This window comes from Mesoplodon densirostris, chromosome 8 (genome assembly GCF_025265405.1).
Source record: "Mesoplodon densirostris isolate mMesDen1 chromosome 8, mMesDen1 primary haplotype, whole genome shotgun sequence".
Classification (NCBI taxonomy): Eukaryota; Metazoa; Chordata; class Mammalia; order Artiodactyla; family Ziphiidae; genus Mesoplodon; species Mesoplodon densirostris.
Window position 1 is genome coordinate 6714463 of NC_082668.1, and position 71008 is coordinate 6785470.

The window sequence follows — 71008 nt, forward strand, 5'->3', positions numbered from 1 at the left end:
TTTACATCTTTTGCGTTTGTGTCATTCTTGGAATTTATTGATTGTGACACAGCAAACATTCTCTAAAATGGCCATTCTTTTTGCCATTTTTTGCCATTTACCCCCCAAAACGTGCAAGAGTTAAGTTCATAATGAGACTTTAATATAGGAATAAAAATTTCTTGCAGAGTTTGAGACTTCGATTTAGCCAAATACACACAAAGAAGATGGGTCAGTACAGACGGTCCACAGTATGGGCTCATGAATGGTGTCTTGGGTTCCCTGGCCAAGCAGGTTAAGAAGGGGCTGTACGATCAATGACCCAATAATTGTTTGCCCTAAAATATAGACTGAGCAAAAGGACCTTCTTTCATAAGAAGATGGTGGCAAGATGATGAGTGACATCATGAAGGTTTTGTAGGCACCCAAGTCTAGATTTGACTAATTGCCTTTTCACAAATTGTTCACTGGTCTAATGGACCGCCAATCACTTGTCTTCAAGGCTGGATTGGATTGGAGCAGAGAATAATCAGTTTATACAACCATATGTTTCTTGTGTAACACAAGATAATCCAGGATAAAAAAAGACAACTGAAATAAGACTGCATACTTATAAATACACACACACATAAACACACACACAGAGGCAAAGCAAGCAGCTGGAGAATAAGCAAATATTTTCCAATGTTTCATCTCCAAACCAAAAGGTCTAAGGATCTTATACAAAGACCTAGATTTAGTTACTTTAAACAAAGACCTATTGGTTACAAATCCTAGGATAACAAAATAAATTCAGGAATGAGAGCTCAGTGAGACTTGTTAGAACTCAGATCACCGCTGAGGCAGACCTACCTGGCAACAGAGAAGAAGGACAAATAGAGTTTGGGAACAAGGGACCCAGTGAGTGCCCCTGTTGGTCTGAGGATGCCCTAGAATGCTTCCAAGTAGGGGCCCTTGAAATCATCTCAGAAGAAACTCCAGAGCTGTCACAAAATAAGACCACCTCAATAGCTGAACCAAGCTGAGTGTGTTGCTATCAGCCTTGTATTGTATCAGCTGTACGAGAGCAGTTTTAGAATGTTTGTAGCCACATGTGTCTTACTTGGATAAATAATTTTGTAGAGTCAAGGTAAAAATCATAAGATTGGTTCTGCTGTGTTTTTTATCATGTGAGTAATGCACGCTCCAATTGCAGAAACAATGTTCAATCTAGAAAATGCAGCTAAGGAAAACTAGTATTAAAAATAATTCATAATACCATCATCCAGAGGTAACACAAGAAACATTTTGATATATACGTGCTCAAATTTTTAAAACATATAATGTGTATATATCTTTTGAAGTTTAAAATTATCTTTTTAAAAAACATTTTGAACTTTCAGTGTTCACATTTATTTCTTTTTTATTATTTATTTCAGGTTCTTTTCTGTTATAGGTTATTACAAAATATTGAGTATAGTTCCTCATGCTATACAGTAGGTCCTTGTTGGTTATCTATTGTATATATAGTAGTGTGTATATGTTAATCCCAAACCCCTAATGTATATTTTTTTAATGCAGGTATGCAATACATATGTTTGCAACCTCTAAAAGGTAACATTTTAGGTGCCAATAAATACAGTTCTTCAAAATTGTTAAATGGAGCACAGATACATATCTATCACCATCACTCAACCATCCTTCTTGTATTGGACTTTACAGTAAGTCCCCTACGTACAAACGAGTTCCGCTCTGAGACCCTGTTTGTAAGTCCAATTTGTTCGTAAGTCCAACGAAGTTAGCCTAAGTACCCAACTAACACAAGCAGCTATATAGTACTGTATCATAATAGGTTTATTATACTTTCCACACAAATAATACATAAAAACAAACACAAAAAATAAAGAAAACATCTTTAATCTTACAGTACGGTATCTTGAAAAGTACAGTAGTACAGTACAACAGCTGGCATCCAGGGGCTGGCATCGAGTGAACAGGCAAGAAGAGTTATTGACTGGAGGAGGGTGAGGAGGTGGGAGACGGTAGAGCTGAAGGGTCGTCAGCAATAGGAGACGGAGGGCAAGCTGCAATTTCATTCACACCTGACGTTGATAGCACACGTCTGGTTCCTTGCTGGATTCAATTCTATCTACCCTCTTGAAAAAATGATCCAGTGACGTCTGGGTAGTAGCTCTTTTTTCTCGTCACAGATGACACGGTAGCACTGGACTACATTCTGAACGGCTGCTGCAACCTTCGTGTACTGTTCTACGTTCAGGTCCTGTGCCTCAAAAACTAACGGTGCCTCCTCAAACACAGAAAATCCCCTTGCCATTTCCCGCATCGTGAATCTCCTTTGTTCTTCCATTACTTCTTCTTCCTTGTGTCTCTATCCTTTCTCTGGGCCTCCAATTCCTTCAGGTCTTCATTAGTAAGCTCCTCGTGTTGCACAGCAACAGTACTCTACAGGAAAGTACACAAAAGCACAACCACCTGTGGAGGATGCACGCACGGAACAGTGTACGCCAGACACGTGAACTAAATTACGTGATTGAACATGTGAACGCACTTTCGCATCTTTGAAAGTTCGAAACTCGAAGGTTCATTATGGAGGAGACTTACTGTATAAACAGTGCTTCACTAAAGATCCTACAGCTAAATCCTTGCCAACAACCTACTTAGGATAGATCTCAAAAAGAAGGCTCATTAAATCAAAGAATAAACACGTTTTGTGAGCTTTGACTGACATCTTTTGGAAAGTCAATTTGTTGTTGGCTACTTGCACCCTCTTCACTTCCATCAGCCCTGAAACAACAGAAGAAAGTAAACCCTTTTCTTGGCAGCCAAACGTATCGCCTTGATGGTTGTGGTTGATAATTCATCCGGAACGACGTTTTCACTGTTACACAGCAGTTTCTGTGTCAACAAAGGGACCAGCCAAAAGCTGTGCTTCTGCAACCACAGAAATATCACTGGTGGTGACATTTCCACACCTTTCCAACATGAAATTATGCACACAGCAACTCTGTGCAGAATAAATCTCCACTTATTATATAAAATTTTATAAAATGGAGGCACATTTTATGAGAGCTGACATAAAATCATTCAAATGAGAATTATTTCCTATGTACACCTGTAATTTGAACAGCACTTCGAGGGGTGAAAATTCTGGCTGGGCCAACAGGGGGTGCTGTGCAAGTGCAGCCAGAGGCGGAGATGCTGCTGCCCGGCTGAGCATCGCCCTCTTCCTTGCCGCCTACCAAAACCCCGAGAGACTCAGAGGTGCGGCACCCAACTACTTCCGCTGCCGGGAAGGAGCTGATTTGTGATCCTTCCCCATTACTGGGCGATGGGGGTGGTGGGGGAGGAGTCTGCATAGCTGGTCTGGTTCCTGAGGCCACAGGTTTAGGTTACTAGGGTGGGGTGGAAGTGGTGTTCCGTAGGGATGGTGTCAAACTAGGAGCATCATTCCGGGCTCCTTCTTCCTGAGCTGGGCCACTACTTTGGACCATGCATGGGGAAAGCTGGTCAGAAAGGATTGGGAGACCAGCGGGCCAATGCACGGGCTTTAGCTGTTTCAGAGGGGAGCAGCCAAAGTGGGTTTGTTAATTCAAAAAGACACACGCACCCCAATGTTCATTGCAGCACTATTTACAATGGCCAGGACATGGAAGCAACCTAAATGCCCATCCGCAGATGAATGGATAGGGAAGATGTGGTACATATATACAATGGAATATTACTCAGCCATAAAAAGGATGAAATTGAGTCATTTGTAGAGACGTGGGTGGATCTAGAGACTGTCATACAGAGTGAAGTGGGTCAGAAGGAGAGAAACAAATATCGTATATTAACGCATATATGTGGAACCTAGAAAAATGGTAGAGATGAACCGGTTTGCAGGGCAGAAATAGAGACACAGAATTAGAGAACAAACGTATGGACACCATCAGGGGAAAGTGGTGGGGGGGGGGGGGGGTTGGGATGAATTGGGAGATTGGGATTGACATGTACACACTAATATGTATAAAATAGATAATAAGAACCTGCTGTATAAAAAAATAAAATAAAATTCAAAAAAAGGAAAAAAAGTGGGTATGTTTCTGGACCTTCAGTTAAAGACGTGAACTTGAGAAATCGTTTCCATGAACCTATCCATGAGCCCCTGGGGTAGAGCAGATCCTCGGATAGTCAGTGAAGTGAGGGAAGGATACCCTGAAACCTGGGAGTGGTGTCCTAAGAGTGGGGACCAAGCCCTAGGAGAGGTCAGTTTGGACGTCCCAAGTCTCTAAATGAGATAAGTGTTTGAAACTAACGTATATGGAAACACTGAGTCTAGGGAACAGCACGCTAAATTTATGAGCGCCCCCAAGGGAGGAGGAGACACAAAACTGAGCCTATTTGTGAAAGTTACAAATGGGATGTGTAGATTCAGTGGCCACTTGCAGCAAGGTCCTTTGTTACAGGTGGGATTCTCCAGGGAGCAGACAGGGGGACGAAGTTACCATGCAGGATGTTTATTATTAGGGAATGCCCTTCAGATTGGCGGCTGTGAAAGGAAGGAAAAGACTGGGTGCCCATTAGAGTGTCTTTCATTGGCTGAAATGGCCAGGGCTTCAAGTTCCCACCTGGATCTGTCGTTGGATTTGGGCCGCCCTGGGGTTGCAGGATCGGGTGAGGAGCTCTCTACAACTGAGGCAACCCTTGAAGAGGCCGACAGCAGAGGGAGCGGGGGACAAGCCCTCCTGGCAGCTGCAGCCTGAGGCTGGCCGGCAGCATCTCTGTGTCCATCACAATATATTTCCTACATGAGCCCCGATGTTCTAACACCCCCCTTCCCCCCTAATTTCCGCTGGATCGCATGATAGGATTGGGGTGAGGCCTGAGAGGAGGTGAAGAGCCCCATCTAAGGGTCCTAATCATGCTCAAAGTTATACTCATTTTTTATCACACATTGTGGTAACCGCACAAGCACATAAATACGGCTCAGTGATGATGCTGAATTATCCATTCTCTAGAGAAAATATTACAAAGTTAATATCAATGGAGCCGAGTATGCAATAAAAATTATGTACGAAAAAGGTGTGCCCAGGAGGTTAATGAAAATACCGTATTATATTTTCCTGGATTCAGTGACGTTTATCGTATTGCTCCTTTCTAAATGCATGTTCACTTTCCTGCCTCCTTTTGTATTCGTTATTCCGAGATGTCTTTCTCGGCTCTCCGCTCTCGTAACTGCGCGGAGACCAGAGGCGGCCTGGGCGAGAAAGCCGGCCCGGGGCAGGGTTCAGGGCGACATTCAGGTGAGGGGCTGCCCCCCACCGGCGGCGAGTCCCAGCGCAAGTCACCTGGACATCTCTGGTGCACGACAGGGGAAATCAAACTCGTTTGGTCCTGTTGATTAACAAGCACAGGACGCGCGCACGGAAGGTCACGCCATCAACCTCCCAGCGTCAGGCGGCGGATCCCCGCCTCCCCTTTCCGTTCCGTGCGCGCGCCCCGGGCAGGGCGGGGCCGGAAACTCGGGCACGGATTGGCTGGGAGAAAGCTGCGCCAACCTGTTTGAAAGGCCCAATCAGCGCCCTGCCTTTCCGAGACAGCCAATGGAAAACCGGAGGGGCGGGCCGGAAGGGCGGGAGTCGCTATTTGAACCGCGGCGCGGGGAGCGGTCCCCTGTTCGGCTTCCCGCCGAAGTAGGCACTTGGCTCTCCGCGCGCCATGGAGGGCGAGGTCCTGGGAGACGATGAGCTGCTGCGGAAGCTCAGGGACAGCCGCCGCCGCTTCCAGAGGCGCATGCAGCAGCTGATAGAGAAGGTGCGGCTCCCCCCGCTGGAGGGGAGGGGGAGCGGGACGGAAGAGGAAGGAGTAGGGGAGGGAGGAGGAGGCAGGGTTGGGGACTGGGGGGCAGAGACGGGGGTTCGGGACCCCCGAGACTTGCAGCCTCGCGCTGGCGCCTTCTCAGCCCGGGTCAGGGGTTTCCCTCGGCCCTCCGATCTGACGGGATGCCCCTTCCTCTCCCGCAGTACAACCATCCCTTCGAGGACTCCCCGGTGGTGCAGATGTCCACGCTGACCTACGAGACGCCCCAGGGTACGAGTCAGCCCCCCTTTCTGAATATTTACGGTTAAGAGTGTAACTAGAATAGTGTCCTACTAGAGTTTGAAATGCTGTCCCTGCTCTCTTGAAAATAAACCTTGTTCACCTAGTAGGTACTAAACCGTCACTAGTTCCCTTGAACCTATAAATTACTTAAATTACTTATTTCCAACAGAATTACTTATTAAGACAGAATTCTGATGACACATAAATGCATCCTCATTAAAAATGCCCCCGCCTGGGTTGGCATCCCCTCTGGCTGTTTAATAGCCATGTCAGCTTGGGCCCATTGCTTTAGCCAGGCTGTGACTCAGTTTCTTCACCTGTAAAATGGAAAGATGATGACAATAATATTTACTTGGCGTGGAGATTGTGACAGTTACAGAAGATGAAGCTCTTGGAACAGTGCCTGGCACTAGTAACAGTACTGACTGTTATTTGACCTGTTTGATTTGAGGTTCTGAGTACTTTGGAATTTGACCTGAATCTAAGGAGAAGGACCCATTCTGTTTAATGGTTGATGCTGCAAACTGACTTAGATCTCATGGATTCTCTTTGGTAAATAGCTGGAGAAAGTTTGCACTGGGTGAGGTCAGTGCCTGCCATTCAGCCTCATTCCAACTCAGTATTACCTACTAATGAAAGTGAATCTCAGACCCGGTTCTGCTGTGCACCGGACAGACAGACACAAAACAGTTCGTAATTAAATGAAATCCTAGCTCTGCTTTTTCAGCTGGCCTAGCCATACCCTGGGTGAAAAATTTATTCAGGCAGAAGCTAAGGTATTCCAGTAGTAGGTTTCTGTTACTCTGGCCTCTGTCAGGTGGTGACAAGTCTAACCTGAATGCAGGACTCAGGAGTGTGTAGAAATCATTCCTAAGGGTGCTGTCAACAGGCTTCACAGTGTTCTCATGGCCTGTTCATGCAAGGATGGGCAGTGTCTGGAATGCTTTGGTCAGTTCACATATCTTGAACATCACTAATTTCACCAGTGAAAACTCATTTCAGACTCCAGTTTGATAAGAACAGTAGTCGAAGCATCAAACACTGTAGCATGTGGAAGACCTCCTGGAGAGCTTGTTGAAACAGATTCCTGGGGCCACTGACAGCAATGCTGGATGTGGATTCGGTGGGTCTGTGTTCTAACAAATTTCTAGCTGATGGGAGCGCAGCTCCCTAGACCTGTAGCTTCCCTTGGAGAGGCACTTAGTTAGGGAGTGGCCTTTTTGATTACATGCTAGCTGACCACTCTTACAGGGTGAATTCCTGCAATTTAAGGCAAAACCATAGGGGGTAGATTGGAACTAACAACCACACTGATTATGGTGAAGACAGCAGGTGAGTAATAGTCATTCACATGTTGACAGCTAAGCATATGCCTGTGCTTCTAAGAGTCTCAGGTTTCTCAGCACCCTGAGAGGTGGGCATTGTTAGAATCATCAGTGTTTCATAGTAGAGGATACAGCAGAGAGAAGTTAAGGAACTTGCCTGTGTCACTTAGCCAAAGTGGCAAAGCTTTGGTTTGACTCCAAGCGCCTCTGTTCAAGCGTCAGTCTGTTCTGGAAAGGCCACACAGCTCAGTGGTCAGGACCCCAGAGAGTCACTCCCCTGGGTTCACAGCCTGGCCTCACCACATGGGCAAGTGGCCTGGGCTGGTTATTTCACCTTCTCCTTTTGCCTCTGTCCCCATCTGTACAGTGAACTTGGTGAGTATCTATCCGAAAGGAACTAAGTACCATACGAGTTATATGTCAGTGAGTTGTAAATGAGGCGTGCTTGGAAAGGGATAGACTGGAGCCTGGAAGAGTAAGCACCGTGTAATTATTGCTGCTGTTACCATCAGCAGCAGCCATCTCAAGCCTCACAACCCAACCATCCCTTCTTTATTAATTTGAATTTACCTGGGAGCCAACGGAGGTTTAGGGAGAGATTGAGTATCTCGCCCAGATCCTGCTGGCTAGTAAGTGCAGGACTCCAAAACTCAGTGTTTACCCCCTGTGCCGAGGGCTTGCTCTGTAACGTGTACATTGTCCTGAGGAAGCACTTCCGTGGTACATGGGGTAGAGAGGTTGCCCTTGAAAAGTGATCTCTCTCTCTGTAGTATATGGATTGCTCTCAGTATATGTATTTTGAGGACAGTACTTGGCATACATATGTTCGTTGTTTCCATTTAATTTGTGGCTTGATGCTGGATTCAATGAGCTGCTTGCTGCCTGCTAGGTAGGAGAGATTTTCGTTAATGACAGATTTTTGTCTAGTGTTCATTTTTGAAAAACCTTCAACCTCACAAAGATGAGAAACAACAGAATATCAGGAATATGGCTTGGTTATGTCTTGGTTATGTTAGATCTTTCTGTTGCCTGTCACTTTGGTTTTCTTTGAATTCAGATTGAACAGAAACGCAGTATTCATGATGACTTAAGTAGTCATTTTTATTTCTTTTCTTAAGGATTGCGAATTTGGGGAGGAAGATTAATAAAGGAAAGAAATCCAGGACAAATCCAGGTATTCAATGTCAAATTTTATTGCCAACATGCCTTGCCGTGGAGGAAGGTTGATGTGAATAAAGGTGGAGCTGAGCTGGAACTGCGCCCAGGGGCCACAGCAGGGTGTCCTTCCACAGTTTTCTCACCCTAACTGCCCTATTTTCTTGTGTGTAAGGATTTACTGAGATGCATGTCTTCTGTTGCTTGTCAAGTGCAGGTAGGAGCTTGTGATGCTTATGCCCCTTGCATCCCCCTATGTTTCCCCTGCCATGGACCAAGGGGTTCTGACAACTGGAGCCCACCTGTAAGGTGGAGCCAGCTGGATAGACCTCCCCCATCTCCAGCTTCAGCCACAGCTACCAGCTTGCTTTGTCGGGTCCTTACAGGAAAGACCAAATCCAGGTCCTTCCTGGAAGGAAAAAGGCATCTTTCCCTCTTCTGAAAGGAGCAAGAGATTAGGGGGAGGGTGCCCTGTGCCGTTCACTACCTTTTAAAACCCAGGTGTGTTTTTCCCGAGTTTATCCATGGACACAGCAGCTATGTGATCTGTTACCTTCATGGGAGGGGCCTTCCTACTGTGAGGCCCAGGGTGTCTTGTTTTCTTGTGGCAGTGACTTTTGTAAGGATGTCTGGTATCCTCTTAATCACCACTTCTCACCATGTGGTGCTTCCTCGTGGCCAGTTGGGGAGCCGGTGCCCAAGAATGAAAACATCAGTATTAGGGTTACATAGCAATTAACAGCAAATCTGAAATCAAATTTCCTCCTGATTGGTTATTTTAACACATAATACATTTAGTCATAGAAATGTTAGAAATACATATAGCTACTGAAAAGTAACCTGACTCGTATACGCAGAGATAAGAGATAGTCACTAATCATAATAATATTTTAGTATACTGTGACTCCTGTGTATGTATTTATAAATACACATTTCTTTATCCCCATTTTTCTTTTAAATACACTTTTTTTACCCTCTTTTTTCCACTTAATACATATTGTGAAAACTCCTCTTTGTCACCTGTTGTATAATTCAATCTCCTTTTTTAAAAAAACCTGCTCTCTTACTGATAGTCATTTAGCTATTTTCACTTTCCTTTATTATAAGTCAGGATCAGCACTCTTTTCCTGCAAAAGTCTAGATCAGGGGTCCCCAACCCCTGGGCCATGGACCGGTACCGGCTGCACAGTAGGGGGTGAGCGGCAGGCCAGTGAGCAAAGCTTCATCTGTATTTACAGCCGTCCCCCATCGCTCGCATTACCGCCTGAGCTCTGCCTTCTGTCAGATCAGTGGCGGCATTAGCTTCTCATAGGAGCACAAACCCTACTGTGAACTGCACATGCGAGGGATCTAGCCTGCGCGCTCCTCATGAGAATCTAATGCCTGATGATCTGAGGTGGAGCCGAGGCGGTGATGCGAGCGCCGGGGAGCGGCTGCAAATCCAGATTCTCATTAGCAGAGAGGTTTGACGGCACAGAGACCATAATAAATCAGTTGCTTGCAGACTCATGTCAAAACCCTATCAGTGAGTGACAAGTGACAATTAAGCTGCATCTTACGGAGTAGACTGGACATAAGCAACACACTTCAGGTGTCACTGTCTCCCATCACCCCCAGATGGACCATCTAGTTGCAGGAAAACAAGCTCAGGGCTCCCACTGATTCTGCATTATGGTGAGTTGTACAATTATTTCATTGTATATTGCAATGCAATGATAGAAATAAAGGGCACGATAAATGTAATCCACTTGAATCATCCCCAAACCATCCCCCCACCCCCACCCCCCAACCCTCCCGGCCCGGTCCATGGAAAAATTGTCTTCCACGAAACCGGTCCCCGGTGCCAAAAAGGTTGGGGACCGCCGGTCTAGATGGTAGATATTTTAGGCTTTGCTGCCCATGTGGTCTCTGCTGCAGCCACTCAGCTCTGCATCGTAAGGGGAAAGCAGCCAAGGACAATAGGTGAACAGACAGGTACAGCTGTGTTCCAATAAAACTTTATTTATAAGACCCCTGTTGTATACAGAGACCGAGAACCATTCTTATCTCTTCCCAGTGCTGTCACCCCTATTCAGTAAATGCCAAGAAGTGGGATCATTCTGTCAAAGGATATGCATTCTTTAAATTATACATAATAATGGTTCCCACTGATCAGCCAGTGCTTGAATGGTCTTGGTGGCAAAGCGTTCTCATCCGGACATTTATTTAATGTTTTTACTTAAAATTAGGAGGAGCCCTCCCTGGAATCTACGGAATTTTAAGCCCCTTTCCTGGGATTAGAAACCTGGGCGTGGTCTGTGATGACAACTCAGAGGTCCACTGCCTCATTCAAGTCACCACCTGCTGCCCGTCCTGGGGCTGTGGAGGCAATAGGCCCCGTGGACTGTGCATTGACTCAAGGGTTTGTCCTATCACATGGCCTGGGTTCTCTTTCCCACCCCAGAGCTGCCCGTAGTTAGACGCTGGTGCCGACTGGCTGCTTCCCCACGATTCTCAGGCCAAGTTCTGTGATGCCTCCAGACACAAAACAGCTCCGGACACTCTGCCCTATCCCAGCTCACCCAAGGCAAAGGTGGTGACATCCCCCAGGCAGGATTCACAGACACCTAGGAGATGATGCCTGGGCGCTGCCCCGAAAGGGACAGGCCTCACCACGTTCTCACTCCTGTTCTTGCAAGGCTGGGGTAGTCCTAAAAATATTTTAGCCCATCTGGCATCTTGAATTCTCCAATCTCCCTAATGAGAGCCCATCCATGGCATTCGTTATGGTTGTTAGAGAGGCCAGTTGTGTAGATGAGGCTCTAGAGAGGGAAGTATGGCCTCCTCGGGGGCGGCCCACTGAATGCCCTGCAGGCTGAGTCCTGGTCAGGACAGCTGACCGCCCTGTGGCCAGAGCTCAGGTTGAAAGTGGCTCCCCATGCCAGGGTCCCACCACATGCTGAGGCTTTTAAAGGAATTGTAGGTCTCATGACATGGAGATAAACTCACTGTTAAGATAAAAAAGTCACAGAAAGTCCCCCAGGGGCCTCTTGAATTTCCAGATTCTACCTGAGGATCTGGTGACAGTTGTGTTCTGTTTTGTTCTTGTTCTGTTTTGGCCTTGGCCCTGTGCTTGCCTCCAGGCCAGGGCGTTCTGGGCCTGTCCACTCGTGCCCCTGTTTCCCCGCTTTCCCTGCTCCATCACTTACCATCCAAGTGGTTTCTGAGGCACCAGCCCTTGGCATGGTCAGAGGAAGAAAGCTGTGTTCTTTTTCCAAGGGAAAGCTTGTCTATCTCCTAGGAGTTTTGAGGCCTTTTGTACCGTAATGTTCTAGAAGAGAAGCCCCAGGAAACTTCCTGTTCTCTCATACACTAAAGGAAGAGGAAGGATCGTCGGTGTGTTACTTGACAGTGGCTTTGAAATGTGTTATGACCGAATCAAGCGTATCTTATTGACTTCAAGGGCTCCCCGGTGAAGACGGACGACAGGACAGATGAACCCACACGAGTCCCAGCTGGAGGTCACGAGCTTCCCTTGCCCTGCACACAAGTTGAGGGTGAGTGTCCTGGCACTAGAAAGCCAGGTCCGGAGGGACGTGGGTTTTTTGTCAGAACATTTCAAGTCTAGATCCCTCACTCTGACTTTTTCCAAGGTGTATTTTAAAAACTAAAACATTTGAAAGTGCCCTGTTACTTCTCTCTAAGCTCTTCTAAGGAGCTGTCTCGCTCACAGTTACATTGTGGTACCTGACACATAAACGGTACTCGAATATTCTAGAATAATAAAGCCCTCACCCCCCATCCACCCATTTTGTTTTGTTTTGACCTTTTGCCAAAAAAAAAAAAAAAAAGGTTAATCTCAAGAATTTATTAACAGTAAGATTTGATGTGCCCTTGCAGGCTGGTGTCATGGACCACTAACTCCTACGCGCCCTGTAGGCGTCCTTTCTCCTGTTTCCTGTTCCCTTGGGGCCTCCTTTCCCTTCCTCAGGCTAGCCGTGCTGCTGAGCCCCTGGCCCAGTCTGTTTTCTTAGAAATCCACCCATCATCTTTCTTTCTGTCCCAGCCTCTCGCTCTACCCTGGGTACATCCCATCAGCTCTCACCTTGAACACACAGAACAGAATTCATATCTCCCGTCTCGGGCCCCTTTCTAGCTGCCTCCCCGTGTTCACCTTCCCTTCACAACCCAGTCTGTAACAGTGGCCCATTTCACCGCCTCTGGTGTTCTTGGCCCCATGCCCACCTCAGCTGGGCCCCTTCTGGCTTCTGGCTCCGGCTCAAAAGCACACCTTGTGGTGAGGCTCCCGGCGGCCCCGTGGCTGAATCCAGTTGGCATTCTTTGATTGTTATCCTGTTGTCCTCTCAGTAGCATTCGAAGCTTCTGGAAAGTCTGGCCGTGGCCTCAGTGCCCCTGAGCCCCCCGGGCTTTCTCCCTCCTCTCAGCCCCTCTATCGTCCCACCTCCCACCTTCACTGGTGCCCTTCCCCGAGAGCTGGGCATCTTTGTCCCTCACTCCAGTGGAATCCCCTGCCCAGACCCGCTCTGGGTGTGTTTATTGCCAGCGGCCTCTCTCCTTGAACTCTTTGTCTGCACTCTGCCTATCTCAGCTCAAAAAGCCAACCCAGCAGACCTGTCCTCAGGACAAGGCCACCACCGTCTTCCCTGTAGAATGAGCCAGAAACCCAGCACCCTCTTGGCCTCAGCCCCTCCCTCTCCCTCACGTCTGAGACTGCGCTGTCCCGTGCCTTTGCCACCACCGTCTCTCTTGCCCCTCTACCCCATGCCTCCACGGTGCCAGCTCCTGTCTCCACCTGGCCTCCACCCCGCTGACACCTTTAAACGTGCGAATCTGGTCACGTGGCTTCTCTGTTCAAAGCACTGCAATGGCTGCCCATTCCTCTGAGAGTGAAAAGAATTCAGACCATGCATGACCTGCCCACTGTCTTTTCGCCGCCCCCTGGAAGCCCCCTGGTCCCCAGATCAGAGCAGACTCCCACTTTTACCTGTGTTCTCCACACCTGGCTCTTCCCCTTGTGGCAGCTAAACAGCTGAGTAATTACAGACTTTGTAATTGTTCTTGAACACCCATGTCCTGTGGGACTGGCCTTTCTGCAGCCTTTGTCCGCCCTGCCCAGGCCCTTGCTCGCACTGGGCAGTCAGAAATATGGGCTGAGTCCTAAAGGGGAAACCGGTGGTCTTTCAGATCAGAGCTAGATAGAACTTGATGGAGATGTTTACTCATGGGTGTTATTTGTTTACCGGTATCAATCCAAATTTTAACTCCATAAAGCCTTGGGTCCGTGAATTTCCTGCACTGCTTGAAATCAGTAGAAATAGTTCTTCTTGAGCTGAACTGTCCAGTGTGGTAACCACCAGTCACCTGTGACTATTCAAATTCATTGAAAATTAAGTGAAGTTTCTAATTCAGTTCCCTAGCCTCCCTACCCACATTCCACGTGTTCAACAGCCATGTGTGGCTAGTGGCTGACATCCTGGACAGCAGCTGGGGGACCTTCCGCCATCACAGAAGGTTCTATTGGACAGTGCTGGCCTAGAGGGACTCAGCTTCCAGGATCAGAGGCCATGGAAAGAGCCAGAGGTGATACAAAAGTTGCTTGCCCACGTCTCCCCGACTCTGGGCATGTTCCTGTTCTGATGGTTTCTCTGCATGGCGACAGATGGCCACGTCCCTATTAAAGGGGGCCACTTGAAGCAATAGGAGTTTTCAGTGTAAGGTGTACTCAAGCAATGCAAAAACTATCCTTGAGAGAAAAATGCAAGCTTTCTTTAAAAATTCTGATGGAAATTTCCTTTGCTTTTAGATTCAGTAAGCAGTGACACTGATACAACTCTATTCCAGGAAGATGTGGTTGCTGGTAACTTGATGGTAAGACCTGTCTTTTGTAATGAGGGACAGAGTTGAGGCTTGGGGACAAGTACACGTTCTCATGACCTGCATCTTCCTGTAAGTCCCCTTCTGAGGCTCTCTCTTTGCTGACATCACCCCTCAAGTCTCTGTCCCCACGTTCAGATCCCCTAAGGCAGCAAGTCACCCCTTCTCAGTTCAGCACGTACTGTCCCAGTTCAAGCCTGATTTGCTGAACTTACATAAATGTTGGGTGATGTTCCCTCTGCAAATAGAACAATCCCGGTGTGCCCTGGACCTTGACCGACCTCACAGTGTAGAAAGTTGGGTTCTGAGTGGGTCTTTCCCCATAGAGACGGTGTCATAAGGGAGGTGCTCTGGGGAGCGTTTCCAGGTCAGCCCTCGGGATGGACGGGAACACACAGGACAGAATCCACCCGAGCCTCTGACCTGACCCCTGGGTCAGATGCCAGAATAGCTGGCATGTGGTTTTCCTCTAAAAGCACTACTTTTGTGCAGAGGTTTGCCCACACACCCGTGTGTGACTGGTAGTGTCTACCTAGAATTAGGTAGTGGCCCTGGGGGAGGAAAGGGGTGCGTTGTGAGGTATTGTGTCGGGGTGGCAGTGAAGGAGAACAGGCGGCCCTGACGGTAAAGGGCCGAGGTGTCGGCCATTCCCCAGTGTGTTCCTGTGACCCCCCAGTCTGCAGCCCCAGGCCCTGACTAAGCCCCACCGGGGTGCACAGTGGAGGCTGAGGCCCCCTATTTCCAATGTATGGCAGGTGAGGGATAGGAGAGGCAAGGGTTCCTGCCCCCTGAGTTGGACACTGAACTTCTTTTCTGATAAACATACCAACTGGGGTCAATTCCAGTAGCTGTGTCCTAAACTCGCCGAAGAATACTGTTTCTTTTTTTCTCTTGTTCTAGTAATATTGTCATAAACTTCTCCAAACTGGTGTGTTTTGTCTTTCTATTTTCTTTCCGATTGTTACCATTGGGTCAGTTCCCTAAAGTCAGATTCCAGGGTCAGGTAGATTTTCAAAGGGGGCTGGACCACTTTGTGCTGCTAACAGCAGGAGGTGAAGAAGTGACTTCGAGGAACTTCATTTAAAGACATGTACACTAACGAGGTTGCCAGTGTGTCCCAGGATCCCAGAGCTCGGCCGAACCCAGTAGCTCTTACGAATACTGACTTCTCTTTGGTGTCAGCCTGCAGTGCCCTGGAGCCCATTGAAAAATGAGCTAAGGAGGAAGTACTTGACACAAGTGGATATCCTGCTGCAGGATGAAGGGTCTTTGGAGGTAATGTTTCCTAGGGTGTGTCTTCATATAAGTAAACCATGAACTAAAGACACACTGAGGTGTCATCTCATCTTGTTCACTCGCTACAGAGCCTGCAAAGAGCATTTCAACGGCTGTTTCCAAACCGTTTCGCTCACAGGCTCCCCAGTTCCCGCTCTTCCTGAGTAAACACTCTGGGACCCTCGGGCAGCGGGATCGGCTGCCCGCTGTGCTCTGGGCAGCTCACAGGATCTAGTAGGGCCCCCACCCTCAGGTAGAGAGCTTTTAAGCCGCATAATTAGGGAAGCTGTAGCACCTACCTCCCTCCTTCCCTGCCGTGACCGGGGCTGCCACGGGCCGCAGGGCGCCTGTTCTGCCTGCTTCGGCCGTGATGTTGGCAAGATCGGGGGCTGCGGTGGACCTCGTGGGAGGTGGGCAGCTCACCAGCCCCTCTCCCAGGCCTGATGCCCTCCACCTTCCACGGCAGCCAGTTTCCTGGAGCTTTGCCTGAAGGAGAGCAAAAGGCTAAAGGTGGAGTTCACGCAAAGATGCCAACTCTTTAGTTTTCCAAGTTCTGTCAGTCTCGTCTACTAAAACAAAGGACTTTTTTTTAATTAATTAATTAATTTATTTATGGCTGTGTTGGGTCTTCGTTTCTGTGCGAGGGCTTTCTCTAGTTGTGGCGAGCGGGGGCCACTCTCCATCGCGGTGCGCGGGCCTCTCACTATCGCGACCTCTCTTGTTGCGGTGCACAGGCTCCAGACGCGCAGGCTCAGTAGTTGTGGCTCACGGGCGCAGTTGCCCCGTAGCATGTTGAATCCTCCCAGACCAGGGCTCGAACCCATGTCCTGTGCATTGGCAGGCAGACTCTCAACCACTGCGCCACCAGGGAAGCCCCCAAAGGGCATTTTAATACCAAATAACTAGGCAGTATGTGTTCTGGAATAAATAATTCATCTCAGAGGCAGCCAACTTAACAGGAGCGTGGATATTTTCTTATGCTGCTGCTGACAGTGAGAAGCCTGTATCTGAACGAGCGGATGTATGGGAAATGCCTTTTTCCTTTGTCTGGAAGCAGCAAGCGTGGCCTTTTGGTCGCCCTGCCGGTCAGGGAAGGAGGCCAGGGCCGGGACCAGCTCCGTTGTCCCAGCGACGGGTTCTCCTTCCCTCCATCTGCCTGGACTGGCTGTCCTTGCTGTCAGAGGATAACAGTGGAGGAGGAAAAGCCGCCAGACCTCCCGAGAGAGATTCTGGCCGACGTGGGGCAGTGGTGGCCCTTGGGGGGCAGGGGGCGGTACCTGGAGGCCATGGGGGCAGAGCTCCTGGATCTTGCTAAGACAGCGCTTCCCACCACTGCTGGAGGCCCAGCCGGCCGCTGCCTGTCATGGTCGCGCGTGTCACCACTGCAGCCGCAAATGGATGCGCCGTCTGTGGTTGGGAGAGCAGTTGGAGCAGGAAGCCCGAGCCGACACCGGATAACTCCTTTGTTAAAGTCATCTGCTTTGATTTCAGTGTGCCGGTTACGGAGAGAGAAAGGACACCCGTGTGACCCTGGTCCCCTCATTGGCCTCGCCCGCCAGGCCTGCCCGAGGTGAGTGTGACATAGAAACTTTGCACGGACCATTCACTTGTGGTAGAGCCACGGCGCCCTGAGCTGGGCGTGTTTCATCACCCTGAACTGTGAGAGACACGTGCACGTCATAGGTAAACTATTACGTGTTAAGAAACAAAGTGCTCTTTCCTTCCGGGACTCGCATGCTCATTGCTAATTAGCTCTTTATCCCAACGTAGCATTTTGAAAATTTTTGAATCTCCAGAAATGTAGGACTCATACAATAAACATCCTTTACCTACATTTGCAATTCACATTTTGTCACGTTTGCTTTATCACTCCCGACATACACGCATGTACCCGTGTGTATATGTATTTGCATTCATGTATATACCATCCCTAAATGCTTCAGTGTCTCCGAAGAACAGGCTGAGTCCCCTCAGAACCACATTTAACTTGGCACACGTTGAAATGTCACAGTGACACAATACATTTTTACCCAGTCATGCCATCGTTGTCCTTTGCAGCCTTTTTTGTTTGTTTAACCAGCTCAGGACCCACTGGGGCACCATCTGTCGTGCTGACTGTCTCCTTCAGTCCAGAAGGGCCCCTCGGCCTTGCTGTTGTCACCATCATCATCTTTGCCATCAATGACTTTCTTGAATAGTCCTGGCCTCCAGTAGATTTGCAGAATGTCCTTCAATTTGGACTTATATGTGGTTAAGTTTATGTTAAACATTATTGGCAAAAATACTACACAGGTGACGTTTTTGTCCTCTCAGGACATCCTGTCAGCCTGTCCCATTGTTGGTGACTTGAGTCTGGTCGCACAGTTAAGGCAGGCCCCACCAGATTTCTCACTGCAGAAGTGCCTTTTATCCTTGGAGTCATCTGTGGATGACCCCTTGAGGTTGCCTGGTAGCCTTTTCCCCAGAACCCACGCACCCCATGGTTTTTAGCATCTCGCCATGACTGTTGCCTGAGCTGGGGCTGAACACAGGCCTTTTCTGGTCCTGCCATTCCCCCTGCCTGCATTCGTTGGCATTCTTGTATAAAGGACGCTGAGCTGTCTCCCTTCCATTTCTTTTTTTTCCCTTCCTTTATCCTCCCCAACATGCTTTTTCTTTATTTAACTCTTCCAGAATCAGTAAGAACTCATGGAGTTTTTTTTTTTTTTTTAATTCACATAAGAACCTGTTGTCAGTTTTCATCACCCGTTAAGCCTGGAGGAGCCCCTTCCGTGCTGGCTGCTGCGTCCTCCGACCTGTCCCCGTGGGGTTTGGAGCTCTTCATCCCCCACCCTGATTCCAGAATTTTCCCCCAGCCCCCGCTGACTCCTCCTTAACAACGAGGCTCATTTGGCCAGTCGTGCAGCACAAAGTAGCCTCAGGATCACAGCACCTGGTACCACTCTGCTCAACAATGTGCTGAAGAAGGTTCCAGATCTCCAAGCAGCATTATATTATCCTCATTATATTATCCTCAGATAATATCCCACTGAGGGAGCACGTTCAGAGTTATTTGGATTCTATTTTCTCTTTTGGTTGTTGTCAGTCTGACATACAATCAGGGTCATTTTCCCTGTCTGTATTCAGTTTTAGAGTTATCCCCATCTTTGTTGGTTTAATTTTATTTTTCTAATATGTAAAACATTTAACACGATGCAAAAGTCAAAGCTGTGTAAAGAGGTGTGTTCAGGAGTCTTCCCCCTTCCCTACCCAGCCCTGTAGGCAAACAGGGTCATTATTTTCTGGTTTCTAATTAATCTTTGACAAGGCAACCAATTTCCAAACCATCACACAGGGAAGGAAGACTCCTTTTAGGAAGGTCAGTGGAGAGTAAATTGTTTTGGTAGCTAGAAAGAAATCTCTGAGAAGAGTCTATTCCCAAATATTTGTGAATTTTTCTTTTGCTTTTGTTTTTCGTATTGCTTAAAAAGAAATCACAATGTTATGTTATACTCCTAAAACTAACATAATGTTACATGTCAGTTATATCTCAATTAAAAATAATAATTAAAAAAAAAAAAACCCATGCTGGTCCCCATCCAGCCTTCGGTTCCCTGATCTCTGCGTGTGGTCGGTTTTAAATGGTTAACATGCCTTTGCCTTGTGTGTGTGTTTTTCCAGGATACTACGGTGACATCTCTGAAGAGAGCCCCGGTGGCCCATTTCAGCCAACTTCATTGCCCAGAGAGGGTGATGCTTCACGCTCTTGCTCAGCAGGCCTGGCCCTGGTGCCGAGGGGTGATGGCATCTCCTTACAGGGAGGGACCGGTGGCAGCAGCTTCTCAAGCAGCCAATGCTCTGAGGCTGAGGACATCTGCAACGCGACACTCAGCGATCTGTACGCGGGCATGCTGCACTCCATGAGCTGCCTGCTGGGTGTGAGGCCCTCCTGCGTCATCTCCACCAAGACGTTCATCCGCCAGAACTGGAGCTCCAAGCGGAGGCACAGGTGTAAGAGCAGAATGAACAGAACGAGCTGCAGAGGAGGCGGGCGCTCTAGGAGGAGCCCCCAGGAGAGACGTCCACCTAGCTCCGAACCTGCGAAGGACGTGGCAGTGTTAAGAGATCGTGAGAACATACTCGATGTTTCTGGCCATAAGATGGGTTTAACATTGGGGAGGGCTTTTCTTGAAGTAAACAAACCCCAGATCCACGCATTCGCTTCACATTGGAAGGAGTTTCCGAGAACGCCTCAGAAGCATCATTCTTCATTGACTTACTTAGACTCCAATGCAGTGTATCATCTTGATCAGGAAAATAGATTCATGACATTAAAGTGGTTGATTTCTCCTGTAAAAATAGGTTCTAGACCCAGAGTACCGCCGGGCGAGGGAGGGAATCGTTATAGGGAGATCGAAATCAGATTTGACAAGCTTCATCAGGAATATTGCTCGAATCTTAGGAAGCAGCCCTGCCTGACTTACCTTCCCAGCTCCTCGGCTGTGGATGTGTACAGAGGTGGTCCAGCAAGCCCTGGTAGCCCCCAGGGCGTAGAAGCCCACAGGCCAACTAGCCCTCTCCGCAGAGCAAAAGCTAAGAGGTTGAGTGAGGCTTTTGAAAGCCTGGGCAAAAGATCTATCAGAGAGGGTAGCTGCCCACCAAAGAGTGATTCCTTCCCTTCACTTTCAAAGACCAACTGCACATGCAGCCCGGGCCGCTCGGAGCAGACCTCTGACCTTGCTTGTCAAGGAAATGATCTGGGAGGATTTAGGAAGTCAGTTTCGCTCAACAAAGCCATTTCAGTACCCAGGGTACAACCTCCAGGCTATGCCAGGGATCGTTACAATGACATTAAAGAAAAATTTGACAAGCTTCATCAAAAGTATTGCCAAAAATCGCTTCAGCAGACGCATGTGCCTTCATGTACCAGAGCATCTCCAGATAAAGCAAGTGTGGGAGTTCGGTATCAAAAGGAAGACTTCTTAGGAAAATTCCATCCAGACTCTGGTTCCCAGGGCCCCCCAAACTTGTCATCATCACCCCAGCAGAGCATTAAAAGTCCTCTCGGCTCAAACACAATTGGGGCCCCTCCATCTACAGGTTTTGCTCTCGATGCCAGCTGGGGCCATCAAGTCCCCACAAAACGACGCCGATTATCAGACCCTCAGGTGTACAGACGGTGGGCTGGACCCTGGGATTTCTCACCTGTGGGCAGAGCCATCCCGAGGCCTGGGGAAGAGGCTGGCTCTTTACAGCCCACCTGGGAAGAGAAGAAGGTACGTTTCTGTTTGTCAAATGTGGGTGTTTTGCAGCAGGATTCTTAGGTGTTAATTTTCCGAACTTTCTCCCAAATTCTCTTCCTTCCTCTAAAATCAGCATTTTTACACATTTTCTATTGGAGTGCATTTAGGGGATGTTTCTAAAAAGCTTCCCTTAAGACACTCTATCCCATCCTTGTCAAACTGTCACTTCCAGCCTCTTCACCTCACACTCAGAACGTAGCTGTTGCAGGCAAAACTGATCTAGAATTGACGACTCTGACCCCTTCTGGATCCCTCCTGGGGACAGAGCAGGAGTCAGCCCTTGAAGGACCCCCAGCAGCATCCCACACACGTGAGGAGCCGGACCACACGCTGCTGCTCGGCCCACGGTCTCCTGTCCTCCCCACTGAAGCCCATCTGTTCCCCAACCTTGGCCACGGTTTAGCTTGTTCAGGTGCCTTAAGCTGAAGCTTTACCCTGCATGCACCATTGTATCTTCTCCAGAGGCAAGCCACCCTGAGTGGTTAAATTTTCTCACGTGGGTGCCAGCTTTCCCAGCATGCATTTCAGCATGTTGCACGCAGGGAATTGAACGATGTATCCCGAGTCCATGTCACTTGTCCACTGGCTGATGGGGTCTGACTGAGTTTGGTTTGGCCGGCTCCTGGAACTACAATATAAACATACTTAACCATTTTTCTGTATTTTCTTTTCTTTCTCTACTTAACATTATAAATTTCTTGAAAGGGACCGAATCCTCATGAGCTGTGAACGCAAGGAATTTTAAGGGCTAACCTCTGAGTGCCCTCTGCTCCAGGCCGTGTTAACCCTTTTTCACACCTTCCTTCCTTAATCCCCATGCAAACACTTTGATTAGATAGGTTCTGTCCAATAGGCAGTGCCAGCTCTTCTTATAAGGAAATGTAGTCTTAACTGCTGAATCCACACAGGCAGTGCATGGCTGGGCCAGGATTCGAAAGCCCGTGGCCTTAACCACCAGTTTGCACTGCCTGCCTGAGGGGTTACTGTTACTTTTTTTTTCTTTACGTTCCGTAGGGTATTTATTAAGCATCATAGCATTCTCTATAATGACTCAAATATTTATGTATATTCAATGGAGTTGAATACAACAGTTAAGCTTTTGGGGGCAGGCAATGGGAATTGTAGTGGAATTATACTGAAATCCTTTTTTTTTTTTTTTTTTTAGAGGAAAGAACAACACATCTTTCAGGATGGAAGAGAAAAGTGATTTTGTGTTAGAAAACCTCAAAGCTGAAAATCTATTGCCAAGTTATTCTGAAGTATTCCCTCTTTCCTCTCTGATTTTTATGTATTTTTTTAAATTCTCAAGAATATGTGACAACTTGCTTTGCTTATCTGCCCTTCAAAGCAAATTTCTATGAATTGGTTCCGTTGAGATGACTCTGGGTTCTTGGAAATTATGTGAATAAAGTTGACCAATTAAAAATTTTAATGTTATTCTTTATAGGCCGATTTTTCTCATGTTTTCTTTGTTACATTTAGACGTGACCAGAGAATCCTCCCTTACATTTCCTATTTCCTTAGAGAAATCGTTTGCTATGAAACCTAAGTTTAAGCCCTGGATACAGTGATCCTGGAAGGAAAATACAGCTGCTTAGTCTTTTAAATTCAGACCCATGGGACTTGGTATCTTCCATAATAGGAGGTAGCAAATTGAACCATCGTACAACTTACCCATAAAATAATTCCTAACATTTTAATATTTTTAGGTGAAAACATAAACAGTCCTGTGATGGTCCCAAAACACACTTGTAGCCACTCAGCACCCATGACACCTCATGATTTTTTTTTTTTTACCTTCCCAACTTTATTAAAGAAAATGTAGTGATGGTAAATATCTCTAGAACATAGTCAATTTTCTGGAATCCTTCCCTTGAAGACATGACGTTTCCAAACACATGCCAAAGCGTACATGGTTCCCAACTGTACTAAGTAGGTGAGAAGCTGAAATCCTAAAGTGTTCATCTTCCAACTTTCCCCAGTCTGTGGTCTGTCTTTGGGTCGGCAATAATTGCCTGAACAGCTACTATGGCTTGATTAATCTTTGTCTGTAGCTCTCTGAGCTCCTCTATATGCAGCAGTTGCAGAATTTGAGCAGCTTCATGAAGAACTGCATTTACCTCCTGTGTCAAAACCAAGAATATGCTTGTCTAAAGCAACAGGCAAGCCCTCTTTTGTTTGATTTGCTTTAGCAACTACATCCTGGGTCAGGCGCTCCTGGGCCAAAATGCGAATTGCCTTAAGCATTACCAGGTAATCGTCATGACGCTGAATCTGAAGAAGGTTAGCCAAAGCCATTACACCAGCCTTAAAATCAGGATTATTTACATCCAAATTGATCAAGGCTCTGCATTTTTAGCTGCATTGTCAGCGTTTTTTATATTATCAGGTACCAAGTCCTTGTATTTTTCAGCATTATCTCCATATTCAAGTCTAACAGCTAAACCAAGAAGCCAGTCAATTGCTTCTGGTCGATCTTGAATCTTGAAAGGACAGTTAACATCTCTGAGATACTTTTCAAAGAACTTGGGCCAGTCACTGCTTTGGATGTTTCTTAAATTACCTCTGTCTTCAATCTTGTAGTGTCTGATTTTCTAGTCTTCGAGCCAAACAATAAAGTTTCTAAATTCTGTTTCATCTTTGCAGTTGAAGCCGGCAGGGTTGTGGTAGTCGAGGGCCGTCAGCTTGCGTCGGAACATGGTGCCCGCTGCTCGCTCTGGTCCCCCGGGCTGCGGCCGGGAGAGGAGAGGCGAGGAGGAGCGGGCGGCACAGACACCGGCAACGTGGCGAGAGCACACCTCATGATTTTTATTGGAACTGTTTATAACAGGATATCACAGTGACTTTTTTTTTTTGGTTTTAATTTCTATGCCCTTTAATTTTGTCTATATTTTTGATACACATAACATTTAAATTTTTTAATTCTTGTTTTTGTTTTTTTCAGTTGTAGAGACAGTTTCTCATCTAGGTCACCATAAGGTACAGAGGGCTTATTGGCTTGTACTGGAATGGGCCAAGGTAGACACTGGGAACGTAGGGAGCTCTGGCAATTCACTGGTTCTAGCATCTCTCTCTGGTGGAATTTCAATGATCTCCAAGGATAAATTCCCCCCTTATAACTTGGCCTTGGACAGTGACTTTTTTAAATAAAATATTTCAAGTACTCAGAACACAGCGACAAAACCCATGTACCAACATCCTGAGTAAATGGTTAATATATTGCTGTGTGTAATGGATTTTTTAAGTAAAAGTTTAGAGATGAGATTGAGTTGCACACCTTTCCTTCCCACCCTCCATCCCTAGGTGACCATTCTCCCTGTATTGATGTACCCTTTCCACCCACACCTTGTTTCACTAGGACATTACCTGCGTGTTTTACTCAGCTCTGGCTGCCATAACAAAATATCAAAGACTGGGTACTTAAACAACAGAAGTTTGTTTCTGGAGGCTGGAAGACTGAGATCAGGGAGCCAGCACGGTCGGGCTCTGGGAGGACCCACTTCCTGGCCCACAGACAGCCACCTTCTTGCCGTGTCATGTGGAGAGAGGAGGAGCTCTGATGTCTCTTAGGAGGGCACTGATCCCGTCATGGGGGCCCCACCCTCGTGACCTCATCCAAACCCAATTACCTCCCAAAGGCCCTGTCTCAGCTACCATCACACTGGGGGTTAGGGCTTCCACTTGTGAACCTGGGGGGACACGTTCAGCCCAGAGCCCTGTGAACTGGCAGGGCCTGCACTGCCTGGCGCTGAGAGCCTGGCCAAGAGCCTTACACCTTTCAGGAGGTTCATTTTCCCTCCGTACAGGCTGGCAGGAGACTGCTGGCTCAGGCTCGGATCGGATGGGTGTGGCCCTGCAATTCTACACCTTTCCCGCGTGCCTGCGGCTTCCTAAGAGCACAGCCCCCGTTTCTCCTTCGTCAGGAAAACTATCATCCTTGCCCCAAACTGCTTGTGCCTGGCCTCCCTCCCCCGCCCTGCATACCTAGCAGTCGTGCGAAGTCTCACTGGCCAGGCCTAGCTGCCAGAGTCTGGAAAACTGAGTTTGTGATGCTCTATCGTCTAGTGGAGGAAGGTGTGGCAGAAGGGCCTAGAGGAAGTTGGCTAGATCCTCTCAGCCAATTTATAGGATCTGCCAATAAAGGACCCCATTAACTATACAGAATGGTATGTGTTTTTAACTTTCACATAAATACCTCGGGGCTGTAGGCACTGTGCAACTTTGCCTCACCAAGAGGTGTTTGCATTTGACAGGAGCTGATTGATGAACGTGGGTCTACATTGTAGAGTTCCTTAGGTAGCTGGTGTGTCCCACTGTCCCACTGGGTGTTTGCTGCTAAGAATACTCTTCAGCCACCATCCTTGTGCACATGTGCAGATCTACCGGCAGCCCCACCCAGAGGTGGCTTGGTCATGTCTTCAACTTCCATAATTATTGCCAAAGTCCTCTCCCAAATGCCTAATCCCATTTGCACTCCATCCAGCAATAATAAAAGGTCCCATTTCCCCACACTGCTGCCACTAGTCAGCGCCACTCTTGTGGGTGTGAAATGCACAGCATTGCAGTTTGCATGCCTTCCTGGGGGGACTGGCTTTTCAAGCACTCTCTCATGACACTGCTTTTTAATTTGCTGTATTACTGATTTGGGCATATTCTGTATGCCACTCCAATTATATGAATCAATCTAGTTTTATATAAATTGCAAGTAACTTCTTCCATCTGCGACTTATCTAACTTTATGATACTTTATCGTACAGAAGATATATTTTAACATAGAAAAGTTGATGCTTTATTTTTGCTGGCTTCTATTACTTTTAAAGGAAAACCTAGGGTAGGTTTAAGACAATACTATGTTGTCTTAAATTTTTGCTTTCTGAGTTTGGGTCTGTAAACCATCTGGAAATGTTTCACAGGGGCATTAAGGGAATTGATCAGAGACCTGATTTTACAATTGTACGGCTTCCCCCAGGACCTGTACTGAAGGGCACATCCCTTTCAACTGTGTCAGTGGGACTCAAGTCTTCCGGCAGCAACGATCTTCATCGCTCGGCAGGAAATAACTTCACCGTCTATTCCACGGGAGCCACCAAACAGTGTGAGAGCACGCTTCCGGGAAGCCTCTGGTGCAGGTTGATTTCCGGGACTGCTCAGCAGCACTCCCGCCCACGGTGCCCAGGGTGGTGACTGCCTTGGGCAGTTGCAGTGAGAATGGTTTGGAAATCCCACCTTCACCTGCTCTGGGGACAACCAGAGACTGTTCTGCAGATGGCCTGAGTGTCGGAAGAGTTTCCCTGCTCTCCCCCCTCACTCCCCCTGCTTGTTTCTTGGGCTTGGAGATAATTCCTCCTTTCTGACCCTCTGTTGGGCCCTGCTCCAGGCCTTGCTGGGTCCCTCCCCATCCTGGTCCAGCAGGCCCTGATGTGGAAAGGGTGAGGGTAGACAGTGTGGTGTCACTTCCTCTCTGAAACCCCCCGGATTATCTCCTGGCTGTGAACACTCCCTGTGCACTGCACCGGCACCACCACTACCCCCACTGGCGGCCACCCTCCCTCACCCTGATGCGTATCATGGTCACTGGTAGATGCCTCCTGTCCCTTTAAGAGCGGGGTCCCTGGAAGCAGAATCCAGACAGCAGCTGGGCTCCTCTGGTTACCCCAGCACAGTGCCTGGCAATGGACACACCATCCTCATGGCTGGAACTGTGGAAGTGAAATGCAGTGAAGACACAAAGGGGGCTCCAGATCCTCTGGGCTGAGAGGAGCTGCCGGACGTGCACACACTCGGGGGAAGCGGGAATGAAGTTCCCCTTTGCTCCACTGTCCTGGCTCTGGGGCGACATCACCTTACAGTCAGGAATCTGCTTTCCAAATGGCAAGGGAGGTTTATTTCAATGGGAGGAAAGAAAGGGACACTGATTATTTAAGAACAATGCTTTTCTTACAAGCTAAATTAAAAGTGGTTTGCATCGCTGTGGTGGGGTTGGCACGCTGGGGAGAGGCAGGTACATTCTGTATTCAGACCACCTAGGCAATTCCTTAGGGTGAAACCAAAAGCCAGTGATGACTACAGGTATCCAAGACTTTGAGAGTCTCCAGGGATGCCTTCCGGACCCCAGGATCCGAGTCCAGCTGTAGCTCCTGGAGAGCTGAGAGCGAGCTTAATCAGGAGAGGATGGGGACCCTCGAGGCCAGGCCGGCGCCCTCCGCCTGCCCTGGGCAGTGTGTGCTGATGAAAGCCCTGCCTGGGGAGCTGACTGCGGGGCGAGGGGCTCCCAGGGGCTGTGGACTTGGTGGCAGGTGCAGCCATGTCTCCACACACATCTCCCATCTCTGGGGGCTTCCGTTACTTCAACAGGGACAGAAAGACCACCCACAGGACCCAACTGCTGTGTGGATCAGCCAAAGGAATCAGGGCGAGTTATTTCATCAATGTGTGTGGCAGGGAGGGGGCAGAAAGCACAGGGAGCCATCAGAGCTGTCTTGCTGGAAAGCCCACTGCACGTTCCGTTCATCCACCCCTCTGTGCCCTGGCTACACCCCTACCCCCAAAGACAACCAGGTTCAGCTGCCTCTCCCTTCAGGCGGTTTCCCTAAGCTCCCAAATGAGCTTAGTGGACTCATTTTTGACTCATACTTGAGTCTCCATTACTTACAATTCCGTAATGTAGGAAAGTCCAGCTTTTTCAGGTAACGTGCAGACATCTGCTTCATAATGATTCCTGAAATGATGATAGCCAGGAAATATTCATCACATGGATATTGAGTCAGTGAGAGATGTGGTTTCACCTTATGAGGGTCCCTGTTGAGGGTTTAGCTGAGGATGCTTAGTTGAGAATAGGGCATGTAGGAAGCTCCTTGGGACACACAGACAGGGACTTCCACCTGAACCCAGGTCCCAACACCTGTCCCCCTGCTCCAGGTCTGGGTCTGACCTGATGGCCTTCAAGTTCCCTCCTGCATCAGGAAACACTTGCCTGCTCACCTGCCAGGTTACATGCAGCGATTCTGATCCTTGACAAGTTACTTTTAACATAGGTCATTGTTTCTAGCAAGAAGCTGTAGAGAACAGCAGGCTTTTTCTGAGTCTGCAAAAAACAAGTGGCACCCAGAGCCGTGGAGGATGAGATCCTGGAGACCAGCTGCTCACAAAGAGAAGTCCCATCTGTCTGAGGCTGAAGCGTCTGCCCAGAGAGGGCAAGTGCACATATCAAAGTCACACAGCACATTAGTAGCTGAGCAACTTAAGGACCTTCAGTCTTCAGTTATTCTTCTCTGACCCAGAGAGATTACATTTGCCCACAACCTGCACTGTCCAATATGGTAGCCACTGACCACACACGGTCCTTGAGCACCTGAAATGTGGCTAGTCTGAATTAAGTGTAAAGTGCCTCCTATATATTGAAGACACTACCCCAAAAAGGTAAACTATGACATTTATAATTTTATATTGATTGCATATTGAAATGATGATGATTTGGATCTACTGGGTTAAATAAAATCTACTATTAAATTTGGTTTCACCTCTTTTCACATTTTTCAACAGAAATCTTAAAAATGGGTACGTGGTTTGCATTCTCTTTCTGCTGGACAGAGCTGGTCTCAACACCTCACGTCCAGAAGGTGAGCGCAAGGTCACAGGATGAAGCCCCAAGCCCCCGGGGGCCACCTCCCATGGGGCCATCCCCCTCAGCTTCCTCAGCGAGACAGAGCACAGGGTTATCTGGAAACTGGTCATGTCCTTGAGGGCAATAGCATCACTTTGGTCCGAGGAGCTCTCCAGGGCCTTCCAGCCCCAGAAGTGCACACACTGAAACATGGTAGCCACACAGGCCTAGAGGGACACAGGACAGGACAGCAGGGGAGGTGTCAGGCAGACACAGGGGGTTCCCAAAAGGGGTGGGGCTGCCAGGACTGGCATTCCATCAGTAAACTTGAGGGCGACACCCAAAAGCCTCAGGGAGCCAAAGAAGGGCAGGCTGGTGGGCCCTGGGAGGATGCCTGGGACCCAAGCCCACCAGCCCATGTCACGCCTGTGTGGATAGTTACTGAAACCCCTTGGGAGCAGGTGCAGCCACACTCGCCCCCTCAGCCATTAGCCAGCACCTTGGTGCCCTCAGCAGCCCCACCGGGGACCTGCCCCTCCAGCAGACTAGGGGTCAGGGGCCTGGCTGCGATTGCCAGGATGGGAGTGAGCTTCCTCATGCCAGGGTGATGATGACAAATTCTTCGGCGAGGTGGAGGGGTCTGAGGCAGTGCTGCAGCTCATACGTGACCAAGCTGAAGTGGTTTCGGGACAGGGCCACCAGGGTGTCGCTGGCCACCTCTGCCCTCACGTAGCCCTCCACCTCCAGGGGACGGGAGAGGGATGTGTGGCGTCACCACCTGCTCCAGCCCTGCTGGGCTCCCTTGGGCTTGCTCAGCGTGCTCCTGCCCCAGGAGGTAACCGGACAAGGGCCTCGGGCATCCCAGGCCACACCTACCAAGGCCCAGCCCCTGGGTCGGTGGGCGGCAGGGCTCTACTACCTGCAGCATCTCCCTCATCTCCGTGGAGGCGATGGTGACCAGCCTCTGGACACAGCACTCCTCCAGCTCCCCCTCCTGCTGGAGGACCTCCTGCAGGACGTTGTAGATGTTGACTTTGCTCTGAGTGGAAATCTGGGGAACGAGTATGGCGGGTGGGAAGGTCCTGGACGGGGCAGTGGAGGCTGGGAGGGACCCGGCCCTGCCAGAGCACACAAATTCACCACGTTCTCCCTCCTACTGGTCCTCCTCCCAAACAGTGTGAGATTATGATTTATAATAAGAAATTTATATTTGGTCTTCATCCAGTTTCTGGCACAGAGCCCCTAAAATCTTTGGAATTTCCTAAGTGATGAGAGTGACAAAGGTGTCTTTTGTTATATTGAGATGATCTTTGGTCCAATCCTAAGGATGGGGACTGGTTGGCAGGAGAACCAATCATCTGATTAGATGATTGGAACTTTCATTCCCACCCACTTGACCTCCGGGGAGAAGAAAGGGGCTGGAAGTGGAATCAATCCCCAATGGCCAGTGATTTCATCAACCAGGCCTAGATAACGAAGCCTCCATAAAAACCCCAAAGGACAAGGTTCAGAGAGATTCTAGACTGGTGAACAAATAGAGATTTGGCAGGAGTGGCGTGCCCAGAGAGGCCCTGGAAACTTCGCGCCCTTTCCCAAACCCTCGCCCTATGTGTCTCTTCCATCTGGTTAGTCCTGAGTTATATCCTGTTAAAATAAACTAGTATCTAGTAGGTAAAATGTTTCTCTGAGTTCTGTGAGCCACTCTCATAAATTAATTGAACCCAAGGAGGAGGTCACGGGAACCTCCAAACTATAGCCAGTTGGCCAAACTTACGATTGGGGTGGGGGTGGGGTCGTCTTATGGGACTGAGCCCTTAACCTCTGGGTTCTGACACTATCTCCAGGTAGACAGTGTCAGAATTGAGTTAAACTGTAGCACACCTAACTGGTGTCAGAGAATTATTTGGTGGTGGGGGGAACAGCCACACATTGGATTTGGATGCAGAATTATCAATGCCTCATCTGGTAGATGACCCCACCATCCTGAAACCGCCTAGGACTCTGACCCCAATTCTGCCATCTCTCACGCCACCCGCTCCCTTCCTCCCATCAAGCTCATCCAACTGGCCCTGTCAGTGTGGCCTGCAAACCTGTCCTCTCTTCGCTGTTTTCAGCCCAGCATACTCAGCTAGGCAGGTGTCAAGTGGTCAGCACACAGGGTCCTCCACAGATTTGGCACTGACCCTCTTGCAAGTCCAAGAGGACATCATCTATTTTGCTTCTTAGATAGCTCTTGTCACAAGGGTGGACTCCTCTCCACGGGGGCTGTTACCTGCAAAATGCTCTGGGAAGATGGCCCCCTCCCCTGGCTGGTAAGGAGGTCACTTACCAACAGTCAAGACCTTAGCAAATTGGGGACCTCAAGAGGAGAGGAAGTCAATGAAATTTATACGTTATATGAATGACATCCAGTACAGAGAGTCTTGGCCTTTGTTCCTAGTCTCTATACAGCAAGTAATAGAGGCTTGTGAACTCCAGTGAGAGATTCCTCCTGAAAACTCCTGGACCGAAGAGAACCGTGTGGCCTTCGCTGCCTAGTCCGATGGCCTTTGTTTTCTCAACCTCTTCATTTTTTTTTTTTTTTACTGTCCCCTAAGGAGCCTTCTTAAGCGTTTTTTCCTAATTGCCCCCCACCATGAAAATGTAATACCACAGATATTATATAGCTGAGTATGCATATCTGTGCTTTGTACATCAAAAACTAAAATATCCTTCACACACACCAACCCCTGACCCCACTGCTGCAAGAACCAATTTTACCTGCTTTGGAGCAGTATCACCCCATTGAGAATTCACGCTCTAGATTTTCAAGGCAAACTCAAGGAAGCCTAGATGTGTAGCTAACACTATTGCTGCAGATATGTAAACAGCCAGGCAAATTATAATAAGCCCAGCCTAATTTCTGCGATCAAAATTAATCTTTGGAGAATATTTATGGGCGCAAGAGAAAAATTGTCAAAGACTTGGAAAGTGGCATAAAACAGGCACTGGGTGGCCTCCCAGAGGCGGGCTTGGTGCTGTCTGGCTGCCCCTGCAGGATCATCCGGCCTGTGGGAGTGTGTGCCTTTGATCGCCTGTGATCGTCTAGGCTAAGCTACGTCTCCACGGAGACAGAAGGTAAGTTCTAGGAAACTGATGCTGCAAATGATTCCTGTTCGTGACAACGCAAAGGAATTTTGTCTGCTATAGAATGTAAATCTCTATAAGTAAGATTGTCATTTTAACAGATTTTAACATCTTACTGGTTCCTTCACTAATTAAAGAATAACTAGGGCCTCCCTGGTGGCGCAGTGGTTAAGAATCCGCCTGCCATTGCAGGGGAAATGGGTTCGAGCCCTGGTTCGGGAAGATCCCACATGCCATGAAGCAACTAGGCCCGTGGGCCACAACTACGGAGCTTGCACTCTAGAGCCGGTGAGCCACAACTACTGAGTCCTTGTGCCGCAACTGCTGAAGCCCACGCGCCTAGAGCCTGTGCTCCACAACAAGAGAAGCCACCTCAGTGAGAAGCCCTCGCGCCACAATGAAGAGTAGCCCCCACTCGCCTCAACTTGAGAAAGCCCGCGCACAGCAACAAAGACCCAACACAGCCAAAAATAAATAAATAAAATAAAAATTTTTTTAAAAAGAATAACTAAAATCTTTAACACAGGTCAAGTTACAAAATATGCCTACTTGTTTATCATCTGTTTATTGCCACTGATCATTTATCATGGCCTGGGTATTAACCGTGGTTTTTAAAATTTTTCTATATTTCCTGATGCTTTGACTTCTTGGGGCCTTGTGGGTCCTGGAGAGACTGCCCAAGGTTAGTCAATTCCTAGAGATGGCAAACAACTCACCCACTCACGAGCAAGCTTGTCCAATACAAGCAAGCAATCCAGAGTCCACGTACTGGCCACCTCTTCTATCAGGCTCTCACGCTCTGGACCACTATACACCTGCTCTAATCACCCCAGGGCCAGGGACCAGACGACTCAGGGCGGCCCCTACACCCCAGACCTCACTGAAATTATCCGCACTAGCCAATCCGACGTCTGCTCATCCTGCCTCGCCGGATCTTCCCCTACAGAAGCCACAGTAAACACTCCTGCGTACATTTCCCCCTTTTGCTCCCTCTGCCTCCCGCCCAACCCTGCTTCTTCCTTGTGGGCCTGCATGGCATGGCGTGCCCCTGCATCTTGGGATCTGTGAGTAACAGACCATCTTTTCAAGGGCAATCATCTCCTGAGCTGTTGGTCTCACTATACCTGAATAATAATAAAACCTACGTTTTAAAAGACTTTTGCAAATTCTTTGCCTCTGCTCCTGGACCCCGACCTCCCTCAAGGCTACCATGTATCTTCTTTCTATAAAATAAAGCTTGCTCTTAAGAATTCCTATAAGGACCTGCTCTGCTACCCTCTCTCAAAAGCTCAAGAATAGTCTAAAATTCAACAGCTCTCCAAGTGTGGTCCCCAGACCAGCAGCAGTGTCACCTGGGACCTTGTTAGAAATGTTGATTCTTGGGCTGCACCCCATACCTACTGAATCAGAAACTCTCACGATGGGCCCCAGAAATCTGAAGTTTTAACAAGTCCTCAGGGGATACAGATGCTCTGGTCCAAACTCTACCCTGTTGTACAAAGCCCACCATGATCTCGGTTACATTTTCCATCACTCCCATCAGCATCCTCTACCCCAGCCTCCGCCCCAGTAAACAGCCTGCCCACTGGCCAAGCACCCCTGCACCCTGCATCTGGTGTGTCTCTGTTCCCCCACATCTACCTGCTTCACCCCTGCTCAACATCTTTGTAACTCAGTCCACCTGCTCTAGAACGGTGACTCCCAAACCCACTGCGTCAGAATACCGAGGAGCTTTGAAAACCTGTGAGTGGCCCAGGCCCCACTTGGGCCTCAAGGGCTGAGACCCTCATAGTCTTGTCATTGTCTGTACCCCAGCACCCAGCCTGCATCCACAACAATCAGTAAATGTGTGCTGAGCAGTGGACGGACGTGCCAACAGGTGGCCAGGCTCAGAGGAGCGGCTGAGGGGGAGGATGTCCTACTCCGGTACCTGCAGGCAACGGATGAGAGCGTCCATCACCACAAAGGGCTCAGTGGCGGCCTTCTCCCTGATGATCACTGAGGCCAGCATCTTCCGCACATCAGGACGTGCCCCAGCAGCGTCCGTTTTGGTTGACTTGCTGTCCATGATGTTGAGGAGGTCTGTGACTTGCTGGAAGGTACCTGAGACAAAGGTGGCAGAGGTGTGATGCCGAGATGACCATTACAGGGCTTGTTCCTTGTGCTCCGGTCTCCCTGATACTTGCACAGCTCTAGCTCTACCTGGGGCATGACTGGGCAGGGACCTGCCTATCCACTGTACAGATGGAGGAACTGAGATCTTGACCAGGACTTGCCCTCCAGGAGTTAGTAGCCGAAATGAGGCAGGAGTGCAGGGAGAGGGTGACTTTCTTACCACTGTCGTCTGGTTCCAGAGGTTCCAGGTCCTCTGTCTCCTCTGACACGTCCTCATTTGACTCTGTTGATGCTTCTGCCATCTCTTCCTCAAGCTCTTTTGAGATAATAAGATTTGTAAAATACTTGGTGTGTCATCCCACCATAAGACGACCCCCATGAGTCACACCCTGCATAACCCCCTTCCCTAGAGTGTGGGAGGAACCCATGACTTGGTTAGACCCATATTCGAGCCAATAGAATATGGCAAAAGCAATGGGAATCTCCCATGATGCAATCACTGCCATGATTACATTATGTCATATAAGACTCCATCTTAGCAGACTGGAGAGAGATTCTCATGCTGGCCCTGAAAAGCAAACAGTGGTGATATAAACTGCCTATGGAGGGGGCCATGTCACAGGGAACTGAGGGCCTCAGTCCTACAACTACAAGGAACTGGATTCTGCCAACAGCCACATGAGATTGGAAGAGGACCAAGCTCCAGAAAGGACGCAGCCCAGACAACATCCTGAGTGCAGCCTGTGAAACCCTAAATAAATGACCCCGCTAAGCCAAGCCTAGACTCCTGACCACATAAACTGTGGCATAATAAACAGGTGTTATTTTAAGCCACTACATTTAGGTAATTTGTCACACAGTGATCGATAGCTACACTTGGTTAGGAAGGGCCTTTCCTCCCTCTTTTCTGGACACTGAAAACTAATGATTAATGAGAAATCCCCCTCGGCAGGTCTCATCGCTCCTCTCAAGGGGCTCTCTCAACATCAGCAGCTTCTCAAGGGCTGATAAACATCAACACAGACGTCAACACAGAGGCTTAAGAGCTCCCAGATCCTTTTTCCTCCTGTCCCAAGTTCCTCAAACTCCATCCCAGGGCCCTTCACCATCCTGTGCTCCCTTCCTCCTGAGAATCCTTTAAGGAACAAGTCTGGGACCTAAATACTGACCTTTTCTCAGAGTTCTCTCCTGGATGGAACAAAAATACACCACAAGAAAAAGCTCCGTTCTCTGCCTGATACACATCAATGGTAATGTGGACAATGGCAGGTTGGGTTGACAAAGGAGTGAGACCTTTGGGCTCCTCAGTCATAACTCAGACAGGGAACAGGTCCCCTGACGGGGTGGGAGGGTTTCACTAGAATCATCACCATTGGGTCCCAGACCCTTGGAACTCTCAGATCCAACTGACTCCCTGAGCTCTGTGAACCCAGGGCTTTGACGAGTGCACAGGGCCCTGGGATTTCAAAAACCCACATTATTTTGTTAATCAACATTTCTGTCACCCACATGTGGGGTGAGGTATGGTGGTCTGTTTGGGGAAAGGAAATGGACGGGGGGATTCACAGCCAAGTCCCCTGGGGACGTGGTCATAGGAGCCCAGGGTGGGGAGGTGTGATCCGGGCAGCTGGAGGAGATGGGGGTGACAGAGGGGTCCTGAGAAGAGGATTTCTCTTCCCCAAGGACTGGACAGCTTGCAGGATGGGGCAGTGTGGTCCTACTGACAGGCACTACATTTAGGAAATTTGTCACACAGCTATTGATGGCTACACTTGGTGAGGAAGGGCCTTTCCTCCCTCTTTTCTGGACACTGAAAACTAATGATTAATGAGAAATCCCCCTCGGCAGGTCTCATCGCTCCTCTCTAGGGGCTCTCTCAACATCAGCAGCTTCTTAAGGGCTGACAAACATCAACACAGATGTCAACACTGAGGGATAAAAGCTCCCAGATCCTTTTTCCTCCTGAAGATAAAGAATTTCAGAGAAAGACAGGGCAGTGACCCTGTTTCCCTGAACCAAAAGTGGGGCTCAAAGGATTTCTCTGTCAGTTGCAGCTGTGAGAGACAGTCCCGATCAACAGTCTGAGCAATAAAATAATGAATTTCTAGGCATCACAGGACAACAGATCAAGACCCAGAGCCACCTAGGTCTAAGACTGCTTAAATAAAATTCCCACGTAATTTCCCATTGTGCACACTGCCAAGAGGGAGCTCCGCAGCCCCTGCTTGTCACCTCTCATACCGCGGAGCTCATGACCCTCAGGAGCCCGTTTGTACTTCACTGAATCCCGGTGGTTAGAAAACGAGCTTCCTCTATGCAGCGCCAAACTCTCATCCTCACAAAATTCACGCATTTTTCCTCAGTCTGCCCTTTGGAGACGTGTAAACCATGATGGAACAGACACCAGAAGGCAGTTATAACATGCCCCTTCTTTCACAGTCCCCTTGGCCCTCCCTCCCACTCCCTTCTGGGCCTTCCTTTCTCTTTCAAAGATTACTCAGTGAAATGGCTGCAATTCCATCCCACAGACTCTGTGTGCCTGCACCGTGCAGCTAAGCTTGGCTCAACATGTTGTGGTGGATACAGAGGTGGGTAGGACACATCATTGTCCTCTGAGAGTCAGAAGACACAACACATGAAAGATTGTGGACTTGGAGCCAGAAGTGAATGCATCAGTTAGCCATTGCTGTGTAACAAACTACCTCAAAACTGAATGACTGAAAACAACCGTTTATTATTGTTCACAAGACTATGGGTCAGCCAGGTGGTTCCATTGATCTGGGCTGTGTCCAGTCAAGCATAACTGGAGTCACTCATGCATCTGTGGTAGCCAGTGGGTTAGATGAGGGTTGGCTGGTCTAAGATGGCCTCACACACATGCTTAGCAGTTGGCTTCCTATTGGCTGAAGTGACTAGGGTGATCAGGAACCATGTCTCCCATCATGCAGCAGGGCTGGCCCAGGTTGTTCTCAGAGCATCTGGGGAGGTTTCCAGGAGAGCGGGCAGACACACCAAGGCATCTCAGGGCCTAGACCTGAACTGTACCTTTCACCTCTGCCACCTTCTAACAGCCAAGGGAGGTCACAGGCAAGTCCGGACTCAAGGGGTGGGGATATAGATTCCCCTCTTGATAGAAGAGCTGCAATGTGACATTGTGAAGAACATGGCTAGCAGAAGGGGTGGAGGAAGGGGTCCTTTTTTATTATTATTACATACATGGTGGGTGTAAGCCATGGCCAAAAGTGAGGTGCTCCAAATACGTTATCTAGAGAGGATGCTAAGAGGATGAGATCCAGGAGAATGAAGTGGGTTCTGCTTGGTTTTCCAAATGAAAATACTTTTTTCTGAGCATGGCAGTAATATAGGACTCACATACAGCACACTCATAAACTCAGCCACACTTAGTGCTGTCGCTCAACTGAGCTTCCCACATCTGCTTCTACGGGAACCAACCTGAAAAAAAGAAAACACGGTATTCGTAGAAACCTGTGAGCTTAAGTGCATGGAAGGGCCAGAAAGAAAGTGGAAAAAATGGAAATAGAGTATCTATACAGTGAACACATTTGGGGGTACCTTACCGGCTCACAAGGCTCCCGCTTCCCTGACCCACAGAGTCACAGTTACGGGGTCCTGGTGGCCATGTTTTCCGTCTATAATCCCTCCCCCGCTGTTCCTGATTGGACAAGGAGTGGACACCTGATCCAGCTGGACCAATCAGGTTCTTTCTCACAGGAATTCGGAACTCTGGGCAAGAGAGAATGCAGTCAGTCCCCTGTGAGATCTTGGGGATGAAGGTTCCCGGGACTGAGGAGTGGAGAAGGCCGAGAGGAGAGGGAGCCCTAAAGCCGGCGCCCACAGCATGCAGGGACGGGAGGGGGCCAGAGAGGCTCCACTCAGCTCAGCTCCTCTGGAGGCTTGGCTGTGAGCCTCTCAGCCTTAGGAAGCACGTCTCCTTACAAAATGACCTCTTTTTTTGCTTAAGATATCCCAAGTTGGGTTCTCTTACTTGTAAACAAGAGGGTGTAGAAACTAGGAACACAAAGGTGCACAGGAGCATGAACTGGGGGAGGTCAGAGCAGCTCGGGGTCCCTGGGGGTTGGGGGGGTGAGGGGTGGAGTAGCAGGGAGCCGTGGGCAGTGAGGCTGGGAGACGGTCCCTGGGTGGACTGGGAAGGACCTTGAAGGAGGGGGGACATAGTCCACGAATCAACATGGGGCTCAGAGGTGTGGGATGGAACTGGTGTAAATGGCTTGTGTTCCAAAAGCCACCTAGGGAAGGAATAAATTGGGCTGGGGTCAGGAGAAATCCTAGCTAGCCATGACCCCAGCTCCAATTTGAAGCCCACACATCTGAAAGTTCTACATGTAACACAAAGCAAAAAACAAACCAACAAATGTGTGGACAAAATTAAAGAACAAGTGGAAGAAAAAAATGCACGTGACAGGAGGGTATTTTCAGTGATTCAGTAAGCACTCAACAAAGCATCAGGGGCAGGCTTCCCTGGTGGTGCGGTGGTTGAGAGTCCGCCTGCTGATGCAGGGGACACGGGTTCGTGCCCCGGTCCGAGAAGACCCCACATGCCGCGGAGCGGCTGGGCCCGTGAGCCATGGCCACTGAGCCTGCGCGTCCAGAGCCTGTGCTCCGCAACGGGAGAGGCCACAACAGGGAGAGGCCCGTGTACTGCAAAAAAAAAAAAAAAAAAAAAAACAATAAAAAGAAACAAAGCATCAGGGGCTTCCCTGGTGGCTCACTGGTTAAGAATCGCCTGCCAATGCAGGGGACACGGTTCGAGCCCTGGTCCGGGAAGATCCCACATGCCGCAGAACAACTAAGCCCGTGTGCCACAACTACTGAAGCCTGCGTGCCTAGAGCCCGTGCTCCGCAAGAAGAGAAGCCTCCACAATAAGAAGACCGTACACCGCAACAAAGAGTAGCCGCCTCTCGCCGCACCCTAGAGAAAGCCCACGCACAGCAGCAAAGACCCAAAGCAGCCTAAATAAATAAATAAATTTATTTAAAAAATAAAAATAAAGGGAAGGAAAACAAGAAAAAAGTTTTAAAAAATCATCAGGGTAATACACCCCACAGGAAAACAGGCAAAGGATATTCTTCAAAAAAGAAATACAAATGGCTCATGAGCTTGAAAAAAAAAATCAACCTTTAATAATAATAACAGGCAATTAAAAACAAAATCCCACTTTTGCCTTTGAAACCAATACTTAGTTTTTTCAAGGTAATACTTTATACTGAAGGGAGTGTGAGAACTTGGCTCCCTCATCCTTGATTGAACCTCTCTGGCACAGTTTGGGAATATCTCAAACCATTTGCCCAAGGAAACCATGCATCAGTGCCCCACCCAGATCCCTGTGTTCTTATCTCTTAGTGCACAGGGCCTGACCTCCAACACCACACCTGCATTTCTCTCCCGTGGGATCTCTCTGGGTTTTAAAGCCCTCCTTGCCTACTCTTGTGGCTGACTGGAAGTGCAGGGAAATTAATACCACCTGGGAGCAGCCAATCACCTACAGGGGCAAATGCTCAGATCCCCAAGGGCCTTGCCCCTCCGGTCTGGGTAAGTCTGGCATGTTTTCTGCACTGGCTCCCAGTGTCAACCAGCAGGATTCAGTTCCCACTGCCCACAGAGAGCTGCCTTCTTTTTTTTTTTTTTTTTTTTTTTTTGCGGTACGCGGGCCTCTCACTGTTGTGGCCTCTCCCATTGCGGAGCACAGGCTCCGGACGTGCAGGCCCAGCGGCCATGGCTCACGGGCCCAGCCGCTCCGCAGCATGTGGGATCTTCCTGGACCAGGGCACAGACCCGTGTCCCCTGCATCGGCAGGCAGACTCTCAACCACTGTGCCACCAGGGAAGCCTGAGAGCTGCCTTCTTGATGGTCATCACTCCCCATCCTACTCCCCACTCCCCTTCAGGGTTTCCTTCACTTCCCAGATAAACTCCTTGCCTGTGGATCCTCACCTTAAAGGAACCGAAACAGACAACCATTGATTTGTTGTAAGGCACTTTCCCATGGAAATAGTCATGAATATGTACAAAGACTTAGCTACTAGGATATTCGGTGAAGTCTTTTTTCTAAAAGAAAATAAAAGTGAATACACCAGGAAGTAGTGGTTAAATAAATCCTGGTATATTCATGCAATAGAATATTCCTTGGCCACTTAAAACACATTACATATTATACAAAGACCTGGAGAGAACATTCACAATAGGATGAAGTGAAGGAAGGATGTTAGAAAACACTAGATATATTTGGTATCTTTGCAATAGTTTATAACTATATACATTTGCCAAAATATTTACTAACTGTGGTTATTTGCAGGGAACATGGTTAATGGTGAATTTATTTCCTTGTGTGTGTATGTGTACACCTCTATATTTTTCAAATTTTCTGTCAGAATCATGCATTACTTTTGTAGTAAGAACATGTAGTTTAACAATAAATAAATGCAACACCCATGAAGACTCCACCTAATAATATAATTTAGATTAATTTATTAATATGTTTTTAGTTATTACATCAGAGAAAATATACTTGCCAGTCTCCGTAATTTAGGCTTTTGTCAAACTCAGATCCATTTGGCTCAAGCACTGATTATCTGCTCAGGCATATTACCCATCAATTTTATACATCATTCTTTCCTCCCCCAAGTCAGAAATCTATACCATTCACTCATATCATATCAAGTACAAGGAATAAACGTTTCCTTACTGAAATGCACAAAGTGACATCTGGGAAGCATGAGCATAATTTAGAACCAGCCATTATTGGTGAAGGAATCTATCACAACCATCTACAGATGCCAGAAGATGAGGTTACAACTCATCAGGGGGTGGGGCGGGAGCGGTGGTGGGAAGTGGTGGCTCCCAAACAGGTCCCATTTCTGAGTAGGTAAAGTACTGCAGATTGAAGGAGGGACCTATCCAACCCTCTTTGCAAGTCATTTGAAAGATGACAAGTGCAGTCCAGATTAAAGATGCTGGAGGGAGCAGAAAAGATATTTAAATATCTCTACCTATATGTGTGACTAACGGTTAGATCATTTTTATTTTTTAAAACACACTCTGGGGTGTTATTTCCTGGCAAAGTATTTCTTGAATAAGCATAACATGAATTTAACCTGACTCTTTTTGCAAGTTTCCAACCCAGTTCTCAGTGTGCCTTGGATTTATGAGATTTCTTCACTCGCTCTTTTTTCCTGAAGCATTTCCGGAAGGCAAAGGCACAGCCCTTAAAGATGATGAAGATGACTGTCAGTACGACCGCCAGGAGGAAGCCGATCACATCCAGAGAGTAGTACTGGTACCAGGTGAGGTCATGCGCCGCAGGGCGCAGGTGTGGCGCCCCCTTGTGCCTCATCACAAACTCCACCCAGAATACAGCCAGGTCTAGAGGCTCCATGGGGCGGTCCTTGTGAAGGCTAGAGAGGCGCATGATGTTTTCCTTATAGCTGAACACACAAAGACAGTTATGTGAATGCCTGGAACACCAGCAGTAGTGAACCATCCTCTCTCTATGCTTGCTTCCAGTTAGGAACGCTACCAGATTTTCCAAACTTGGCAGAGTTTCTATTGTAACCAGAAAAGAAAACACACACTAAATATTCTTTATCGAAAGAAAGAAAGAAAGAAAGAAAGAAAGAAAGGAGGGAAGGAGGGAGGGAGGGAGGGAAGAAAGAAAGAAAGAAAGGAAGGAAGGAAGAAAGAAAACTGGAAGCCAAAATTATAATTTTAAATTATTTGAAACTTGCTTCCTACTTTTCTTCTTTTCTTTTGAGTGATATCTTTGTAGGCAGTTGATCATACTTTTTTGGTAAGAAGATAAAGAAATAAAGGAAAGGTCATCTCAGAAATTATTAATGATTTCCCATTCAATGAGATTGTAAACAATCACTTCTAGCCAAAGTAAAAACCACTTTTAAGTGCCATCTCCAAGACAGTGCTATACTTTCAATTCAACTGTTGAAACATCAAACCTCCAAGTGCTAAATTTTGCATGAGGCAGTGTCTTTGCAGCCTGTTAAAGAAAAATGGATTCCTGTTTATTTTGGACTGTGTTGATAGCTGAGTCAGAATATCCAAATCCAAAATGGGTTAGATACTTCAACCCTTAGTATGGATGCACTAAAAGAGGAAGGAGAAGGAGGAGGAGGAGAAGGAGGAGGAGGAGGACAAGAAGAAGGCAAGGGAAAGAAAAGAGAGAAGAAAGAGAAAAGTGAGACGCTTATTCAGGAGCAGTTATGATCATTGCTTTTCTTGAATATGTCCATCATTTTATTTGGATACATTATTATAATGTACTATTAATATTTGGCCATAAATTCTGTTAAACATCTTCCTTGTATATAACTCTTCTCTTATAAAATAGATTTTCTTGGACTTTCATTCATTCATTCAATATTTATTGAGCACCTGATATGACCTGGTTGTATAATCTGATGTTGGAAATTTTTCCACTTCTTTTTATTTTATGTAGGTCCAGTCCCAGCTTAGAGTGTTGGGAACATGGAGATTCACAATCGGAGATGGCTCAGAAATGCATAGATGAAGTTAGTCAGTAACTTAAGCTGACTGATTAGTGGTTTTTTTTTTTAATGATAATGTACCAGAGAACTTCTACCAAGTCATTTTTAGGTTACAAGTAGTTGTCCATACCACTGAATGAAAGGTCAAAATTACATCCCTAATATGAGCCTCAAGCGTGAGTTTCCAGCATATGGAAAGAAATCGGGCTTTAATTGTGATATGTGAGCAGCACCACCCGATGCTGACATGCTGGGGTGTCAGAAGCCAATTGGAATGATGTATAAGAACCACACCAACTGTTCTGGGAAGGTTGTTGCTGACACTGTGAGCACTTTACCCTGGGGTTATGTAGACAATTCTTTTTATTCACAGGCATCCCACACATGTGAGCACCATCATTTCTAGCACTTTTTCCTTGTCCAGGCTCGGTGTCCCCCTGTGTAGTGTGTCCTCCCATCTGAACACACTCCAGTCTTTTCACATCTGTCCTCCTTCAAAATGAAGCAAGTATGGGTGAAGGCTCCTGACACTGTCATAGATACATGCACACATGCATGTGCACACGCACATACATAATTGATTATTGGATGAAACCACTCCTGGAAATCACTTCTTCTCCTAAGGTTTTGATCAGCCTATCACTTGTAGCAATACAATAAAGTTCATGCAGAGATAATTTGATCTGGTGGCTTTTTGCCTTTTGAATTGTTTTCATAGCCACATTTGAACAAACTTGACTTTGCTTTTATTATAAGCCTTTGTCATATCACATCACACACACACACACACACACACACACACACACATTAATAAACCTCATGGACAACATTTCTCACAGATTTCAGTGCTCGGAAAAGCCTTACCTTTAAGCACCTGGTTTGTTTTTATCTTACGGATACTATGTTTCTTGTAATGGAATACTTCTCTCTTTGCAGGAACTTATAGATCAGACATCTATTATATTGACACTGTTTTTTTTAATTGGAGTTTTAAGTATACCAGGGGAAATAATATTTTAAATCACTTCTGTGATAAATTCCATAGGAATTAAAACATCTTTTTCTAAAAGGAATAATAATAACCCCAAATCATCTTACTTATAAATTAGATCTTGATGTATTTGTTTTCACATCTGAATATGTATTGTGAAGCGATGGCCAAAATATAAGTAGTATTCCTTGGTAACTTCTCTCTTACCTTTTGTCACTGATGACAGTTTTCAGGGCCTTTTCTAAATCTTCTGAACTCATTTCCAGGATGTTCAAGGTTACTCCAGCTCCCCGGGTCTCCATGCGCTTTGCATTGTCCATCTGGTCACCAAACAAGGGCATCATCACCATCGGAACACCATTACATATTCCTTCATAAACACCATGGGAGCCGGAATGTGTGATAAAGGCCCGAGTCTTCGGGTGACCTGAGAAGCAAAACAGGGAGGGATGCCAGCAGTCAAGCCACTGAGTTTCACAACCTGACATCGTCTAGGTTCTGAAAGCACTCTCAGGACCCAGTGCCATCCACACATGGCCCTTGCAGAAATGTGCAGAAGAAAATGTGAGTTGAAATGTCCTATTGGGTAAAAAGCAACGTGAGATACATTGGCCATAATATTTTCCAGCTAAACAATTCTTTAGAATAGCCCTGCCTGAGCCACTTTCTTAATTTAACCTTGGTTTGACCTACACATCAAATCCTCCCCACATACCAAGCAGATCATTTTGTGGCAGCCACTTGACAAGTTTTGTATTCTTCGCAAGATTCGGTGGTGGAGTCCCAGTGTACCGCCACAGGACCTTGCAGAAGCAACAACACACACACACAAAAAAAAAAACAAAGTTTAGGAACATAATATGATTTTTAAAACAAAGCAAGACATCTGCTATAGTAGCTAGAAAGTGGAGTCTCTGAATGAATATAACCTTGGCAAGGGTGGGAGGTATAGAGACTAAGAAGGCTTCTGGGGATGTGTAACATTCTGTGTCTTGTTCCAGAGGCTTGATTCCACGGGTATGTTCACTTTGTGAACTTGTGAACATTTATCAAGCTCTACATTTACGATTTTTGCACTTCTCTGCACTTCAAGGGAAAGTTTACTTAACAAAATGAGTGGCCATAGAACTATTAAAGCAGAAATATAAGAAACAAATCCAGCGTTCTAAGCAACAGCTTTTTGGAGAAATATTCTTATGCAATATGAAGAAACACTATCCTGCCCATTTTATTTTTAAAAATAAATTCTAATATACTTTTGAGTCACTTAGAGAGAAAGAGACCTCCTCGTGAAGTGGATCATGTTTTAACAGAGTAGTTGAGAGTGAAATTGCAAAAAAAGAACAACTTTGGATTAATAATTGGGAAGTGGCAGGGAAACCCAAGCCTAAAGCCCAACTCATAGAATTAATTTAGGTACTGAAAGCCTGGGGTTAGAACTCTTGTGAAGACAGATGAAAAGAAATCTTGTAGAATCTTCTTACTGTCTGAGGTATTTTGCCCAAAGCATCAGCAATTTCCGTAGCTTTCTGCTCTGGAATCTCTGAGATCATTGAGCCCAAAGAGAAGACCACAATACCATGTTCTCCAGAAGCATTTACATAGGCTTCAAATTCCTAGGACCAGAAGAGAAATTTCCAGTTAAACTTTTTTCTCATATTCTTTGGCGATAGCATACATTCAGCTATGAATCAGGTATCTTCCTCTTAAGAATGTGATTAAAGGAGTGTGTGTTTGTGTGTGTGTGTGTGTGTGTGTGTGATAGAGACACAAAGCATTAGTGTGTGTTAGAGCATCCCTCCCTCCCTAACTGCCTTCCATCCCACAGGAGGAAGGCTTCCTGCTTACAGAGTTATCACTTGGGTTCCTCTTTAAGATACAGAATCCAGGTAATGTGCCAAGTTTCCAAAAGAAAAGTGATCTGAGGTAAGACCAGATCCGCTTCCCCAGGGCTTCAGGCAGCTGGGAAAGTCTGGGAGGAAAGCAGGCCTTTAAGGGTGGGTGGGGCTGAAGCAGAGGGTTGAAGACAACAGGGAGGAGGGAAGAGAGGGAAAGGGGCATCCTGGAGAGAGGAGAGAGCCTTCCAGCAGACTCTGTGGAAGGAAACATTGGAGGAGAGGAACACTGTCCAAAGAGGACTTCAGAAAGCTTTCTATGGACATTAAAGCTCTCGTATTGCCTGTCTCAGAAAATCTACAGTAAAGACCTGTATTACTTTTCAAGGTTTCTAGAATATTCTTTTATATTGAAAGAATGAATGGAGTCAAAGCTGAAAGCTACAGACAGCATTAAGGATTAGACTCACGATTAAGGAAAAAGCCTCAAAGAGCAAAAACATCCTTTCACAGCTCTTGCTTCCCTGCAGCCTATGGCAGTTTCCCATATGGCAGCCAAACACACTTGGATGATTAAAGATCATATTCATGTCAACTCAGTGTTGAAATTCAACCCGTCAATCATGCATTTTTCCGCCTTTCCTGGAGAAGAGTTTCTAAAGAGTTTAAGTGAACTTGCCTGCTTGAGCAAGAAGAGTATACAGAAGTTTATTTGAATCTTTCTTTGCTGGTTCCTTAATGTACTGTAGAAAGTAAACTAGGTATGAAAAATACAAAATAGGGGACAGGAACTCTTGCCGAGTGTGTCCCAGCGATCTGAGTCCCTTCTGTGGAGTTCAGAGAAGGTCAAGGGCATGTGAGTAAACCCTGACTACCAAAGCCACTGGTGGGAAGGAGAAACAGGCAGAATCTTCACCCACCCAGCATATGACCCTCACAGAGTGCTCATGTCCTGTTCCAGAAGCTGATTCCTTATATCACTATGTCCATCACTGTCCTCCAAGGAAGGCTGCAAATGTAAGGCTGCTCCATTGTCTCAGGAGGCATCCAACAAGGATCATCCGCAGGCATTACGGCATTGGCTATTTAAAGACAAACCTCAAGATAAGGCAATGGGACTTTTTGAAGAAAAAAATGAGGGGCTGAATTGATTCAAAGTCCTTCCCTTTGCCAACGACGTCCTATTGCCATTAAGTCGAATTGTTTTTTAACAAGGAATAATTTTTTTCTCTTTGGCCGCGCTGTGCGGCTTGTGGGACCTTAGTTCCCCAACCAGGGATTGAACCCAGGCCCTCGGCAGTGAAAGTACAGAGTCCTAACCACTGGACCGCCAGGGAATTCCCAAGGAGTAATTTTGTCAATCAAGTGAGTTTTGGTATATTTGAACTGTACACCGTGATTGATTTTCCAGTTAACAATGAATCTTATAACCACTAGAACACGAGCAATCCGTGGTTCCCTTGAATAAAGCAGGAAAACAGGATTTTAGAAAATGTCTGTGTGTATGCGGTGAGAATCAGAGACGGCAGGTATCCCAACTAGTAAATACAGATTCTAGTTTACGACCTGGCAAAGGCCCTTCCCTAAAGTAATAGGGAATAGACTTAGAGACGGATGTCAAACAAAAGCTCTGAAAGGATGCAACAAAATGAGAAGAACAGCAGCATTAGCCATTAGCATTAGAACCTGGAGATGAGTGGTGGGTGTGTTTCAGGAAGAGAGGAAGGAAGCTCCTAGATTCAGCCCTCGACAATCATCTTAGCTCAGCCTGATCTGTTCCTAAACTTCAGAGCCAATGCCAGAGTGCTCCAGGCTTCAGGAAATACATGCACACACACCTGCATGCACACACATACACAGTGGGAATCCACTTAAAGGAAATACAGCAAGGCATAAGTAGGGCAATTTTCCCCAACTGTCAGTTATTAATGATCTAACTAACTCCCTGAGAGTCTCCAGATGATTTTATATGTCTCCAAAGAGTGCCAAGGGCATTAGTGAGACTGTGTGATGTGGTTGGCTTTGCCCAGAACTGCGGGGTTTCCTGGGACTTTCAGTGTTAAAAACCAGAACAGTCCTGGACAAACCAGGATGCTGGCTACCCTGGATGTGAGCTAGGAGGCTTCAGATGGGGCTCAGCACACATGATTTTCAGAGACGGCTGCCAAGCTTGATTCCAAACATGCCGGTAAAGCCACTGACCAGCCCTATTGCCAGCCCAACTGCCAGCCCATCCCACTGTCTAGTCTGCCCCCACCAGCCTCAGGCCCTGTTCTAGGCCCCTGGCTCCTGGCAGCTGTCTTGGCCTTTCCCATTGGGCTCATCTGAAAGGTCAGAGAGCGGGTATCATCCTCCCCGCCCACCACACTGAATTTCCTAAATTTCCTAGGACCTCCCCTCCTTCATGAAACCCACTCTCACTTTAACCTTGTCTAGAAAGGGCCAACGTCCCCTCCTTCCATACCCTTCCACAGCCACTCAGCCACAGTAGGATATGATTAACACAGAAGGAACATGCAGGGCCATAAACACCCAAAGTTAGGTAATATTGCTTGGCTGGAGTTTAAATGCCATGAAAGTCCGTTTACAGATCACAGAAGGGCAAGCTGCACAGCTTGTGTTATCATGGCCAGTGTCAATTCTGGTCCAGTACAGGATTCAGTAATGGTAAGGTCTACCTCCTACTTGGCAAAACTTCCCCTAAACCTTGCCCCGATTTCACAGTCTCTGGAATGGCCAAAGAGCGAAGCCACGTGTTGACTGAAATAAACCTCGACCCCCCACCTCTTATCCCATTCCAAAAAAATAAGGCTCCCCGAAACGAAAAGACTTGCCTACTCCAAGGAAGCTTTTAATATAAAAATCCTGACTTTTGCTGAAAATTTAGTATGTTTAGTTCCAGGCTTTTATTAGATTTTTCCTTCCCAAATGCCTTTTGTTTTGCAAGAAGCCTCGTGAAACCCTTACTTTGTTGGAAACATGTCGTTTTCTCATTATACATTCAGAGCCACTTACAAACATTGCAGGCTTCCCCGCTCGGCACTCTTTCTTTTCCTCGTCATCTTCAAGTATGTTCTCACCCATCTTCTGTTTGGCTGTTTTGCTCACAACTAATGTGGATGTATGGATGTCATCTCTGTATCTCTACATGTCTGTAAAGATGGTCTCTCACCCTGAGAGGGGACTGACATCTTGGAATTCTTGAGTTTCATGCCTTTTCTCTAGACACTGTTCTATCATCTTTATTCTTTCAGACACCCCAAAGGTATGGCCAACACCAGGCTGTGCTTTCTCTATGGACTCTCATTACCAAATGAAGATTTTATCTTTATTCTTGAAAAGTTCTGGACCTTTACCAATAGCATTGGGAGTAGGATGGTCCCCACTAGAGGGAGGGAAGCGCAGAGTAACATTCTTTAATTAATAAAAAGGAAAAAAGATAACAGCAACGTGACAAACCAGCAAAAATCAAGAAGAGGGGAGATGACAAAGCAAAATAAAAATAAACTGGAAGAATTATAATCAAATCTATCAACTGCTAAGTACAAACAGGAAAAATTCAACTATTAAAGGAATCTGCCTGACTAGGTTAAGAATATCAGCTCCATGTTGTTTAAAGAGAGAGAAGAAGGTTGAAGATATGGAGTAGTAAAGAGGCACTAGAGAAGTGTAAACAAAAATAACGCAGGAATGGTGATATTAATATCCAAAAAAGTGGAATTTCAAATTAAAAGCATTTAAAATAGGACAAGGAGAGCTACTATTTGGTACAACTTACAGAGACATTCTCACACCTAATCTTATTTGCACCAAACAAGGCAGCAACCAATACATACTCAATACAATTCACCACTTAGACAAATTTACAGGGGAAGAAATATATCAATAAATGATATAAAAATATGATATCAAGAAAGGTAGTTGATAAAGTTCTGCAGCCTCTCCCATTAAACATCCAAAATAAAGAAGGAAATCATTTAAATAAATAAAGACTGTTTGCCAAAAACCAATGGCAAACTTAACGCAAAGCAATGAAATGAAAATCTCACTTGGATGTGCTGGCTAGCTTTCTTTCCTTTGACCTGAGATATGCCCATTGGTTTGATGATATTTCACCCCTTCCTTTTCCTCTGTCTGAAAGAGAATCATTAATGGTTTTCTATACTCTTAGGTTTTCTCATCTTGCTTTCAGAAAATCAACATCACCTCCTTCTTTCTTCACCAGACCACCCCAACAGACACAAATGTGTCCAACGGGCCATTTCTCAGAATTTTATTGCCATAGGACCTTTGAGGGATTATCAGATCTCTCTCCACATTACAGGGGTGGAATCAGAGCCCCATTCTGGAGACTCTGTCTTGCAGCAGTGAGGTGGAGGCATCCACCTGACACTTGATTTCTCCTGGTTTTCTTCCCACTGCCCAGAGTTTCTCCTGGCTGTGACAATTACATGATCATTTAAAATATGAATCATGTCGGGGCACACTGGAAATAAGATTCATCGCTCTCCAAGGGTGATGATAGCCCCTTCGTAGGAGCCAGACTCAGCACCTGGAAAGTGCCTGAGCTATCAGCAGATCCTCAACCAATACTTGAAAAACAAATGAACGCACGCCCACTGAAATGGCATCTTCTTGAAGAATCCTTCCCAAACCCCCTTGTGAAGGAGCCCCTCCTGCTATTCTCTATCTCCTCTGTTGAGACTTGGAAGAGGATGTGAATGCTACTTTTCTGCATACTTGCAATGGTGTAGGGGGAAAAAATTTACATATAAACATTTAAGAGAGATGCATGAACTTTCTGCCCATTGTCAGAACCTGGCTATCTGGTGATTTGCTTAGTAGAGGAAATGGAACTGCAGGATTCAGCCTATCAGAACATCTAGAAATAGACCTTTAATCAGGAACATAAAGGCAATTTTCCCTGCTGGGATCTATAGATATCAAAAAATTATTTCAGGGCTTCCCTGGTGGCGCAGTGGTTGAGAGTCCGCCTGCCGATGCAGGGGATACGGGTTCGTGCCCCGGTCTGGGAAGATCCCACATGCCGCGGAGAGGCTGGGCCCATGAGCCATGGCCGCTGGGCCTGTGCGTCCGCAATGGGGGAGGCCACAACAGTGAGAGGCCCGCGTACAGCAAAAAAAAAAAAAAAAAAAAATTATTTCAGCCATCTTGACTCCTGTGAGCCTGACCCAGTCACAGGCAAAGTGCATGAAGCACAATTTTGTTCTCTGCAAGGAACCCTGAACCCAGCGTGCTGTGCTTATGGCATTTAAATGGTATTGCATCTAATTGATTATTATCTGCTGGAGCACACAGAATAAAGTGGCCAAAATACACTTTCCTGAAGTATCTGATAAACGAAATAACCCAGAAGATGATACCAAAGACAGCTATAAATTACAACTCAGACCTAGGAGACTGGTGAGATAGAAATCAACGAGAGAGGACATTTGAGACTATCTCAGCATGCTCATTCAGCATCTGTGGCAAGCTCATCTACCCAAAGCACTTGCCAGACTACAGGCATCTAAAGTTCCCACTCGGGGCTTCCCTGGTGGCGCAGTGGTTGAGAGTCCACCTGCCGATGCAGGGGACACGGGTTCATGCCCCGGTCCGGGAAGATCCCACATGCCGTGGAGCGGCTGGGCCCATGAGCCATGGCCGCTGAGCCTGCGAGTCCGGAGTCTGTGCTCCGCAATGGGAGAGCCCACAACAGTGAGAGACCCGCGTACCGCAAAAAATAAATAAATAAATAAAAATAAAGTTCCCACTCAAATACACACCTGAGATAGTGGCTTTTTGCTAGCACAGTTAATCCCACCAATAAAAACTGTATTGGGCATGATGGGCCTTGGGTAATTATTTACAAAGTCACTTCTGAGAAGCCAGATAGATGCATAGCTCATAAGGTCCTGGAGAGTCACGTCTTTCTGAAGGACTTCCGAGGCAAGTGGTGCATACTGGGAATAAACCACACTGCACAGAAAGCTCTCTGACAAGGCAATGAGTATGTTCTTCACCCGCTGCAGGAAGGTCATGCGATCTGAGTTAAAGGACAGAGGCCTGGGCACATAGGACGGTGGGTTGGGGCACTGGGTACCCTGAAAGTCCAGGCTGCACGGCAGTCCGTTCAAGAAGAACACGGCAGGCACAGCCAGGTACTGGGCCACGATGGGGCCGCAGGGAAGGAAAGGGTCAGTCAATACAGCATCAAAGCTGCCTTCTGTCAGGGAGGACATCAACTCCTTGTTGTGCAGTAAATGGGAGCAGGCGGAAAACAGTAGAGCTGAGTCACCTTTGACTTTCTTGTATATTTTGACCACGCGCTGCAGAAAAGGATCGTTCTCGAAAACATTACGCCCAAGGTTTACAAAAGCCACTTCCAAGTCCTCCCTGCGGAATGGCACGGGATACCTCTTCAAGGTGTAAGATGCCCCTTCTTTAATGTACAGGGAGGCGTCGGGTGCGAGGACCACTATATCATGTCCCTTGTGCTGCAGCTGCTGGACGATCCTGATCAAACTCAGCCAGTGGCTGCCGTCTATGGGGACCACCAACAGCTTCCCACCCTGCGTCAGGGCAGGGCCAAGCGCACACAGCAGCAGGCCCAGGATGAGTGGACGTGGACCCTGGGACCCTGCTGTCATGGTGCCCCTGCCGTTGCTACCAAGACTGTCACCTGCCGGAGGTCTGCCCTCTCCCACTTACACAGCGCAAGAACCAAACTGCACAGCAAGTTAATGTTTGATTATTTCACGTGACGATCCCTGTCAGTCAGCTAGTAGTACCTGGAAGTTTACTTTTAGAGATAAAGAGGGCAGAACTGGACTAGGTCTCTTCATAGGCAACAACAGTTTAACTGGCTGGAACTCCTTAACAATCACTTGAATCACATATTTTTATATCTTTGTTGGAGTATAATTGCTTTACAATCTTGTGTTAGTTTCTGCTTTATAACAAAGTGAATCAGCTATACATATATCCCCATATCGCCTCCCTCTTGAGCCTCCCTGCCACCCTCCCTATCCCACCCCTCTAGGTGGTTGCAAAGCACCGAGCTGATCTCCCTGTGCTATGTGGCTGCTTCCCACTAGCTATCTATTTTACATTCGGTAGTGTATATACGTCCATGCCACTCTCTCACTTCATCCCAGCTTACCCTTCCCCCTCCCCGTGTCCACAAGTCCATTCTCTACGTCTGCGTCTTTATTCCTGTCCTGCCCCTAGGTTCTTCAGAACCATTTTTTTTTTTAGATTCCATATATATGTGTTAGCATACAGTATTTGTTTTTCTCTTTCTGACTTAGTTCACTCTGTATGACAGACTCCAAGTCCGTGCACCTCGCTACAAATAACTCGATTTCATTTCTTTTTATGGCTGAGTAATATTCCATTGTCTGTTTGTGCCACATCTTCTTTATCCATTCATCTGTTGATGGACATTTAGGTTGCTTCCATGTCCTGGCTATTGTAAATAGTGCTACAATGAACATTGTGGTACATGTCTCTTTTTGAACTATGGTTTTCTCAGGGTATATGCCCAGTAGTGGGATTGCTGGTCGTATGGTAGCTCTATTTTTAGTTTTTTAAGTTACCTCCATGCTGTTCTCCATAGTGGCTATATCAATTTACATTCCCATCAGCAGTGCAGGAGAGTTCCCTTTTCTCCATACCCTCTCCAGCATTTATTTTTTGTAGATTTTTTGATGATGGCCATTCTCACCAGTGTGAGGTGATACCTCATTGTAGTTCTGATTTGCATTTCTCTAATGATTAGTGATGTTAAGCATCCTTTCATGTGTTTGTTGGCAATCTGTATATCTTCTTTGGAGAAATGTCTGTTTAGGTCTTCTGCCCATTTTGGGGTTGAGTGTTAGCTTCAGGTGTACAGCAAAGCAATTCAGTATATATATATATATTCTTTTTCAGATTCTTTTCCATTATAGGTTATTACAAAATACTGAATATAGTTCCCTGTGCTATACAGTAGGTCCTTGTTGGTTATCTATTTTATATATAGTAGTGTGTATGTGTTAATCCAGCACTCCTAATTTATCCCTCCCCCGCTGTCCCCTTTGGTAACCATAAATTTGTTTTCTACATCTGAGTCTGTTTCTATTTTGTAAATAAGTTCATTTGTATTATTTTGTAGACTCCATATATAAGTGATATCATATGATATTTGTCTTTCTCTGTCTGACTTACCTCACTCTGTATGATGATCTCTAGTTGCATCCATGTTGCTGCAAATGGCATTCTTTCATTCTTTTTTATGGCTGAGTAATAGCCCATTGTGAGATAGATAGATAGATAGATAGATATACCCAGCCACCGCATGATTTTTTGATTCATTCATCCAGCCAACATCTATTGATTTCGGCACAGTACTGGGCTTGGAGTCTCCAGCAGAAACCAAACAGATGCGTCTCCCACCTCCCCAGAATTCATGCTCCATCTAGAGAGACAGACTGACAATCTAAACAAATAAACAGACACATCAGAGGTTGTGACCTAGCAGGCTAAGAAGGAAATGAATGCTGCTGGAGTAGAGAATGATGGGAAAGGAAGCCCAACTCAAGTCTGTGTGCACAGAAGGACTTTCTCAGGGCAGATCTATATCCATTCAGGGAGGCAGTGAGAGAGCACTCGATAAATAAGAAACCAAAAGAGATCAGGCAGCAAAAGGTCAACTGTGCTCATCACACAGGCCCAATGTCTAGGGGAAAGAAGACACTCTGGGAAATTCTGATGATCAGTTGAAGGTGAAGGGGCAAGATTAACAAAAATACTAAGAGGAATACATATCTATTGAGCATATGCTATGTGCCAGGTATGACGCTTAGTACTTACAACACATCTTAGGTAATCCCCAAGAACTGTGCTGTAAAAGCTGATACTCTTATTCCCATTTTACAAACAAAGACACTGAGGCTCAGAGAGATGGAGTGATTTGCCAAAGTCCTGTATTTACTAAGTGGCAGATCTGAGACCCAAGCACTGGGTGTAGAAGCCTGGAAGCACTGCCTCTTAACCACAACTCCCCACGGCCTCAAGCAGGGCCCAGACAACAGTATTAAGACTGAGATGGAAATGGACAACAAACCAGAAGACAGAAGTAGAGCTGTAATCGCCACAGTCATTACCCAATCAAAATAAATGGAGAGAAGGCAGATGGCAGGACTTTGGGATTAAGTAGAATGTATTCCCACAGCAATACCCAGCACTAGCTGGTGCTCCAAAGATCGGGCGAAGGGTCAGGGAGCCAAGTATGGTAGTCGCCGAATAGAAGTGCCCCTCCCCAAGAAAGGGCAAATCGGAGTGCAGACAGAACTGAGCACCTCGCTCTTTCCTTTTGGGATCCGTTGTTGTCTGACACAACCCCAGGATGAAAGCACAGAGCCCGAAGTTTTCACTATGGACATCACTGGCCCATCACTGGCCCATCCTTGGGGGTCTGTTAGGAGGTTCATGGAGAAACTGCTAACTTAAACTGATGTCCTGTTCACAGGGCCCCCCTCATCCTGGTACTTAGAGTAGTTACTTAGAGTCCCTTTTTCCTGTACCACCATCCTTCCTCCGCAGACCTCCAGTCTTGTGTGTGCTTACGTATGGGTGAACATGTGTGCACGTGCTCACACTCATGTACTCTGAAGCTCCCTGCCCTCCCTGCCCTGCCCAGACACTCAGCAATTCTCCAGGACCAAGATTCTGGGTGAACAGAAAAGAGGTAGCAATGCTTTTGCTCATTGGCGTGTGCTTATCTGCCATTCTGAAACTCATAGTCCAGTTTGAACAGTAAGGGCAGTAATTCTTCCGAAGTCTCAATGTTGTGAGAGTTCATTTGTAGATCACACAGAGCAAAGGGGCTGTAAGTACACAGTCACCCCGGTAATGATTTTGTGGCTTTCCTGCACAATGCAGAAACTCAGAAATTTTTGAGGCCTCTGTGCCCTTGGATGGTTTGGGATCGTGGCTCTGCCCATGACCAGGAAATGTTCTTTACCATTATGAATAGCAGACAATCCACACACTGTCAAGGATTACGACCAAGAACCACAACTAAGCAATTCGATAAAGCTCCTGCCCTGAAACCTGTGAAGATCTGACACTCAAAATCCATTGTTAATTCCCCAACTCATCAAATATTTATGGGAAGTCTTGGCCCTCCCAGCACCATGCTAGGAGCTGGGGCCAGAAACCCAAGTTAGAAACGGTCTGTGCCTGTCAAGAGGGCTCTGGTGGACAAACAACCAGGCAATTACAGGGCAGAGTAAGATGTGCCCTGGTGGGGGAGCATGGGTGACCAAGGAAACTGAGCAGGCCAGTGATGTAGTCTTGCTTTAGGGGCTACTGAAGAGTGGGGCATCTGCAAGAGCATTCCTGAAACCCATTGGAAGGTGATTTCTTTTAAAGCTGAAACCAATAGTTAAGAAACCCACCACTCCACAGACTCCTAGTTCTTTTGATGGAATCAGATTGGAGCTGCTGGCTACTAAACTAAAAGGGCTACATAAACAAGTCCTTTGCCCTCTGGATAATCTGTGGGACCCTGCAGGGGGAAACAAAGCCATCTTCCTTAAATCTCTGTAGCATTTTGCTTTATTCCGCCTTGTACCCCTTAGCAGTCTGCCTATCTGTCTCTGCTACTAGACCCTCTCTGTGTCTCTGCCTCTGTCTATGTATCTATCTATTCACATATATATACATATATACGTCCACAGGTTCAGCTTTGGAACCACTCTCTCACACAGGTGGCCGTCCATGGTTTTGCAGACAGTAAGACTCAGTAAATGTCTCTGTATGGATGTGACACCCCTTCTCCCTTTGCTCTAGGCCCCACGTCCAAGCAAGAAAGTGCCGAATCCGAATCATTCTACCACTGTTTCTCAGACCCACCTGCCATGGTCCTGCTTCAGGGCCTCAACCCCCAAGCCCCCTAATCCCTACCTGTCCCTTTTGGTTCCCTGCATCAGCTGTCCCCACGCCGCCACCACCCCTGAAACCTTGGTCCACAGATCCCTAGGGCCCGGCATAGAATTCAGACTCCTCAGCCTTGCCCTCAGAACCCCCTGGGACGGACTCCAGCTCACTCCTCCTCTCCGGCCCTTCTGCTTGACCCCTCCCTCTGCCCCTTTCCCTCCTGCCATTCTGGATCACTTAACCCTCCCAAAACACACCTTGTATTTTTCCATATTGCTTTGTGTACACCGGACTGCTTCCGACTACTGTTTATTGCGTGCTTAGCAAATGCCAAGTTCAGGTCTTCAGTCTCTCCAGGTGATATGGAGTCAGCAGTTTGTCATGATGAAATGGTGCACCCTTTTGGATCCACTACCCTTCGTGATGAAATGTTGAGAGTTCATTGGTTAATCATTTCCTCTTAGAACTAAGTGACCTTTCTTGGTGGTGCCTCACCATTTATGAAAGCAAAGAATATAGAGTCAGGGAGAGAGTAAGGAGGAGGTGGAAAGAAGTCAGATGTCAAAAAGAAAATCATGGTTATGACACAGCAGTTTGAGCAGAAGTAATCGTTGAACCCCAAGTTTACCCACAGCACTATAAACATGGCCAAACAAGCTTTAGTCACTTTGATATACTAGACGAGGTGTTCACAAACTATGGGCCAGAGCCCCCTGGGGATCCCCAAGATTTCATCAGAGAATTTCGCAAAGTTAAAACTATTTCCATGATAATGATATTTGACTTTCGTGTACAGTAGAATTTCCCAGTGGCTACATGACACGTGATATAGCAATACATTGAATGTAGAAGCAGATATAAAAATCTAGCTCTCTGTTAAGCTCTCTGTTAAGATGAAAAAAATGTGAAATGAAACCACTCTTCATTAAATTTCTTTGGCTTGAAAACTAGTTATTTTTCCATAAAAATATGATTTATGTTAGCATGTAATGGGTTTATTGTTATTAAATTGACTAATTAACTTTGACTGTTTTAATTTTTAATGGAGTAAGTACTGACAGATATAACCCACATAAAATCAAAAGGGTCCTGAAGCCAAAAAGTTGGAGAAATGCTGTCCTAGACGAATGATACCACTGTCCTTCAGCCCAGGGTCGGACTAAACTCACTCCTGTTGCTCTATCCCTACCTCAGGCCGAGGGGAACCCTGACGTAAACCCTATTTTAAGGAAAGCATTTCCTAAGGCATTCAGAGCCACTGCCCCTATTTGGAGACCACAGGTCAGCTGAGGGCCGGGTGGGCGGAGCAAATAGGTGGGCGGGGCCTCCACGCCTGCGTGAAACACGTCACAGAGCGCCTCGTGGGGAGAGCATTCTGGGATGTGGCCTCAGCCAGTGAGACGTGGGCCTCGTCATAAGGGGCGGGCCTCGTCACAAGGGGTACCCCCTCCTGGCAGCCGGGCCTGGTGGGCACTCTGGCCCATGCCCCAGGGCTGACGGCTGCACCGCTCGCCCTGTCCCTGGCCTGCAGGCCGTGCCCGGCCGTCCAGCATGGTGGACTACTACGAGGTGCTGGGCGTGCCCCGCCAGGCCTCGATCGAGGCCATCAGGAAGGCGTACCGCAAGCTGGCGCTCAAGTGGCACCCGGACAAAAACCCTGAGAACAAGGAGGAGGCGGAGAGGAGATTCAGACAAGTGGCCCAGGCCTACGAGGTGTTGTCAGACGCCGAGAAGAGGGACGTCTACGACCGATACGACGAGGCGGGAGTGGAGGGCGGCTGGGGCGGCCGGCCCTTCGGGGACCCCTTCGAGGGCGTCTTCACCTTCCGGGACCCGGCCGACATCTTCAGGGAGTTCTTCGGCGGCCGGGACCCGTTTTTGCCTCACTTCTTCAGAGACCCGCTTGAGAACATTTTGGGCGGTCGGAGGAACTCCCGAGGAAGCAGACGCAGAGGGTCCGCACCGATTTTCTCCACCGTCAGTGAATTTCCAGCATTTGGAGGCGGTTTTTCTTCCTTTGATACAGGATTTACCTCCTTTGGTTCCCTGGGGAATGGAGACCTTTCTTCCTTCTCCATGTCTTGTAGTGGTGGGACGGGCAACTTCAAATCCACGTCGACTTCCTCCGAAATCATTCATGGCAAGAAGATCACCACCAAGAGAAGCATTGAGAATGGCCAAGAAAGGATAGAGGTGGAAGAAGATGGAGAGTTAAAGTCCGTGATAATAAATGGCAAAGAGCAGTTGCTACGCCTTGACACCAAGTGATTCTGGTCCACGTTTAATTCAGAGCACATTTTGAGGAAGAGCAGGACGTTCTTTTTTTTTTTTTTTTTTAAGATTGCAAGCGAACTCTACTTTCAAAACAACTGTATTCAAGAATTTAGAAACAGTTCAAGGCGATGCCTATTTGTTGTTGTTGGGACCACAGAATGGGACCTCTGTTTTTCTTTAAAACTGTGGTAAATCTCTGTATGCACTTTGCTATTTATTAAACATCCCAAGGCTGACAGTGATTATTTCATGGTACTAAGACAGAATGTTCACCACCGCACTTTGAACCTTGCCTTTCAATTTTGTTTGAAGTGTAAGCCAAGTAGCTCGCTCTGAAGTTAACATTGTGAAGATAAATACATTTACTTCAATTTTTTAGCTCAAAGTAGTAAGAGATATGAATATATGAATAATACTCCTGGCTTACAGATGGTTTTTAGTTCTACATAATGCTGGTGACATAGTAATAGTTGACTGTTTAAAAATAGCGGTAAACCTAGGCTTTTTAAAAACAGGTAAACCTGGCATAGGCGATGTATTAGTTTCCTATGGCTGCTGTAACAAATTACCACAAACTTGGTGGCTTGAAACAGTGTCTGTTTATTCTCTTAGAGATCTGGAGGTCGGAAGTCTGAAATTGGTTTCATTGGATTGAAGTCAGTGTTAGCAGGGAGGGTGTTCCCTCCAAAGGCTTAGGCAAAATACTTAAATTCCTCATGGTTACCATTAGTTAATAGGATCCTTAGGACACTATTAAGATAACTTGACTTAAACAGTAATTAAAAAAAAAAAAACGGTGATGACTCAAAAACTATTCAATTGCTGGCTGTACCCAAACTGGTTCTACAACTATGAATGCTGGAAATGTAAAAAAGCATTTCCATAGGCTACACAAAACTATCCCATTGCCATATGTATGATGTATTTTCATTTCAAGTTAGATTGACAAAAGCCAGAAATATTGGAAGGATTGGAATAGTGGAAAGTTTGGAATATTGATTGAGTGATGAAACACACACACATCTGAGAGGATAGCTTTCTGTTGGCACAATTTATGTCCCCGAAGGGGGCATGGTTGCCTTAGGATAGTCCACTGCAAAATGTTCCATCCTCCTTGGTCATCTCCCAAGGAAAGGTTTACGTAAGGCATGAGAGCAAAAAGACAACTGAACTGGACAGACTAAAACTGCAGCATGTTCTTAGTTCTTTACCGAAAAGTCATGTGACCTGAGCACATTGTTAACAAACTTAGAATATATGAGATTGAGTTTGGATTCCCTTTGGTCCTTTAAAGTCCAATCCCCATGGAATGACATGCAAAAAATACACAGCAGGGACACAGGATTCAGCCACCACTCTCCTACAGGGACACGCGGAGTCTGTTAAAACCATATCAAATAAACAGTCACTGAAGTACCTCGGCAGTGCTGCTTATATACTCTGTACAAGCAGGATCAGAATAAAACCGACCACTTGGGCTTTTCAAAAATGAGTTCATTTGCTTGCCAGGCAAGGGAACACACTGTTGAAGACATTCATGGTTGTTGAGGGAGCTGGAAGGGGTGGGGAGCAGGGAGAGAAGGGATGTTAGGAGTTTTGAAGTGATAGGAAGGAAGGTGCACAGTTTCATGGTGCTTATGCTAATTAAGGGTAGAAAATTACCGTTCTGGATAGAGCAAAATAAGTGCATTTGTATACAAATGGTTAAAATAAGTCCCCGTTGTTCAGTGGTCTGGTAAGTCTTCAGCTGAATCCAGTAAGAGTCGGGCACACCAAGATGACACAGAGGTCTTAGATCTTCAACCACTCTGGGTAGTTAGAATAGTTGAGGGCAAAGACAGCATTCAGTTTTGATATATCCTGGATTAGTACTGCTAAGTGGAAAGTTTCCCTTTTACAGAAATAGAAAACATTTAAGGAATTTTCAGGGAATTCCCTGGCGGTCTAGTGGTTAGGCACTTTCACTGCCATGGCCCCGGTTCAATCCCTGGTCAAGGAATTAAGATCCCTGCAAGCTGTGAGGTGTGGCCAAAAATTTTTTTTCAAAACTGAAAATCTTTTTTAAATGTCTTGACTCAAAAAATCACACTGCTGTAGGCCTGTATATAAGTATTCATCTTTTATGGAAAGGTTTGAATGGGTTTCAGAGTGGAAGAAAAGCATTTCCTCTGGTGCAAAAGTGACCGTCTCAAGTCCCCTGTGTTGGATTCCCTCCATGGAATCACTAGCACCACCCCACAGAACACACCAGGAGGGAAAAGTGTGTTCCTGTGAGCTCCAAGAGACCTGGGGACCTGTAGTCAGCAGAATCCAGATAGACACTTCCCTGCTGGAGCGCCACAAGTAACCAGTTCTAGTTCAGCTTATCTCACACAACAGAAAGCATTTGAAAGAAAGAATACTCTCTTCAAATAACCGTTAAGGATCAGTCTTCTTTCCCCTGTGTTTCCATTCTTCTGTCTCCAAACAGGGAGGGAGTTCCTCTTCATCTTGGGCAATCATTCACCCAAATGCTTACTTGTCCAGGAATTTCTAATTCCACTTTCTCAGTAAACACAGATTCATTTCCTCTTCTCCTACTCTCCTTTGAACCCTTTCTGTGCAATTTCAACGACCACCAATGAGCATATGCAGCAATCTAATGTGACTACACTCTGGGAAAGAGTCAACAGCCTCATTAATGAAATAGTCTATTCTCCATCTTTAACCCATGCAGCTGAATTTTGGACTTATTAGTAACTTACAGAACTCTTTCTTCCTATTAATATGCAACTTGTAGAATACCCAATCAGAAATAAGCTTTGTTAAGGTGGAGCTCTCTAAGGAAAGCTCCTTATTTGTTTTTTTGTTTTTGTTTTTGTTTTCCACTTAGTGGATGAGAATACTTAATGTAAAATCAGGGAGAATGCTTCATTTGAAGTATCTATATTTGGCAAAATAAAGAGGAACTCTTTACCTTGGAACTTTATGAAAACAAAACCATTTTTTGAAAATGAGTATATTCATATTATGGGAGGGGCAGTAACTAACTTGAAGGAAGCAAAAGAGTGAATTTTTTTTAATGCATATTGAAAGCAGTAAAGATCATAACTGATAATGCAAAAAGTAAAATCAGTGTAGAAGTATGCTCTTCTGGAGGTCATCTCCCAGAATGCGTCAGAAAAATAGAGTAGATAGGATTGAAGAGCAACATGAGAGCAACAGAGCCTGGAAAGTAGAAATCTGTGGGTGACAGATGTTCCCCAAGAAGAGACAAGAACAAAATTTCAATAACTTAGAGGAAAACTTTCAAGTTTTCAATAAGATCTGGGTTTAACTTTAGGCTGATGGTGTGTGGTAGGCAGAAAAATGGCCCTGCAGAGAAGTTCACATTCTAATCTCTGGAAGCTGTGAATATGTTGCCTTACATGGCAAAGGGACTTTGTAGATATGATTAAGTTAAGGGTCTTGCCATAAGGAGGTTACCATGGATTATCTGGGTAGTTTCAACCTAACCCCACAGGCCCTTATAAGTGAGAGGGAGTCAAGAATGTCAGAGATCTGGAGATGCTGTACTGCATTTACATGGAAGTGGAAAAGTACCAGAGAATTCCCAAATTAACAACAAATAAAATCGTTTATAAAAAAAGGAAAAAGGAAACACAAAAAGAATGAGCTTATACTAAATAGAAGGAATAAAATAATTATATCGTGAATGAACAGAATTCTTACATCGAAAGAAATAGATTGGAGATTTTTTTTATATTTTTTAAAATTTTAAGTAAACTTTTAAATAAAGTTTTCAAGTTAAAAGAGATAGACTTCACATACATGGTCAAGTTACTTTTTTCAAGGGTTCAAAGGATATTCAATAGGGACAGTCATTTCAAGAAATGGTGCTGGGAAAACTCAATATCCAAATGTAAAAAATGAATTCGGACTCTTACTGATGTCATATAAAAAATTAACTCAAAATGGATGAAGGATCTAAAACTATAAAACTCTTAGAAGAACACATAGGACAAAACTTCACAACATTGAATTTGGAGAAGATTTCTTGAAAATTACACCAAAGGCATAGTTAATGAAAAATAACAAATTGCTGATAGTTTTGGTTTTCTTTTTGCGGGGGGACATGCCTCACAGCATGAGGGAACTTAGTTCCCCGACCAGGGATCAACCCCGTGCACCCTGCAGCGGAAATGCAGAGTCTTAACCACTGGACCACCAGGGAAGTCCCTAAAAAATTAACAAATTGGACTTCATGAAACAATTTTAAATGTGTACATCAAAAGATATTGTCACAGAGTTAAAAGGCAGACCATAGAATGGGAGAAAATATTTTCAAATCATATATTTGATAAGGGATGAAAATCCAGAATATATAAAGAACTCCTAAAACTCAAAAATAACAAAAAGACCTGATTCAAAAATGGGCAAAGGACTTAGACATTTCTTGACATATGTGCAAATGACCAATAAGCACATGAAAAGATGCTCAACATCATTAATCATTAGGGAAATGCAAATCAAAACTACAGTGAGATGTCACCTCACACCGATTAGGATGGCTATCATTTAAAAAAAATACAAAAAAACGAACAAAACAAAGCAAAAAATACAGAAAACATGCCTGGCAGAGGATGTGGAGAAATTGAAACCCTCATGTACTGTTGGTGGGAATGTAAAATGGTGCAGCCACTGTGGAAAACAGTATGGCAGCTCCTCAAAAAATTAAAAATAGTAATACCAGATGATCCAGCAATTCCACTTCTGGGTATATACCCAAAAGAATTGAAAGCAGCATCTCAAAGAGATAATTGTATGCCCATGTTCATAGCAGCATTATTCACAATAGCCAGAAGGTGAAAGCAAATTGTGTCCATTGGCAGTTGAAACGCAAAATGTGGTCTGTCTATACAATGGAATATTATTCAGACATAAAAAGGAAGGAAATTCTGACATATACGACAACATGAATGAACCTGGAGGACATGATGCTAAGTGAAATAAATCAGTATCAAAAAGACACATACTATATGATTCCACTTATATGAGGTACCTAGAGTAGTCAGATTCATAGAGACAGAGAGTAAAATGGTGATTGCCAGGGACTAGGGAGTTGGGCAAATGGGGAGATGTTGTTTAAGGGATGTAGAGTTTCAGTTTTTCAAGATGAAGAGCTCTGGAGTTTTGTTGCACAACAATGTGAGTATAATTAACACTACTAAACCGTACCCTAAAAAATGGTTAAGATGGTAAATCTTATATTAGGGGTGTTTGACCACAATTAAACATTTTTAAGAAGCAAACTTTATGAAGAAAACACAGCAGTCATAAACCTATGTGCACCAATCTAGCAGCTATATGTTTAAAGTAAAAACTATTAAAATTCCATATGTAAATTGACCAAAATTCAGTTAAATGGGAAAATAATTTCAGACACCATTTTCAGATTTGGGCACAGCGAGTTTCTTTTTTAATAAAAAATTGAAAATATACATTTTTAGTTTTATCTATGGAACATTTACAAGCGTTGATCATATGCTGTCTGATATAGTAGCAACTAGCTACACATGACTATTGAGCACTTGAAATGTACATAGCCCAAATTGATATGTGCCGTAAGTATGAAATACATACCAGATTTTGAAGACTTAGTATGAAATTTAAACATGTGAACTATCTCATTAATAACTTTATATTGAGGCAAGTGGGCAAGATGTCAGATTGGAAAGAACTTGAGCTCACTTCCTGCCACAGGCACAGCAGTATTACAATTTACGGAGCAAATATTGAAGAGAAAGAGCTGAAGACTAGCAGAAAAGATCTTCTACAACTAAATATATAAAGAAGGAACCACAAGAAGATGTGTAGGAGAGGTGGAGACAAGGTAGAGTCAAGACCCATATCCTTGGGCCGACGACCCACAAATGGGGGATAATTACAATTGCAGAGGTTCTCCCTAAGGACTGAAGGATATGAGCCTACATTGGTCTTCCCAGCCTGGGAGTCCTGAACCAGGAAGGAGAGCTTCCAGAACATTGGGCTTTGAAGGCCAGTAGGGCTTACTTTCCAGAGAGCCAAGGAGCTGTAGGATATAGAGACTCCAGTCTCCAAGGGTGCACACAAAATCTCACATATACTAGGACCCAGGGCAGAAGCAGTAATCTGAAAGGAGCCTGGTTCAGACCTGCCTGCTGATCTTGGAGAGCCTCCCAGAGAGGCAGGAGGCAACAGGAGATCATCCTGGGGATATATGCACTGGCAGCAGCTCTGTTGGGGAGCTCCGTTCTACCACAGTAACACTGTGCTGGCAAGTGACATTTTGGAATCTTCCCTCTAGCTTATTAGCATTGGGACCCAGCCCCACCCACCAGCCTGTCAACACCAGTACTAGGATGCCTCAGGCCAAGTAGCTAGTTGAGTGGAGACACAGGCCCATCCACTAGTCGGCCAGCTTCCTTAGGACCCCCTGAGCTCGCAGCCACCTGGGACATGGCCCCATCTGCCAGAAGGCCCAGGATCTGGCCCTGTCCACCAGAGGGCCCAGGACATGGACTTGCCTACCAGTGCATCAGCACTAGTCCAGGGACCCCCTGGGCCTCACCCCACCCTCCAGCAGGCTGATACCAGCTCCAGGACCTTCAGGCCCTGCAGCCAGAGACTCCAGGATCTGGCTCCACCTACCAGTGGGCCAACATTAGGTATATACATAGATATACATGGCCCCAACATAGGAGAACCTAAACACAAAAAGCAAATATTAACAGACATAAAAAGAGAAGTTGACAGTAAACAACAATATTAGAGTACTTTAAAACCCCACATACATCAATGGATGCATCATTCAGACAAAATCAATAAGGAAACACTGGCCTTAAACAACACATTAGGCCAGGTAGACTTAATAGATATAGGTAGAACATTCCACCCAAAAGCAACAGAATACACATTCTTTTCAAGGGCACATGGAACATTCTACAGGGTAGATCACACATTAGGCCACAAAACAAGTCTCAGTAAACTTAAGAAGACTGAAATCATATCAAGCACCTTTTCCAACCACAATGCTATGAAACCAGAAATCAACTACAAGGAAAAAATTGCAAAAAACACAAACACATGAAGGCTAAACAATATGCTACTAAACAACCAATGGGTCATTGAAGAAATCAAAGAGGAAATAAAAAAATACCTGGAGACAAATGAAAACGAAAACACAACAATCCAAAATCTATGGGAAACAGCAAAAGTAGTTCTAAGAGGGAAGTTTAGAGAAATACAAGCGTACCTCAGGAAATAAGAAAAATCTCAAATAAACAACCTAACCTTACACCTAAAGTAACTAAAGAGAATAAACAAACCCCAAAGTTAGTATAAAAAAAATAAAGATCAGGGCAGAAATTTAAAAGATGAATGAAACTAAGAACTGATTCTTTGAAAAGATAAACAAAATTGGTAAACCTTCAGCCAGACTCATCAAGAAAAAAGAGAGAGGGCCCAAATAAATAAAATCAGAAATGAGAAAGAGGAAGTCACAACAAACACCACAAAATATATAAAGGATCATAAGAGATTATTGTGAACAATTATATGCCAATAAAATGGACAACCTGGAAGACATGGACAGATTCCTGGAAATGTACAATCTCCCAAGACTGAACCAGGAAGAAATAGAAAATATGAACAGACCAATTACCAATAATGAAATTGAATCAGTAATAAAATACTCCCAAGAAATTGAAGTCCAGGACCAAATGGCTTCACAGGTGAATTCTACCAAACATTTAGAGAAGAGTTAACACCTATCCTTTTCAAACTATTCCAAAAAATAGGAGAGGAAGGAATGCTTCTTAACTCATGCTATGAGGCCAGCATCACCCTGATACCAAAACTAGAAAAAGATATCACACACACACACACACACACACACACACACACACATTACAGACCAATGTTACTGATGAACATAGATGCAAAAATATCAACAAAATATTAGCAAACCGAACTCAGTGGTACATTAAAGAATCATATACCACAATCAAGTGGGATTTATCCCAGGGATGCATGGATTGTTCAATAGCCGCAAATCAGTCAATGTGATACACCACATTAACAAAATGAAGATTAAAAGTCATATGATCATCTCAATAGATGTGGGCAAATCTTTTGACAAAATTCAACAACCATTTATTAAAAAAAAAAAAACTCCACAAAGTGGGTATAGTGGTAAAATACCTCAGACTAATAAAGGCCATATATGACAAGCCCACAACTAACACCATACTCAGTGGTGAAAAGCTGAAAGCATTTCCTCTAAGATCAGGAGCAAGACACTTGCCACTTTTAATAAACATAATATTATAAGTCCTGGCCACGGCAATCAGACAAGAAAAAGAAATAAAAGGAATCCAAATTGGAAAGGAATAAGTAAAACTGTCACTCTTTACAAATGACATGACACTCACTATACATAGAAAATCCTAAAGGCATAATCAAAAACTACTAGAACTCATCAGTGAATTGGGTAAAGTTGTGGGACACAAAACTATTATACAAAAATCTGTTGCATTTCTATACACTGACAATGAACTATCCAAAAAAAGAAATTAATGATACAATTTTATTTTCAATCACATCAAAAAGAATGAAATACCTAGGAATAAATCTAACTAAGGAGGTAAAACATCTATACTAGGAAAACTGTAAGACACTGATGAAAGAAATTGAAAATGACACAGATGGAAAGATACACTGTGCTCATGGATTGGAAGAATTAATATTGTTAAAATGACCATACAACCCAAGGCAAACTACAGATTCAACACAATACCTATTAAAACAACAACAGCATTTTTCACAGAATGAGAACAAATAATTCTAAAATTTGTGTGGAAACAGAAAAGACCCTAAATAGCCAAAAAAAAAAAAAAAAAAAAAAAAAAAAAACCATCTTGAGAGAGAAGAACAGAACTGGAGCAGCAACAAGGATGGACCTAGAGATTATCATACTAAGTGAAGTTAAGTCAGACCGAAAAAGACAATAATCATGTGATATCACTTATATGTGGAATCTAAAAAAATGATATAAATGAACTTATTTACAAAACAGAAACAGACACAGAAAAGAAACCTATGGTTACCAAAGGGGAAGGAGAGGGGAGGGTTAAATTAGGAGCTTGGGATTAAAAGATACACATCACTATATATAAAATAGATACATAACAAGTTCTTACTGTATAACACAGGGAACTGTATTCAATACATTGTAATAATCTATAATGGAAAAGAATCTGAAAAAGAATATATATCTGAATAAATTTGCTGTACAACAGAAATTAACACAACATTGTAAATTAACTACACTTCAATTTATTTATTTTTTTTTATTTTACAAATTTAATCAGTTATACATATACATATGTTCCCATATCCCCTCCCTTTTGCATCTCCCTCCCACCCTCCCTATCCCACCCCTCCAGGCAGTCACAAAGAACCGAGCTGATCTCCCTGTGCTATGCGGCTGCTTCCCACTAGCTATCTACCTTACGTTTGGTAGTGTATATATGTCCATGCCGCTCTTTCACTTTGTCACAGCTTACCCTTCCCCCTCCCCATATCCTCAAGTCCATGCTCTAGTAGGTCTGTGTCTTTATTCCTGTCTTACTCCTAGGTTCTTGACGACATTTTTTTTTCTTAAATTCCATATATATGTGTCAGCATACAGTATTTGTCTTTCTCTTTCTGACTTACTTCACTCTGTATGACAGACTCTAGGTCCATCCACCTCATTACAAATAGCTCAATTTCATTTCTTTTTATGGCTGAGTAATATTCCATTGTATATATGTGCCACATCTTCTTTACCCATTCATCCGATGATGGACACTTAGGTTGTTTCCAGCTCCGGGCTATTGTAAATAGGGCTGCTATGAACATTTTGGTACATGTCTCTTTTTGAGTTATGGTTTTCTCAGGGTATATGCCCAGTAGTGGGATTGCTGGGTCATATGGTAGTTCTATTTGTAGTTTTTTAAGGAACCTCCATACCGTTCTCCATAGTGGCTGTACCAATTCACATTCCCACCAGCAGTGCAAGAGTGTTCCCTTTTTTCCACACCCTCTCCAGCATTTATTGTTTGTAGATTTTTTGATGATGGCCATTCTGACTGGTGTGAGATGATATCTCATTGTAGTTTTGATTTGCATTTCTCTAATGAGTAAAGATATTGAGCATCCTTTCATGTGTTTGTTGGCTGTCTGTATATCTTCTGTGGAGAAATGTCTATTTAGGTCTTCTGCCCATTTTTGGATTGGGTTGTTTGTTTTTTTGCTATTGAGCTGCATGAGCTGCTTATAAATTTTGGAGATTAATCCTTTGTCAGTTGCTTCATTTGCAAATATTTTCTCCCATTCTGAGGGTTGTCTTTTGGTCTTGTTTATGGTTTCCTTTGCTGTGCAAAAGCTTTTAAGTTTCATTAGGTCCCATGTGTTTATTTTTGTCTTTATTTCCATTTCTCTAGGAGGTGGGTCAAAAAGGATCTTGCTGTGATTTATGTCATAGAGTGTTCTGCCTATGTTTTCCTCTAGGAGTTTGATAGTGTCTGGCCTTACATTTAGGTCTTTAATCCATTTTGAGCTTATTTTTGTGTATGGTGTTAGGGAGTGATCTAATCTCATACTTTTACATGTCCCTGTCCAGTTTTCCCAGCACCACTTATTGAAGAGACTGTCCTTTCTCCACTGTACATTCCTGCCTCCTTTATCAAAGATAAGGTGGCCATATGTCCGTGGGTTTATCTCTGGGCTTTCTATCCTGTTCCATTGATCTATCTTTCTGTTTTTGTGCCAGTACCATACTGTCTTGATTACTGTAGCTTTGTAGTATAGTCTGAAGTCAGGGAGCCTGATTCCTCCAGCTCCATTTTTCGTTCTCAAGATTGCTTTGGCTATTCAGGGTCTTTTGTGTTTCCATACAAATTGTGAAATTTTTTGTTCTAGTTCTGTGAAAAATGCCAGTGGTAGTTTGATAGGGATTGCATTGAATCTGTAGATTTCTTTGGGTAGTAGAGTCATTTTCACAATGTTGATTCTTCCAATCCAAGAACATGGTACATCTCTCCATCTATTTGTATCATCTTTAATTTCTTTCATCAGTGTCTTATAATTTTCTGCATACAGGTCTTTTGTCTCCTTAGGTAGGTTTATTCCTAGATATTTTATTCTTTTTGTTGCAATGGTAAATGGGAGTGTTTCCTTGATTTCACTTTCAGATTTTTCATCATTAGTATATAGGAATGCCAGAGATTTCTGTGCATTAATTTTGTATCCTGCTACTTTACCATATTCATTGATTAGCTCTAGTAGTTTTCTGGTAGCATCTTTAGGATTCTCTATGTATAGTATCATGTCATCTGCAAACAGTGACAGCTTTACTTCTTCTTTTCCCATTTGGATTCCTTTTATTTCCTTTTCTTCTCTGATTGCTGTGGCTAAAACTTCCAAAACTATGTTGAATAAGAGTGGTGAGAGTGGGCAACCTTGTCTTGTTCCTGATCTTAGTGGAAATGGTTTCAGTTTTTCACCATTGAGGACGATGCTGGCTGTGGGTTTGTCATATATGGCCTTTATTATGTTGAGGAAAGTTCCCTCTATGCCTACTTTCTGCAGGGTTTTTATCATAAATGGGTGTTGAATTTTATCAAAAGCTTTCTCTGCATCTATTGAGATGATCATATGGTTTTTATCCTTCAGTTTGTTAATATGGTGTACCACGTTGATTGATTTGCGTATATTGAAGAATCCTTGCATTCCTGGAATAAACCCCACTTGATCATGGTGTATGATCCTTTTAATGTGCTGTTGGATTCTGTTTGCTAGTATTTTGTTGAGGATTTTTGCATCTATGTTCATCAGTGATATTGGCCTGTAGTTTTCTTTCTTTGTGACATCCTTGTCTGGTTTTGGTATCAAGGTGATGGTGGCCTCGTAGAATGAGTTTGGGAGTGTTCCTCCCTCTGCTATATTTTGGAAGAGTTTCAGAAGGATAGGTGTTAGCTCTTCTCTAAATGCTTGATAGAATTCGCCTGTGAAGCCATCTGGTCCTGGGCTTTTGTTTGTCGGAAGATTTTTGATCACAGTTTCAATTTCAGTGCTTGTGATTGGTCTGTTCATATTTTCTATTTCTTCCTGATTCAGTCTTGGCAGGTTGTGCATTTCTAAGAATTTGTCCATTTCTTCCAGGTTGTCCATTTTATTGGCATAGAGTTGCTTATAGTAATCTCTCATGATCTTTTGTATTTCTGCAGTGTCAGTTGTTACTTCTCCTTTTTCATTTCTAATTCTATTGATTTGAGTCTTCTCCCTTTTTTTCTTGATGAGTCTGGCTAATGGTTTATCAATTTTGTTTATCTTCTCAAAGAACCAGCTTTTAGTTTTATTGATCTTGGCTATCGTTTCCTTCATTTCTTTTTCATTTATTTCTGATCTGATTTTTATGATTTCTTTCCTTCTGCTAACTTTGGGATGTTTTTGTTCTTCTTTCTCTAATTGCTTTAGGTGCAAGGTTAGGTTGTTTATTCGAGATGTTTCCTGTTTCTTAAGGTGGGATTGTATTGCCATAAACTTCCCTCTTAGAACTGCTTTTGCTGT

General features: G+C 45.5%; 4 protein-coding genes and 1 pseudogene across 4 annotated transcripts; 2 read left to right on the forward strand and 3 right to left on the reverse strand.

Annotated features, from left to right (window-relative positions):
- The first annotated feature begins 5619 nt into the window (after positions 1 to 5619).
- Positions 5620 to 22415, forward strand: HJURP (Holliday junction recognition protein). Its single transcript, XM_060106904.1, has 9 exons — positions 5620 to 5772; positions 5982 to 6048; positions 8504 to 8559; positions 11983 to 12076; positions 14344 to 14408; positions 15597 to 15689; positions 17181 to 17259; positions 19350 to 20944; positions 22137 to 22415. The coding sequence occupies exons 1-9, from the start codon at positions 5677 to 5679 to the stop codon at positions 22176 to 22178; spliced, it is 2187 nt and encodes a 728-aa protein (XP_059962887.1). The 5' UTR covers positions 5620 to 5676; the 3' UTR covers positions 22179 to 22415.
- A 361-nt stretch (positions 22416 to 22776) lies between these two features.
- LOC132495245 (RNA transcription, translation and transport factor protein-like) lies at positions 22777 to 23744 on the reverse strand (annotated as a pseudogene).
- A 3250-nt stretch (positions 23745 to 26994) lies between these two features.
- On the reverse strand, positions 26995 to 29172 carry MROH2A (maestro heat like repeat family member 2A). The gene is given in 5 exon segments (XM_060105915.1): positions 26995 to 27116; positions 27624 to 27689; positions 27953 to 28055; positions 28676 to 28801; positions 29074 to 29172. Coding segments are annotated over 5 exon segments (516 nt in total).
- An 11808-nt stretch (positions 29173 to 40980) lies between these two features.
- On the reverse strand, positions 40981 to 51828 carry LOC132494825 (UDP-glucuronosyltransferase 1A1-like). Its single transcript, XM_060106109.1, has 5 exons — positions 50965 to 51828; positions 44828 to 44959; positions 44059 to 44146; positions 43551 to 43770; positions 40981 to 41278 (listed from the first exon to the last, which is right to left on the reverse strand). Exons 1-5 carry the CDS (start codon positions 51826 to 51828, stop codon positions 40981 to 40983), a joined length of 1602 nt encoding a protein of 533 aa, XP_059962092.1.
- A 5824-nt stretch (positions 51829 to 57652) lies between these two features.
- Positions 57653 to 58369, forward strand: LOC132495185 (dnaJ homolog subfamily B member 3-like). Its single transcript, XM_060106889.1, has one exon. It carries the CDS (start codon positions 57653 to 57655, stop codon positions 58367 to 58369), a length of 717 nt encoding a protein of 238 aa, XP_059962872.1.
- Positions 58370 to 71008: the final 12639 nt, after the last annotated feature.

What these genes read in the sequence shown, in the direction of transcription:
- HJURP (XM_060106904.1), top strand. Translation starts at nt 5,677, where the DNA reads ATGGAGGGCGAGGTCCTGGGAGACGATGAGCTGCTGCGGAAGCTCAGG. An exon ending in GACCTACGAGACGCCCCAGG is followed by an intron (nt 6,049 to 8,503) that starts GTACGAGTCAGC and finishes TCTTTTCTTAAG; the next exon opens with GATTGCGAATTTGGGGAGGA. An exon ending in GCCCTGCACACAAGTTGAGG is followed by an intron (nt 12,077 to 14,343) that starts GTGAGTGTCCTG and finishes CTTTGCTTTTAG; the next exon opens with ATTCAGTAAGCAGTGACACT.
- LOC132494825 (XM_060106109.1), bottom strand. Translation starts at nt 51,828, where the DNA reads ATGACAGCAGGGTCCCAGGGTCCACGTCCACTCATCCTGGGCCTGCTG. An exon ending in GCAAAAAGCCACTATCTCAG is followed by an intron (nt 44,960 to 50,964) that starts GTGTGTATTTGA and finishes TTCTGGTCCTAG; the next exon opens with GAATTTGAAGCCTATGTAAA. An exon ending in GCCACAAAATGATCTGCTTG is followed by an intron (nt 43,771 to 44,058) that starts GTATGTGGGGAG and finishes TTTGCTTCTCAG; the next exon opens with GTCACCCGAAGACTCGGGCC.
- LOC132495185 (XM_060106889.1), top strand. Translation starts at nt 57,653, where the DNA reads ATGGTGGACTACTACGAGGTGCTGGGCGTGCCCCGCCAGGCCTCGATC.